General features: G+C 33.5%; 1 protein-coding gene across 2 annotated transcripts; it reads right to left on the bottom strand.

Annotated features, from left to right (window-relative positions):
• Positions 1 to 28,505: 28,505 nt before the first annotated feature.
• LOC138698862 (trypsin 5G1-like) lies at positions 28,506 to 66,746 on the bottom strand. Of its 2 annotated transcripts, XM_069825072.1 has the most exons (5): positions 66,671 to 66,746; positions 54,629 to 54,717; positions 49,827 to 49,921; positions 29,892 to 30,021; positions 28,506 to 29,673 (listed from the first exon to the last, which is right to left on the bottom strand). In XM_069825072.1, exons 1-5 carry the CDS (start codon positions 66,714 to 66,716, stop codon positions 29,665 to 29,667), a joined length of 369 nt encoding a protein of 122 aa, XP_069681173.1. In that variant the 5' UTR covers positions 66,717 to 66,746; the 3' UTR covers positions 28,506 to 29,664. The 2 variants fall into 2 exon arrangements, with proteins under 2 accessions (XP_069681173.1, XP_069681172.1); XM_069825071.1 differs by lacking the exon at positions 28,506 to 29,673 and having other exon boundaries at positions 29,736 to 30,021.
• Between the last annotated feature and the right edge of the window lie 5,343 nt (positions 66,747 to 72,089).

Here is a 72,089-nt window from a genome sequence, read left to right as displayed (position 1 = left end):
AAAAAATTTCGTTTTTGCGAGATATTTAGCTATATAAATATAAATAAAAACTACAAATCCCATCGGATTTGTCTAATATCTTAAAAAAATGTTAAATTCATGTGCACGCACCGATTTATAACAATAATTTCACGTTCGCATGCGGAAGAATATTGGTTTGTTTGAGTACATGGTCCAATTGTAAAAATCGTTCTTTCTTGCGGTGAAAAGAACGATTTTTGTATAAACGATAATAAAATCTCTCTATATTCCAACCGATTGTGCTAATTCTTTCACAGAGCGTTTAATACACAAGATTCAACAGTATTATATCACTGGTTTCGTTTTTCCCCACAAACCAAAATCTTTCAAAAAATTTCGTTGAGGCGAGATTTTTAGCTATATAAATATGAATAAAAACCTACAAATCCCGTCGGATTTGTCTAATAACATAAAAAATGTTAAATTTGAGTGCATGCCCCGATTTATAACAACAATTTCACGTTCGCATGTGGAGGAATATGGGTTTGTTTGTGTAAATCGTCCAATTCTAAAAATCATCGTTTCTTGCGGTAAAAAAAACGATTTTTGTATAAACGATAATAAAAACTCTATGTTCCAACCGATTGTGCTAGTTCTTGTAGAGAGTGTTTAATATACATTATTGAACAGTATTATTTCACTTTTTTCGATTTTCCCCACAAACCAAAATCTTTCAAAAAATTTCGTTTTTGCGAGATTTTTACCTATATAAATATCAATAAAATCTACAAATCCCGTCGGATTTGTCTATTATCTTAAAAATATGTTACATTCGTGTGCACGCACCGATTTATAACTACAATATCACGTTCGTATGCGGAGGAGTTTGGGTTTGTTTGTGTAAACCGTCGAATTCTAAAAATCGTCGTTTCTTGCGGTAAAAAAACGATTTTTGTATAAACGTTTATAAATGCTCTATATTCCAACCGATTGTGCTAATTCTTTCAGATAGCCCTTAACATACATGATAGAACAGTATTATATCACTGGTCTCGGTTATCCCCAAGAACCAAAATCTTTAAAAAAATTTCGTTTTTGCGAGATTTTTAGCTATATAAATCTGAATAAAATCTATCAATCTCGTCGGATTTGTCTAATATCTTTAAAAAATGTTACATTTGTGTGCACGGACCGATTTATAACAACAATTTCACGTTCGCATGCGAAGGAATATGGGTTTGTTTGGGTAAATCGTCCAAGAATAAAAATCGTGATTTCTTGCGATACAAACAACGATTTTGTATAAACGTTAATAAAATCTATATATTCCAAACGATTGTGCTAATTCTTTCAGAGAGTGTTTAATATACATGATTGAACAGTATGGTATCACTGGTTTCGATTTTCCCCACAAACCAAAATCTTTAAAAAAATTTCGTTTTTGCGAGATTTTTAGCTATATAAATCTGAATAAAATCTATCAAACTCGTCGGATTTGTCTAATATCTTTAAAAAATGTTACATTTGTGTGCACGGACCGATTTATAACAACAATTTCACGTTCGCATGCGAAGGAATATGGGTTTGTTTCTGTAAGTCGTCGAATGGTAAAAATCATCGTTTCTTGCGGTAAAAACAACTTTTTTTTGTATTAAGGTTAATAAATTCTCTACATTCCAACCGACTCTGCTAATTCTTTCAGAGAATGTTTAACATACAGGATTGAACAGTATTATATCACTGGTTTCGATTTTCCCCACAAACCAAAATCTTTCAAAAATTTTCGGTTTTGCGAGATTTTTAGCTATATAAATCTGAATAAAATCTACAAATCCCGTCGGATTTGTCTAATATCGTAAAAATATTATATTCGTGGGCATGCCCCGATTTATAACAACATTTTCACGTTCACATGCTAAGGAATATGGGTTTGTTTGTGTAAATCGTCCATTTGTAAACATCGTTGTTTCCTGCGGTAAAAGCACGATTTTTTGTATAAACGTTAATAAAATGTCTAAATTCCAAGTGATTTTGCTAATTCTTACAGGGAGTGTTTAATATACCTGATTGAACAGTATTATATCACTAGTTTCGATTTTCCCCACAAACCAAAATCTTTAAAAAAATTATGTTTTTGCGAGATTTTTAGTTATATAAATAAGAATAAAATCTACAAATCAAGTCGGATTTGTCTAATGTTTTAAAAATATTTTAAATTCTTGCGCACGCACCCATTTATAACAACAATTTCACGTTCGCATGGGGAGGAGTATGTTTTTGTTTGTGTAAATCGTCCAAGAGTATAAATCGTGATTTCTTGCGATAAAATAAAACGATTTTTGCATAAACGTTAATAATATCTATATATTCCAACCGATTGTGCTAATTCTTTCACAGAATGTTTACTATACATGATTGAACAGTATTACAACACTGGTTTTGATTTTCCCCACAAACCAAAGTCTTAAAATTATATCGTATTTGCGAGATTTTTAGCTATATAGATATGAATAAAAACTACAAATACCTTCGGATTTGTCTAATATATTAACAATAAGTTAAATTCGTGTGCACGCACGGACTTATAACAACAATTTCACGTTCGCATGCGGAGGAATATGGGTTTCTTTGTGTAAATCGTCCAATTGTAAAAATCGTCGTTTCTTGCGGTAAAAACAACGATTTTTGTATAAACGTTAATAAAATCTATATATTCCAACCGAGTGTGCTAAATCTTTCAGAGAGCGTTTAATATACATGATTGAACAGTATTACATCACTTTTTTCGATTTCCCCCAAATTCAAAATCTTTCTAAAAATTTCGTTTTTGCGAGATTTTATCTATATATATATATATATATATATATATATATATATATATCAAAAAAGTCTGCAAATCCCGTCGGATTTGCCTTTCATCTTAAAAATATGTTAAATTCGGGTGCACGCACCGATTTCCAACGACAATATCACGTTCGCATGCGAAGGAATATGGGTTTGTTAATGTAAATCGTCCAATTGTAATAATCGTCGTTTCTTGCGGTAAAAACAACGATTTTTGTATAAACGTTAATAAAATCTCTATATTCCAAGCGATTATGCTAATTCTTTCAGAGAATGTATCACATACATGATTGAACAGTATTATATCACTGGTTTTTATTTTCTCCACAAACCAAAATCTTTCAAAAAATTTGGTTATTGCGAGGTTTTTAGCTAAATAAATATGAATAAAATCTACAAATCCGGTCGGATTTGTCTAATGTCTTAAAAATTTGTTAAATTCGTGTGCACGCACCGATTTATAACAACAATTTCACGTTTGCATGCGGAGGAATATGGGTTAGTTTGTGTAAATCGTCCAAATATAAAAAACGTCTTTTCTTGCGGTAAAAACAACGATTTTTGTATAAACGTTAATAAAACCTCTATATTCCACCCGATTGTGCTAACCCTTTCAGAGAGTGTTTTACATACATGATTGAACAGTATTATAACACTGGTTTCGATTTTCCCCACAAACCAAAATATTTCAAAAAATAACGTTTTTGCGAGATTTTTAACTATATGTATGAATAAAATCTACAAATCCCGTCGGATTTGTCTAATATATTTAAAAAATGTTAAATTCGTGTGCACGCACATATTTACAACAATTTCACGTTCGCATGCGGAAGAATATGGGTTTGTTTGTGTTAATCGTCCAATTCTAAAAATCATCGTTTCTTGCGGTAAAAACAACGATTTTTGTATAAACGTTAATAAAAATTGTATGTTAGAACCGATTGTGCTAATTCTTTCAGAGAGTGTTCAACAGACATGATTGAACAGTATTATTTCACAAGTTTCGATTTTCCCCAAAAACCAAAATGTTTAAAAAATTTTCTTTTTTGCTAGTTTTTAGCTATATAAATATGAATAAAATCTACAAATCCCGTCGGATTTGTCTAATATCTTAAAAATATGCTAAATTCATGTGCACGCACCGGTTTATAACAACAATTTCACGTTCGAATGTGGAGGATTATGAGTTTGTTTGTGTAAATTGTCCAATTCTAACAATCACCGTTTCTTGCGGTAAAAAAAAAACGATTTTTGTATGAACGTTAATAAAAGCTCTAATTCCAACCGATTGTGCAAATTCTTTCAGAGAGTGTTTAATATACATGATGGAACAGTGTTATAACACTAGTTTCGATTTTCCCCACAAACCAAAATCTTTCAACAAAGTCGTTTTTGCGAGATTTTTAGCTATATAAATATGAATAAAATCTACAAATCCCGTCGGATTTCTCTAATATTTTAACAATATGTTAAAATCGTGTGCACGCACCGTTTTATAACAACAATTTCACGTTCCCATGCGGAGGAATATGGGCTTGTTTGTGTAAATCGTCCAGTTGTAAAAATCGTCATTTTTTGCGATAAAAAAAACGATTTTTGTATAAACGTTATCAAAATCTCTATAATCCAACCGATTGTGCTAATTCTTTCAGAGAGTGTTCGACATACATGATTGAACAGTATTATATCACTTTTTTCGATTTTCCCCACAAACCAAAATCTTTCTAAAACTTTCGTTTTTGCGAGATTTTTAGCTATATAAATACGAATAAAATCTACAAATCCAGGCGGATTTGCCTTTTATCTTAAAAATACATTAAATTCGTGTGCACGTACCGATTCAAAACAACAATACAATTTCGCATGCGGAGGAATATGGGTTTGTTTTAGTAAATCGTCCAGTTGTAAAAATCATCGTTTCTTGCAGTAACAGCAACGATTTTTTGTATAAACGTTAATAAAATCTGTATATTCCAACCGATAGTACTAATTCTTTCAGAGAGTGTTTAATATACATAATTGAACAGTATTATATCACTCGTTTCGATTTTCCCCACAAACCAAAATGTTTCAAAAAATTTCGTTTTTGGGACATTTTTAGCCATATAAATATGAATAAAATCTACAAATCCCGTCGGATTTGTCTAATATCTTAAAAAAAAGATAAATTCGTGTGCATGCACCTATTTATAACAATAATTTTACGTTCTCATGCGAAGGAATATGGGCTTGTTTGTGTAAATCGTCCAATTGTAAAAATCGTCATTTTTTGCGGTAAAAGCACGATTTTTTGTATAAACGTTAATGAAATCTCTAAATTCCAAGCGATTTTGCTAATACTTACAGAAAGCGTTTAATATACAAGATTGAATAGTATTATATCACTGGTTTCGATTTTCCCCAGAAACCATAATCTTTCGAAAAATTTCGTTTTTGCGAGATTTTTAGCTATATAAATATGAATAAAATCTACCAATCAAGTCGAATTTGTCTGGTATTTTACAAAATATGTTAAATTCGTGTGCACGTAGCGATTTATAACAACAATTTCACTTTCGCATGCGCAGGAATATGGGTTTGTTTGTGTAAATCGTCCAATTGTAAAAATCGTCGTTTCTTGAATTAAAAACATCGAATTTTGTATCAACGTTAATAAAATCTCTATATACCAACCGATTGTGCTAATTCTTTCAGAGAGTGTTTAATATACATGATTGAACAGTATTATGTCACTGGTTAAGATTTTCCCCACAAAAAAATCTTTAAAAAAAATTTCGTTTTTGCGAGATTTTTAGCTATGTAAATATGAATAAATTCTACCAATCAAGTCGAATTTGTCTAATATCTTAAAAAAATTGTTAAATTCGTGTGCACGCAGAGATTTATAACACCAATTTCACGTTCGCATGCGGAGGAATATGGGTTTGTTTGTGTAAATCGTCCAATTGTAAAAATTGTTGTTTCTTGCGATAAAAAGAACGATTTTTGTATAAACGTCAATAAAATCTATATATTTTAACCGATTGTACTAATTCTTTCAGAGATTGTTTAATATACGTGATTGAACAGTATTGTATCACTTGATTCGATTTTCCCCACAAACCAAAATCTTTAAAAAAATTTCGTTTTTGCGAGATTTTTAGTTATATAAATAACAATAAAATCTACAATTCCCGTCGGATTTATTTAATATTTAAAACAAATGTTAAATTCGTGTGTACGCACCGATTTATAACAACAATTTCATGTTCGGATGCGGAGGAATATTGGTTTGTTTGTGTAAATCGTCCAATTGTAAAAATCGTCGTTTCTTGCGATAAAAACAACGATTTTTGTATAAACGTCAACAAAATCTCTGTATTCCTACTGATTTTGCTAATTCTTTCATAGAGTGTTTAATATACGTGATTGAACAGTATTATATCACTGGTTTCGATTTTCCCCACAAACCAAAATCTTTCAAAAAATTTCGTTTTGCGAGATTTTTACCTATATAAATATCAATAAAATCTACAAATCCCGTCGGATTTGTCTAATATCTTAAAAAAGTTAAATTAGTGTGCACGCACCGATTTATAATAATAATTTTACGTTCTCATGCGAAGGAATATGGGTTTGTTTGTGTAAGTCGTCCAATTGTATAAGTCGTCGTTTCTTGCGGTAAAAGCACGATTTATTGTATAAACGTTAATAAAATCTCTATATTCCAACCGATTGTGCTAATTCTGTCAGAGATCGTTTAATATACACGATTGAACAGTATTATAGCACTTGTTTCGATTCTCCCCATAAACCAAAATCTTTAAAAAAATTTCGTTTTTGCGAGATTTTTAGTTATATAAATAACAATAAAATCTACAATTCCCGTCGGATTTGTCTAATATATTAAAAAACGTTAAATTCGTGTGGACGCATAGATTTATAACAAAAATTTCAGGATCGCATGCGAAGAAATATGGGTTTGTTTGTGTAAGTCGTCCAATTGTAAAAATCGCCGTTTCTTGCTGTAAAAACACCGAATTTTGTATAAACGTTAATAAAATCTCTACTTTCCAAGCGATTGTGCTAATTCTTTCAGAGAGCGTTTAATATACAAGATTGAACAGTATTATATCACTGGTTTTGATTTTCCCCACAAACCAAAATCTCTCAAAAAATTTCGTTTTGCGAGATTTTTAGCTATATAAATATCAATAAAATATACAAATCCCCTCGGATTTGTCTAATATCTTAAAAAAATGTTACATTCGTGTGCACGCACCGTTTTATAACAACAATTTCACGTTCGCATGTGGAGGACAATGGGTTTGTTTGTGTAAATCGTCCAATTGTAAAAATCGTCGTTTCTTGCGGTTAAAGCACGATTTTTTGTATAAACGTTAATAAAATCTCTATATTCCAAGCGGTTTTGCTAATTCTTTCAGAGAGTGTTTAATATACATAATTGAACAGTATTATATCACTGGTTTCGATTTTCCCCACAAACCAAAATATTTAAAAAAATTTTGTTTTCTCGAGATTTTTACCTATATAAATTTTAATAAAATCTACAAATCCCGTCGGATTTGTCTAATATATTTAAAAAATGTTAAATTCGTGTCCACGCAGCGATTTATATCAACAATTATACGTTCGCATGCTTAGTAATGTGGGTTTGCTTGTGTAAATCGTCCAATTGTAAAAATCGTCTTTTCTTGCGGTTAAAAGCACGATTTTTTTGTATAAACGTTAATAAAATCAATAAATTCTAAGCGATTTTGCTAATTCCTTCAGAGAATGTATAATATACATGATTGAACAGTATTATATCACTTCTTTCGATTTTCCCCACAAAACAAAATTTTTCAAATAATTTCGTTTTTCCGAGATTTTTAGCTATTTAAATAAGAATAAAATCTACAAATCCCGTCGGATTTGTCTAATATCTTAAAAAAATGTTAAATTCGTGTGCACTCTCCGATTTATAACAACAATTTCACGTTCGCATGCGGAGGAATATGGGTTTGTTTGTGTAAATCGTCCAATTGTAAAAATTGTCGTTTCTTGCGGTTAAAGCACGATTTTTAGTATAAACGTTAATAAAATCTCTAAATTCCAAGCGGTTTTGCTAATTCTTTCAGAGAGTGTTTAATATACATGATTGAACAGTATTATATCACTGTTTTCGGTTTTCCACACAAACCAAAATTTTAAAAAATTTCTATTTTGCGAGATTTTTAGCTACATAAATATCAATAAAATCTACAAATAACTTCGGATTTGCCTAATATCTTTAAAAAATGTTACATTCGTGTGCACTCATGCGGAGGAATATGGGTTTGTTTGTGTAAAGTGTCCAATTGTAAAAATAGTCGTTTCTTGCTGTAAAAGCACGATTTTTTGTATAAACGTTAATAAAATCTCTATTTTCCAACCGATTGTGCTAATTCTTTTAGAGAGCGTTTAATAAACATGATTGAACAGTATTATATCACTGGTTTCGATTATCCCCAAAAACCAAAATCTTTCAAAAAATTTGGTTTTTGCGAGATTTTTAGCTATATAAATAAGAATAAAATATACATATCCCGTCGGATATGTCTATTGTATTAAAAATATGCAAAATTCGCGTGCACGCACCGATTTATAATAACAATTTTACGTTCGCATGCGGAACAATATGGGTTTGTTTGTGTAAAGCGTCCAATTGTATAAATCGTCGTTTCTTGCGGCAAAGCACGATATTTTGTATCAACGTTAATAAAATCTCTAAATTCCAAGCGATTTTGCTAATTCTTTCAGAGAGTGTTTAATATACATGATTGAACAGTATTACATCACTTCTTTCGATTTTCCCCTCAAACCAAAATCTTCCAAAACATTTGGTTTTTGCGAGATATTTAGCTATATAAATATGAATAAAATCTACAAATCCCGTCGTATTTGTCAATTATTTTTAAAATATGTTAAATTCGTGATCACGCACCGATTTATAACAACAATTTCACGTTCGCATGCGGAGGAGAATGGGTTTGGTTGCGTAAATCGTCCAGTTGTAAAAATCGTCGTTTCTTGCGATAAAAACAATGATTTTTGTATAAACGTTAATAAAATCTCTATATTCCAACCGATTGTGCTAATTCTTTCAGAGAGTGTTTAATATACATGATTGAACAGTATTATATCACTGGTCTCGATTTTCAACGCAAATCAAAATATTTCAAATAACTTTGTTTTTGCGAGATTTTTACCTATATAAATATCAATAAAACCTACAAATCCCGTCGGATTTGTCTAATTTCTTAAAAAAAAATGTTAAATTCGTGTGAACGCACCGATTTATAACAACAGTTTTACGTTCGCATGCTTAGTAATGTGGGTTTGTTTGGGCAAATCGTCCAATTGTAAAAATCGTCGTTACTTGATGTAAAAGCACGATTTTTTGTATAAACGTTAATATAATCTCTAAATTCCAAGCGATTTTTCTAATTATTTCAGAGAGTGTTTAATATACATGACTAAACAGATTAATACACTTTTTTCAATTTTCCCCACAAACCAAAATCTTTCAAAAAATTTCGTTTTTGCGAGATTTGTAGCTATATAGATATGCATAAAATCTACAAATCCCGTCGGATTTGTCTGATATCTTAATAAAATTTAAATCCGTGTGCACGCACCGATTTATAACAACAATTCCACGTTCGCATGCGGAAGAATATGGGTTTGTTTGTGTAAAGCGTCCAATTGTGAAAATATTCGTTTCTTGCGGTAAAAGCACGATTTTTTGTATTAATATTAATAAAATCTCTAAATTCCAAGCGAATTTGCTAATTCTTTCAGAGAGTGTTTATTACACATGATTGAACAGTATTGTATCACTGGTTTCGAATTTCCCCACAAACCTAAATCTTTCAAAACATTTCGTTTTTCCGAGATTTATAGCTACATAAATAGGAATAAAATCAACAAATCCCGTCGGATCTGTCTAATACCTTAAAAAAATGTTAAATTCTTGTCCACGCACCGATATATAACAAAAAGTTCACATTCGCTTGCTGAGGAATATGGGTTTGTTTGTTAAATCGTCCAATTGTAATAATCGTCGTTTCTTGCGGTAAAAGCACGATTTTTTTTTTTGTATAAACGTTAATAAAATCTCTAAAATCGAAGCGATTGTGCTAATTCTTTCAGAGAGTGTTTAATATACATGATTGAACAGTATTAAATCACTGAATTCGATTTTCCCCACAAACTAAAATCTTTCAAAAAATTTCGTTTTTTCTAGATTTATAGCTATATAAATAAGAATAAAATCTACAAATCCCTTCGGATCTGTCTAATATCTTTAAAAGTATTAAATTGGTGTGCACGCACCGATTTATCACAACAATTTCACGTTCGCATGCTGAGGAATATGGGTTTGTTAGCGTAAATCATCAAATAGTAAAAATCGTCGTTTCTTGCGGTAAAAGCACGCTTTTTTGTATAAACTTTAGAAAATCTCTAAAATCCAAGCGATTGTTCTACTTCTTTTTGAGATTGTTTAATATAGGCTAAATGATTGAACAGATTATATCACTTTTTTCAATTTTTTCCACAAACCAAAATCTTTGAAAAAATTTCGTTTTTGCGAGATTTTAAGCTATATATATATATGAATAAAATCTACAAATCCCGTTGTATTTATCTAATTTCCTAAAAAAATTTAAATTCGTGTGCACGCACCGATTTATCACAACAATTTCACGTTCGCATGCGGAGGAATAATGGGTTTGTTTGAGTAAATTGTCAAATAGTAAAAATCGTCGTTTCTTGCGGTAAAAGCACGATTTTTTTTTTTGTATAAACGTTAATAAAATCTCTAATAACGAAGTGATTGTGCTAATTCTTTCAGAGAGTGTGTAATATACTTGACTAAACAGATTATATTCCTATTTTCAATTTTCCACAAAAACCAAAATCTTTCAAAACATTTCGTTTTTGGGAGATTTTTACCTATATAAATATGAATAAAATCTGCAAATACCGTCGGATTTGTCTAATATCCTAAAAAAACTTTAAATTCGTGTGCATGTACCGATTTATAACAACAATTTCACGTTCGCAAGCGGAGGAATATGGGTTTGTTTGTTAAATCATCCAATTGTAAAAATCGTCGTTTCTTGCGGTAAAAACTATTTTTGTATAAACGTTAATAAAATCTCTATATTCCAACCGATTATGCTAATTCTTTCAGAGAGTGTTTAATATACATGATTGAACAGTATTAAATCGCTGGATTCGATTTTCCCCACAAACCAAAAACTTTGCAAAAATTTTGTTTTTGAAAGATTTTTAGCTATATAAATATGAATAAAATCTACAAATCCCGTCGGATCTGTCTAATATAAAAAAAAATGTTAAATTCGTGTGCATTCACCGATTTATCACAACAATTTCACGTTCGCTTGCGGAGGAATAGGGGTTTGTTTGTTAAATCGTCCAATTGTAAAAATCGTCGTTTCTTGCTGTAAAAACGTTTTATGTATAAACGTTAATAACATCTCTATATTTCAAACGATTGTGCTAATTCTTTCAGAGAGTGTTTAGTATACATATTTGAACTGTATAATATCACTAGATTCGATTTTCCCCACAAACCTAATTCTTTCAAAACAATTGGTTTTTCCGAGATTAATAGCTATAGAAATAGGAATAAAATCAACAAATCCAATCGGATCTGTCTAATATCTTAAAAAATGTTAAATTCGTGTTCACGCACTGATTTATAACATCAATTTCACGTTCTCATGCGGAGGAATATGGGTTTTTTTGAGTAAATCGTCCAAAAGAAAAAATCGTCGTTTGTTGCGGTAAAAGCACGATCTTTTTGTATAAACTTTAATAAAATATCTAAAATCCAAGCGATTGTGCTAATTCTTTCAGAGAGTGTTTAGTATACATGATTGAACTGTATTAAATCACTAGATTCGATTTTCCCCACAAACCTTAATCTTTCAAAACATTTCGTTTTTCCGAGATTAATAGTTATACAAATATGAATAAAATCTAAAAATCCCGTCGGATATGTCTAATATATTAAAAAAATGTTAAATTCGTGTGCACGCCCCGATTTATAACAACAATTTCAAGTTCGCATGCGGAGGAATATGGGTTTGTTTGTTAAATCGCCCAATTGCAAAAATGGTCTTTTATTGCGGTAAAAAGGTTTTTTTTTGTATAAACGTTAATAAAATCTCCATATTCCACCCGATTGTGCTATTTCTTTCAGAGAGTGTTTAATATACATGGTTGAACAGTATTAAATCACTGGATTCGATTTTCCCCACAAACCAAGTTCCTTCAAAAATTTTCGTTTTTGCGAGATTTTTAGCTATATAAATTTGAACAAAATCAACAAATCCCGTCGGATGTGTCTAATATCTTAAAAAAATGTTACATTCGTGTGCACGCTCCGATTTATAATAACAATTTCACGTTCGCATTCGTAGGAATATGGGTTAGTTTGTGTACATCGTCCAAATGTAAAAATCGTCGTTTCTAGAGGTGAAAACAACGATTTTTGTATAAACATTAATAAAAACTCTAAATTCTAACTGATTGTGCTAATTCTTGAAAAGAGCTTTTTATATACAAGATTCAACAGTATTTTATCACTGGTTTCGATTTCACCCCTCAAACCAAAATCTTTCAAACAATTTATTTTTTGCGAATTTTTGAGCTATATAAATATGAATTAAATTAAGAAATCCCTACGGATTTGTCTAATATTTAAAAAAAATATTAAATTCGTGTGCACGCACCGATTTATAACAACAATTTCACGTTCGCATGCGGAGTTATATGGGTTTATTTGTTAAATCGTCCAATTGTATAAATCGTCTTTTCTCGCTGTAAAAACGATTTTTGTATCAACGTTAATAAAATTTCTCTATTACAACCGATTCTGCTAATTCTTTGAGAGAGTGTTTAATATACGTGATTGAACAGTATTAAATCACTGGATTCGATTTTCCCCACAAACCAAAATATTTGAAACAATTTCGTTCTTGCTAGATTTATAGATATATAAATAAGAATAAAATCTACAAATACCTTCGGATCTGTTTAATATTTTTAAGAAATATTAAATTCGTGTGCACGCACCGATTTATCACAACAATTCCACGTTCGCATGCGGAGGAATATGGGTTTGTTTGCGTAAATCGTGAAATAGTAAAAATCGTCGTTTCTTGCGGTAAAAGCACGATTTTTTTTGTATAAACGTTAATAAAACCTCTAAAATCCAAGCGATTGTGCTAATTTTTTCAGAGAGTGTTTAATATACATGACTAAACAGATTATATCACTTTTCTTTCAATTTTCCACACAAAGCAAAATCTTTCAAAAAATATTGTTTTTGCGACACTTTTAGCTATATAAATATCAATAAAATCTACAAATCCCGTCGGATTTGTCTAATATCTTAAAAAAATGATAAATTCGTGTGCACGCACCGATTTATAACATCAATTTCACGTTCGCAAGCGGAGGAATATGGGTTTGTTTGTTAAATGATCCAATTGTAAAAATCGTCGTTTCTTGCATTAAAATCGATTTTTGTATAAACGTTAATAAAATCTCTATATTCAAACCGATTGTGCTAATTCTTTCAGAGAGAGTTTAATATACATTATTCTACAGTATTAAATCGCTGGATTCGATTTTCCCCACAAACCAAAAACTTTCCAAAAATTTCGTTTTTGCGAGATTTTTAGCTATATAAATATGAATTAAATAAAAAAATCCTGTCGGATCTGTCTAATATCTTAATGAAATGTTAAATTCGTGTGTACTCAGCGATTTATAACAACAATTTCACGTTCCCATGTGGAGGAATATGGGTTTGTTTGTTAAATCATCCAATTGTAAAAATCGTCGTTTCTTGCGGTGAAAGCAACGATTTTTGTATAAAAGTTAATAAAATATCTATATTCCAACCGATTGTGCTAATTCTTTCAGAGAATGTTTAATATACAAGATTGAACAGTATTAAATCATTGGATTCTATTTTGCCCCACAAACCAAAATCTTTCAAAAAATTTCGTTTTTGCGAGATTTTTAGCTATATAAATATGAATAAAATCAACAAATCCTGTCGGATCTGTCTGATATCTTAAAATAATGTTAAATTCGTGTGCACTCTTCGATTTATAACAACAAATTCACGTTCGCATTCGGAGGAATACGGGTTTGTTTGATAGATGGTCCAATTGTAAAATTGTCGTTTCTTGCGGTAAAAACGATTTTTGTATAAACGATAATAAAATCTCTATATTCCAAACGATTGTGCTAATTCTTTCAGAGAGTGTTTAATATACATGATTGAACTGCATTAAATCACTGGTTTCGATTTTCCCCACAAACCTACATCTTTCAAAACATTTCGTTTTTCCGAGATTTATAGCTATATAAATAGGAATAAAATCAACAAATCCCGTCGGATCTGTCTAATATCTTAAAACAATGTTAAATTCGTGTCCACGCACCGATTTATAACAAAAATTTCACGTTCGCGTGCTGAGGAATATGGGTTTTTTTGTGTAAATCGTCCAATAGTAAAAATCGTCGTTTCTTGCGGTAAAAGCACGATTTTTATGTATAAACTTTAATAAAATATCTAAAATCCAAGCGATTGTGCTAATTGCTTCAGAGAGTGTTTAATATACATGATTAAACAGAATATATCACATTTTTCAATTTTCCACACAAACCAAAATCTTTAAAAAAAAATTCGTTTTTGCGAGATTTGTAGCTATATAAATATGAATAAAATCAATAGCTCCCGTCGGAGCTGTCTAATATCTTCAAAAAATGTTACATTCGTGTGCACGCACAGATTTATAACAACAATTTTACGTTCGCATGCGGAGGGATATTGGTTTGTTTGTTAAATTGTCCAATTGTAATAATCGTCGTTTCTTGCGGTAAAAACGAATTTTGTATAAACGTTAATAAAATCTCTATATTCCAGCCGATTATGCTAATTTTTTCACAGAGTGTTTAATATACAAGATTGAACAGTATTAAATCACTGGATTCGATTTCCCCACAAACTAAAATCTTTCAAAAAATTTTGTTTTTTCTAGATTTATAGCTATATAAATAAGAATAAAATCTACAAATCCCTTCGGATCTGTCTAATATCTTTAAAAAATATTAAATTCGTGCGCACGCTCCGTTTTATCACAACAATTTCACGTTCGCATGCGGAGGAATATGGGTTTGTTAGCGTAAATCGTCAAATAGTAAAAATCGTCGTTTCTTGCGGTAAAAGCAATATTTTTTTGTATAAACGTTAATAAAATCTCTAAAATCCAAGCGATTGTTCTAATTCTTTCAGAGAGTGTTTAATATACATGATTGAACCGATTATATAACTTTTTTCAATTTTCCCCACAAACCAAAATCTTTGAAAAAATTTCGTTTTCGCGAGATTTTTACCTATATAAATATGAATAAAATCTACAAATCCCGTCGGATTTATGAAATGTCTTAAAAAAATGTTAAATTCGTTTGCATGCACCGATTTATAACAACAATTTCACTTTCGGATGAGGAGGAATATGGGTTTGTTTGTTAAATCATCCAATAGGTAAAATCGTCGTTTCTTGCGGTAAAAACGATTTTTGTATAAACGTTAATAAAATCTCTATATTCCAACCGATTGTGCTAATTCTTTCAGAGAGTGTTTAATATACATGATTGAACAGAATTAAATCGCTGGATTCGATTTTCCCCACAATCCATAAACTATCCAAAAATTTCGTTTTTGAAAGATTTTTAGCTATATAAATATGAATAAAATCAAGAAAACACGTCGGATCTGTCTAACATCTTTATGAAATGTTAAATTCGTGTGCACTCACCGATTTATCACAACAATTTCACGTTCGCATGCGGAGGAATAGGGGTTTGTTTGCTAAATCGTCCAATTGTAAAAATCGTCATTTGTTGCTGTAAAAAAGTTTTTATTGTATAAACGTTAATAAAATCTCAATATTTCAAACGATTGTGCTAATTCATTCAGAGAGTGTTTAGTATACATGAATGAACTGTTTTAAATCACTAGATTCCATTTTCCCTACAAACCTAAATCTTTCAATACATTTCGTTTTTCCGAGATTAATAGCTATAAAAATAGGAATAAAATCAACAAATCCCGTCGGATATGTCTAATATCTTAAAAAAATGTTACATTCGTGTGCACGCTCCGATTTATAACAACAATTTCACGTTCGCAATCGGAGGAATACGGGTTTGTTTGTTAAACGGTCCAAATGTAAAAATCGTCGTTTCTTCCGGTAAAAACGATTTTTGTATAAACGTTAATAAAACCTCTATATTCCAGCCGATTATGCTAATTTTTTCACAGAGTGTTTAATATACAAGATTGAACAGTATTAAATCACTGGATTCGATTTCCCCACAAACTAAAATCTTTCAAAAAATTTCGTTTTTTCTATATTTATAGCTATATAAATAAGAATAAAATCTACAAATCCCTTCGGATCTGTCTAACAACTTTAAAAAATATTAAATTCCTGTGTTCGCACCGATTTATCACAACAATTTCACGTTCGCATGCGGAGGAATATGGGTTTGTTAGCGTAAATCGTCAAATAGTAAAAATCGTAGTTTCTTTCGGTAAAAACACAATTTTTTTGTATAAACGTTAGTAATATCTCTAAAATCCAAGCGATTGTTCTACTTCTTCCAGAGAGTGTTTAATATATATGATTGAACAGATTATATCACTTTTTTCAATATTCCCCACAAACCAAAATCTTTGAAAAAATTTCGTTTTTGCGAGATATTTAGCTATATAAATATGAATAAAATCTACAAATAACGTCGGATTTGTCTAATATCTTAAAAAAATGTTAAATTCGTGTGCATGCACCGATTTATAACTACAATTTCACGTTCGCAATCGGAGGAATATGGGTTTGTTTGTTAAATCATCCAATTGTAAAAATCGTCGTTTCTTGCGGTAAAAACGATTTTTGTATAAACGTTAATAAAATCTCTATATTCCAACCGATTATGCTAATTCTTTCAGAGATTGTTTAATATACACGATTGAACAGTATTAAATCGCTGGATTCTATTTTCCCCACTAACCAAAAACTATCCAAAAATTTCGTTTTTGAAAGATTTTTAGCTATATAAATATCAATAAAATCTACAAATCCCGTCGGATCTGTCTAATATCTTAAAAAAATGTTAAATTCGTGTGCACTCACCGATTTATCACAACAATTTCACGTTCGCATGCGAAGGAATAGGGGTTTGTTTGTGTAAATCGTCCAATTGTAAAAATCCTAGTTTCTTGAGGTAAAAAGAACGATTTTTCTATCAACGTTAATAAAATCTCTATATTCCAACCGATTCTGCTAATTCTTTCAGACAGTGTTTAATATACATGAATGAACGATGTTATATCACTGGTTTCGATTTTCCCCACAAACCAAAATCTTTCAAAAAATTTCGTTTTTGCGAGATTTTTAGCTATATAACTATGAATAAAATCTACAAATCTCTTCGGATTTGTCTAATATCTTAAAAAAAATGTTACCTTCGTGTGCACGCACCGATTTATAACAATAATTTTACGTTCTCATGCGAATGAATATGGGTTTGTTTGTGTAAGTCGTCCAATTGTATAAATCGTCGTCTCTTGCGGTAAAAGCACGATTTGTTGTATAAACGTTAATAAAATCTCTATATTCCAACCGATTGTGCTATTTCTTTCAGAGATCGTTTAATATACATGATTGAACAGTGTTATATCACTTGTTTCGATTTTCCCCACAAACCAAAATCTTTCAAAAAATTTGGTTTTGGGAGAATTTTAGCTATATAAATAACAATAAAATCTACAAATCCTGTCGGATTTGTCTAACATATTAAAAAAAAGTTAAATTCGTTTGCACGCACAGATTTATAACAACAATTTCACGTTCGCATGCGGAGGAATATGGATTTGATTGTATGAATCGTCCAATTGTAAAAATTGTTGTTTCTAGCGATAAAAACAACGATTTTTGTATAAACGTTAATAAAATCTGTATATTGCAACAGATAGTACTAATTCTTTCAGAGAGTGTTTAATATACATGATTGAACAGTATTATATCACTGGATTCGATTTTCCCCACAAAACAAAATCTTTCAAAAAATTTCGTTTTTGCGAGATTTTTAGCTATATAAATAAGAATAATATCTACAAATCCCGTCGGATTTGTCTAATATCTTTAAAAAATGTTAAATTCCTGTGCACGCACCGATTTATAACAACAATTTCACGTTCGCATGAGGAGGAATATGGGGTTGTTTGTGTAAAGCGTCCAATTATATAAATCGTCGTTTCTTGCGATAAAAGCACGATTTATTGTATAAACGTTAATGAAATCTCTAAATTCCAAGCGAATTTGCTAATTCGTTCAGTGAGTGTTTAATATACTTGTTTGAACAGTATTACATCACTTGTTTCGATTTTCCCCACAAACCAAAATCTTTAAAATAATTTGGTTTTTGCGAGATTTTTAGCTATGTAAATATGAATAAAATCTACAAATCTACTTCGGATTTGTCTCAGTTCTTACAATACGTTACATTCGTGTGCACGCACCGAATTATAACAACAATATCACGTTCGCATGCGGAGGAGTATGGGTTTGTTTGTGTCAATCGTCCAATTGTAAAAATCGTCGTTTCTTGCGATAAAAACAACGATTTTCGCATAAACGTTAATAAAAACTCTATATTCCAACCGATTTTGCTAATTCTTTCAGAGAGCGTTTAATGTACAAGATTGAACACTATTATATCTCTGATTTCGATTTTCCCCACAAACCAATATCTTTCAAAAAATTTTGTTTTTGCGACATTTTTAGCTAAATAAATAGGAATGAAATCTACAAATCTCGTCGGATTTGTCTAATATCTAAAAAAATGTTAAATTCGATTGCACGCACCGATTGATAACAATAATTTCACCTTGGCATGTGGAGGAATATGTGTTTGTTTGTGTAAATCGTCCAATTGTAAAAATCGTCGTTCCTTGCGGTAAACGCACGATTTTTTGTATAACCGTTAATAAAATCCCTAAATTATAAGCTATTGCGTTAATTCTTTGAGAGAGTGTTCAATATACATGATTGAAAAGTATTATTTCACTTGTTTCGATTTTCCCCACAAACCAAAATATTTAAAAAAATTTCGTTTTTACGAGAACTTTAGCTATTTAAATATGAATAAAATCTACAAATCCTGTCGGATTTGCCTAATAACTTAAAAGAAAGTTAAATACGTTTGCACGCTCCGATTTATAACACCAACTTTACGTTCGCATGCGGAGGAATATGGGTTTGTTTGTGTCAATCGTCCAATTGTTAAAATCGTCGTTTCTTGCGGTAAAAGCAGGATTTTTTGTATAAACGTTAATAAAACCTCTAAATTCCAAGCGAATTTGCTAATTCTTTCAGAGAGTGTTTAATATACGTGATTGAACAGTATTATATCACTGGTTTCGATTTTCCCCACAAACCAAAATCTTTCAAAAAATTTCGTTTTTGGGAGAATTTAGTTACATAAATATGAATAAAATCTACAAATTCCGTCGGATTTGACTATTATTTAAAAAAAAAGTTAAATTAGCGTGTACGCACCGATTTTTATAACAACACATTCACGTTCGCATGCGGAGGAATATGGATTTTGTTTGTGTAAATCGTCCAATTGTAAAAATCCTAGTTTCTTGAGGTAAAAAGAACGATTTTTCTATCAACGTTAATAAAATCTCTATATTCCAACCGATTCTGCTAATTCTTTCAGACTGTGTTTAATATACATGAATGAACGATATTATATAACTGGTTTCGATTTTCCCCACAAACCAAAATCTTTCAAAAAATTTCGTTTTTGCGAGATTTTTAGCTATATAACTATGAATAAAATCTACAAATCCCTTCGGATTTGTCTAATATCTTAAAAAAATGTTACCTTCGTGTGCACGCACCGATTTATAACAATAATTTTACGTTCTCATGCGAATGAATATGGGTTTGTTTGTGTAAGTCGTCCAATTGTATAAATCGTCGTCTCTTGCGGTAAAAGCACGATTTGTTGTATAAACGTTAATAAAATCTCTATATTCCAACCGATTGTGCTATTTCTTTCAGAGATCGTTTAATATACATGATTGAACAGTGTTATATCACTTGTTTCGATTTTCCCCACAAACCAAAATCTTTCAAAAAATTTGGTTTTGGGAGAATTTTAGCTATATAAATAACAATAAAATCTACAAATCCTGTCGGATTTGTCTAACATATTAAAAAAAAGTTAAATTCGTTTGCACGCACAGATTTATAACAACAATTTCACGTTCGCATGCGGAGGAATATGGATTTGATAGTATGAATCGTCCAATTGTAAAAATTGTTGTTTCTAGCGATAAAAACAACGATTTTTGTATAAACGTTAATAAAATCTGTATATTACAACAGATAGTACTAATTCTTTCAGAGAGTGTTTAATATACATGATTGAACAGTATTATATCACTGGTTTCGATTTTCCCCACAAAACAAAATCTTTCAAAAAATTTCGTTTTTGCGAGATTTTTAGCTATATAAATAAGAATAATATCTACAAATCCCGTCGGATTTGTCTAATATCTTTAAAAAATGTTAAATTCCTGTGCACGCACCGATTTATAACAACAATTTCACGTTCGCATGAGGAGGAATATGGGGTTGTTTGTGTAAAGCGTCCAATTATATAAATCGTCGTTTCTTGCGATAAAAGCACGATTTATTGTATAAACGTTAATGAAATCTCTAAATTCCAAGCGAATTTGCTAATTCGTTCAGTGAGTGTTTAATATACTTGTTTGAACAGTATTACATCACTTGTTTCGATTTTCCCCACAAACCAAAATCTTTAAAATAATTTGGTTTTTGCGAGATTTTTAGCTATGTAAATATGAATATAATCTACAAATCTACTTCGGATTTGTCTCAGTTCTTACAATACGTTACATTCGTGTGCACGCACCGAATTATAACAACAATATCACGTTCGCATGCGGAGGAGTATGGGTTTGTTTGTGTCAATCGTCCAATTGTAAAAATCGTCGTTTCTTGCGATAAAAACAACGATTTTTGCATAAACGTTAATAAAAATTCTATATTCCAACCGATTTTGCTAATTCTTTCAGAGAGCGTTTAATGTACAAGATTGAACACTATTATATCTCTGATTTCGATTTTCCCCACAAAACAATATCTTTCAAAAAAATTTTGTTTTTGCGACATTTTTAGCTAAATAAATAGGAATGAAATCTACAAATCTCGTCGGATTTGTCTAATATCTAAAAAAATGTTAAATTCGATTGCACGCACCGATTGATAACAATAATTTCACCTTGGCATGTGGAGGAATATGTGTTTGTTTGTGTAAATCGTCCAATTGTAAAAATCGTCGTTCCTTGCGTTAAAAGCACGATTTTTTGTATAAACGTTAATAAAATCCCTAAATTGGAAGCTATTTCGCTAATTCTTTGAGAGAGTGTTCAATATACATGATTGAACAGTATTATTTCACTTGTTTCGATTTTCCCCACAAACCAAAATATTTCAAAAAATTTCGTATTTACGAGAACTTTAGCTATTTAAATATGAATAAAATCTACAAATCCTGTCGGATTTGCCTAATAACTTAAAAGAAAGTTAAATACGTTTGCACGCTCCGATTTATAACAACAACTTTACGTTCGCATGCGGAGGAATATGGGTTTGTTTGTGTCAATCGTCCAATTGTTAAAATCGTCGTTTCTTGCGGTAAAAGCAGGATTTTTTGTATAAACGTTAATAAAAACTCTAAATTCCCAGCGAATTTGCTAATTCTTTCAGAGAGTGTTTAATATACATGATTGAACAGTATTATATCACTGGTTTCGATTTTCCCCACAAACCAAAATCTTTCAAAAAATTTCGTTTTTGGGAGAATTTAGTTACATAAATATGAATAAAATCTACAAATTCCGTCGGATTTGTCTATTATTTAAAAAAAAAGTTAAATTAGCGTGTACGCACCGATTTATAACAACACATTCACGTTCGCATGCGGAGGAATATGGATTTCGTTTGTGTAAATCGTCCAATTGTAAAAATCCTAGTTTCTTGAGGTAAAAAGAACGATTTTTCTATCAACGTTAATAAAATCTCTATATTCCAACCGATTCTGCTAATTCTTTCAGACAGTGTTTAATATACATGAATGAACGATATTATATCACTGGTTTCGATTTTCCCCACAAACCAAAATCTTTCAAAAAATTTCGTTTTTGCGAGATTTTTAGCTATATAACTATGAATAAAATCTACAAATCCCTTCGGATTTGTCTAATATCTTAAAAAAATATTACCTTCGTGTGCACGCACCGATTTATAACAATAATTTTACGTTCTCATTCGAATGAATATGGGTTTGTTTGTGTAAGTCGTCCAATTGTATAAATCGTCGTCTCTTGCGGTAAAAGCACGATTTGTTGTATAAACGTTAATAAAATCTCTATATTCCAACCGATTGTGCTATTTCTTTCAGAGATCGTTTAATATACATGATTGAACAGTGTTATATCACTTGTTTCGATTTTCCCCACAAACCAAAATCTCTCAAAAAATTTGGTTTTGGGAGAATTTTAGCTATATAAATAACAATAAAATCTACAAATCCTGTCGGATTTGTCTAACATATTAAAAAAAAGTTAAATTCGTTTGCACGCACAGATTTATAACAACAATTTCACGTTCGCATGCGGAGGAATATGGATTTGATTGTATGAATCGTCCAATTGTAAAAATTGTTGTTTCTAGCGATAAAAACAACGATTTTTGTATAAACGTTAATAAAACCTGTATATTACAACAGATAGTACTAATTCTTGCAGAGAGTGTTTAATATACATGATTGAACAGTATTATATCACTGGTTTCGATTTTCCCCTCAAAACAAAATCTTTCAAAAAATTTCGTTTTTGCGAGATTTTTAGCTATATAAATAAGAATGATATCTACAAATCCCGTCGGATTTGTCTAATATCTTTAAAAAATGTTAAATTCCTGTGCACGCACCGATTTATAACAACAATTTCACGTTCGCATGAGGAGGAATATGGGGTTGTTTGTGTAAAGCGTCCAATTATATAAATCGTCGTTTCTTGCGATAAAAGCACGATTTATTGTATAAACGTTAATGAAATCTCTAAATTCCAAGCGAATTTGCTAATTCGTTCAGTGAGTGTTTAATATACTTGTTTGAACAGTATTACATCACTTGTTTCGATTTTCCCCACAAACCAAAATCTTTAAAATAATTTGGTTTTTGCGAGATTTTTAGCTATGTAAATATGAATAAAATCTACAAATCTACTTCGGATTTGTCTCAGTTCTTACAATACGTTACATTCGTGTGCACGCACCGAATTATAACAACAATATCACGTTCGCATGCGGAGGAGTATGGGTTTGTTTGTGTCAATCGTCCAATTGTAAAAATCGTCGTTTCTTGCGATAAAAACAACGATTTTTGCATAAACGTTAATAAAAACTCTATATTCCAACCGATTTTGCTAATTCTTTCAGAGAGCGTTTAATGTACAAGATTGAACACTATTATATCTCTGATTTCGATTTTCCCCACAAACCAATATCTTTCAAAAAATTTTGTTTTTGCGACATTTTTAGCTAAATAAATAGGAATGAAATCTACAAATCTCGTCGGATTTGTCTAATATCTAAAAAAATGTTAAATTCGATTGCACGCACCGATTGATAACAATAATTTCACCTTGGCATGTGGAGGAATATGTGTTTGTTTGTGTAAATCGTCCAATTGTAAAAATCGTCGTTCCTTGCGGTAAAAGCACGATTTTTTGTATAAACGTTAATAAAATCCCTAAATTATAAGCTATTGCGCTAATTCTTTGAGAGAGTGTTCAATATACATGATTGAACAGTATTATTTCACTTGTTTCGATTTTCCCCACAAACCAAAATATTTCAAAAAATTTCGTATTTACGAGAACTTTAGCTATTTAAATATGAATAAAATCTACAAATCCTGTCGGATTTGCCTAATAACTTAAAAGAAAGTTAAATACGTTTGCACGCTCCGATTTATAACAACAACTTTACGTTCGCATGCGGAGGAATATGGGTTTGTTTGTGTCAATCGTCCAATTGTTAAAATCGTCGTTTCTTGCGGTAAAAGCAGGATTTTTTGTATAAACGTTAATAAAACCTCTAAATTCCAAGCGAATTTGCTAATTCTTTCAGAGAGTGTTTAATATACATGATTGAACAGTATTATATCACTGGTTTCGATTTTCCCCACAAACCAAAATCTTTCAAAAAATTTCGTTTTTGGGAGAATTTAGTTACATAAATATGAATAAAATCTACAAATTCCGTAGGATTTGTCTATTATTTAAAAAAAAAGTTAAATTAGCGTGTACGCACCGATTTATAACAACACATTCACGTTCGCATGCGGAGGAATATGGATTTCGTTTGTGTAAATCGTCCAATTGTAAAAATCCTAGTTTCTTGAGGTAAAAAGAACGATTTTTCTATCAACGTTAATAAAATCTCTATATTCCAACCGATTCTGCTAATTCTTTCAGACAGTGTTTAATATACATGAATGAACGATATTATATCACTGGTTTCGATTTTCCCCACAAACCAAAATCTTTCAAAAAATTTCGTTTTTGCGAGATTTTTAGCTATATAACTATGAATAAAATCTACAAATCCCTTCGGATTTGTCTAATATCTTAAAAAAATATTACCTTCGTGTGCACGCACCGATTTATAACAATAATTTTACGTTCTCATTCGAATGAATATGGGTTTGTTTGTGTAAGTCGTCCAATTGTATAAATCGTCGTCTCTTGCGGTAAAAGCACGATTTGTTGTATAAACGTTAATAAAATCTCTATATTCCAACCGATTGTGCTATTTCTTTCAGAGATCGTTTAATATACATGATTGAACAGTGTTATATCACTTGTTTCGATTTTCCCCACAAACCAAAATCTCTCAAAAAATTTGGTTTTGGGAGAATTTTAGCTATATAAATAACAATAAAATCTACAAATCCTGTCGGATTTGTCTAACATATTAAAAAAAAGTTAAATTCGTTTGCACGCACAGATTTATAACAACAATTTCACGTTCGCATGCGGAGGAATATGGATTTGATTGTATGAATCGTCCAATTGTAAAAATTGTTGTTTCTAGCGATAAAAACAACGATTTTTGTATAAACGTTAATAAAACCTGTATATTACAACAGATAGTACTAATTCTTGCAGAGAGTGTTTAATATACATGATTGAACAGTATTATATCACTGGTTTCGATTTTCCCCACAAAACAAAATCTTTCAAAAAATTTCGTTTTTGCGAGATTTTTAGCTATATAAATAAGAATGATATCTACAAATCCCGTCGGATTTGTCTAATATCTTTAAAAAATGTTAAATTCCTGTGCACGCACCGATTTATAACAACAATTTCACGTTCGCATGAGGAGGAATATGGGGTTGTTTGTGTAAAGCGTCCAATTATATAAATCGTCGTTTCTTGCGATAAAAGCACGATTTATTGTATAAACGTTAATGAAATCTCTAAATTCCAAGCGAATTTGCTAATTCGTTCAGTGAGTGTTTAATATACTTGTTTGAACAGTATTACATCACTTGTTTCGATTTTCCCCACAAACCAAAATCTTTAAAATAATTTGGTTTTTGCGAGATTTTTAGCTATGTAAATATGAATAAAATCTACAAATCTACTTCGGATTTGTCTCAGTTCTTACAATACGTTACATTCGTGTGCACGCACCGAATTATAACAACAATATCACGTTCGCATGCGGAGGAGTATGGGTTTGTTTGTGTCAATCGTCCAATTGTAAAAATCGTCGTTTCTTGCGATAAAAACAACGATTTTTGCATAAACGTTAATAAAAACTCTATATTCCAACCGATTTTGCTAATTCTTTCAGAGAGCGTTTAATGTACAAGATTGAACACTATTATATCTCTGATTTCGATTTTCCCCACAAACCAATATCTTTCAAAAAATTTTGTTTTTGCGACATTTTTAGCTAAATAAATAGGAATGAAATCTACAAATCTCGTCGGATTTGTCTAATATCTAAAAAAATGTTAAATTCGATTGCACGCACCGATTGATAACAATAATTTCACCTTGGCATGTGGAGGAATATGTGTTTGTTTGTGTAAATCGTCCAATTGTAAAAATCGTCGTTCCTTGCGGTAAAAGCACGATTTTTTGTATAAACGTTAATAAAATCCCTAAATTATAAGCTATTGCGCTAATTCTTTGAGAGAGTGTTCAATATACATGATTGAACAGTATTATTTCACTTGTTTCGATTTTCCCCACAAACCAAAATATTTCAAAAAATTTCGTATTTACGAGAACTTTAGCTATTTAAATATGAATAAAATCTACAAATCCTGTCGGATTTGCCTAATAACTTAAAAGAAAGTTAAATACGTTTGCACGCTCCGATTTATAACAACAACTTTACGTTCGCATGCGGAGGAATATGGGTTTGTTTGTGTCAATCGTCCAATTGTTAAAATCGTCGTTTCTTGCGGTAAAAGCAGGATTTTTTGTATAAACGTTAATAAAACCTCTAAATTCCAAGCGAATTTGCTAATTCTTTCAGAGAGTGTTTAATATACATGATTGAACAGTATTATATCACTGGTTTCGATTTTCCCCACAAACCAAAATCTTTCAAAAAATTTCGTTTTTGGGAGAATTTAGTTACATAAATATGAATAAAATCTACAAATTCCGTAGGATTTGTCTATTATTTAAAAAAAAAAAGTTAAATTAGCGTGTACGCACCGATTTATAACAACACATTCACGTTCGCATGCGTAGGAATATGGATTTTGTTTGTGTAAATCGTCCAATTGTAAAAATCCTAGTTTCTTGAGGTAAAAAGAACGATTTTTCTATCAACGTTAATAAAATCTCTATATTCCAACCGATTCTGCTAATTCTTTCAGACAGTGTTTAATATACATGAATGAACGATATTATATCACTGGTTTCGATTTTCCCCAAAAACCAAAATCTTTCAAAAAATTTCGTTTTTGCGAGATTTTTAGCTATATAACTATGAATAAAATCTACAAATCCCTTCGGATTTGTCTAATATCTTAAAAAAATGTTACCTTCGTGTGCACGCACCGATTTATAACAATAATTTTACGTTCTCATGCGAATGAATATGGGTTTGTTTGTGTAAGTCGTCCAATTGTATAAATCGTCGTCTCTTGCGGTAAAAGCACGATTTGTTGTATAAACGTTATTAAAATCTCTATATTCCAACCGATTGTGCTATTTCTTTCAGAGATCGTTTAATATACATGATTGAACAGTGTTATATCACTTGTTTCGATTTTCCCCACAAACCAAAATCTTTCAAAAAATTTGGTTTTGGGAGAATTTTAGCTATATAAATAACAATAAAATCTACAAATCCTGTCGGATTTGTCTAACATATTAAAAAAAAGTTAAATTCGTTTGCACGCACAGATTTATAACAACAATTTCACGTTCGCATGCGGAGGAATATGGATTTGATTGTATGAATCGTCCAATTGTAAAAATTGTTGTTTCTAGCGATAAAAACAACGATTTTTGTATAAACGTTAATAAAATCTGTATATTACAACAGATAGTACTAATTCTTTCAGAGAGTGTTTAATATACATGATTGAACAGTATTATATCACTGGTTTCGATTTTCCCCACAAAACAAAATCTTTCAAAAAACTTCGTTTTTGCGAGATTTTTAGCTATATAAATAAGAATAATATCTACAAATCCCGTCGGATTTGTCTAATATCTTTAAAAAATGTTAAATTCCTGTGCACGCACCGATTTATAACAACAATTTCACGTTCGCATGAGGAGGAATATGGGGTTGTTTGTGTAAAGCGTCCAATTATATAAATCGTCGTTTCTTGCGATAAAAGCACGATTTATTGTATAAACATTAATGAAATCTCTAAATTCCAAGCGAATTTGCTAATTCGTTCAGTGAGTGTTTAATATACTTGTTTGAACAGTATTACATCACTTGTTTCGATTTTCCCCACAAACCAAAATCTTTAAAATAATTTGGGTTTTGCGAGATTTTTAGCTATGTAAATATGAATAAAATCTACAAATCTACTTCGGATTTGTCTCAGTTCTTACAATACGTTACATTCGTGTGCACGCACCGAATTATAACAACAATATCACGTTCGCATGCGGAGGAGTATGGGTTTGTTTGTGTCAATCGTCCAATTGTAAAAATCGTCGTTTCTTGCGATAAAAACAACGATTTTTGCATAAACGTTAATAAAAACTCTATATTCCAACCGATTTTGCTAATTCTTTCAGAGAGCGTTTAATGTACAAGATTGAACACTATTATATCTCTGATTTCGATTTTCCCCACAAACCAATATCTTTCAAAAAATTTTGTTTTTGCGACATTTTTAGCTAAATAAATAGGAATGAAATCTACAAATCTCGTCGGATTTGTCTAATATCTAAAAAAATGTTCTTCAGCGATTTGTGCTTCTCTAGTCATTAGATTCGTTATTCTTCAATCATTGATTGTACACGACTGCGGAGTTTTACAGATAAATAACCTTGATGGGTGGTAGAACAAGCACAGCTCTGTATTTTAAACGCATTTACACTCGGTTTTAGCAGTTCGAGCTGGGGTACTTCCCTTGTTAGTAAATAAGCTATGAAGAGAAACCGTCTTCTTCAACATCTAAGCCTACTGTATATACCTATTTTTTCGATAAATATATAATGTTTGTGTGCTGCAATATCCATTGAAACAATTGAATTGCCTGTAGCAATCATTTTGCTTCAGTCCAGAATAGTGGAAATGACGGAAACAGTGAGATATGTGGAAGAATAATGTTGTTCAAGTAGTCTATATATACCAATCCGCATAAGGCCCAGTAGTCATTAAAGTAAATATGAAAAGTGGTCTTAAAATAATGTGCTACATACAAGATGTACTATTAGATTCACAAAGCTATTGTTCGCTTGATGATACAGTAAGAAATGCTGTATCTTATTCCAGACTTGCTCCAGTCACATCTTGTGACGTACAGTAGTAGGAATATTTTCCGATTATAAATAGTTTTTATAAATATAGGAGTATTTCTTTCGTTAAGTGAAAGTGTACTTTATTAAGTATTGTAAAAAGTTTACAGATATATCACTATGTGTTTGAATTATTACTTTTATACATACGGTATGCGAAAACTATTTGAGATTGAAAGTTACGAAGATTCTAATTGACAATTGTATCATTATTTACTTGTTTTGTTTCGTGTTCTATGGCCATGAACCATTGACACAAAGAAAAGTATGGTTACCACCGGACTGTACACGTTTGTTATGCTGGTATGTTGATGTTTAGAGCTGCGTTACTACTCTTCATTCGATGGAGATTCCAAGCTCACTAACTCAATAGTTTCGGTACCAACTTCCTAGCTCTAGTAACAGTCATCCTGTGTCCGAAATCATCGAACCAAGGAATTTACTCCATTTCTTCTTACTGTTGCAGCCAGAACTGTTTTACTTGTTCAGAACTTACTTAAACTCTGTGCTTTGCTTACCGTGCATATCTGAGTACATCGTTGGTGATCGAATCCGTGTACTTACACTGCTCCATTTGACTGCAGCGTGCCGGTAAACAAATGTTATGCTGTCTTCGGATCCCAAGCAATAGAGAAAAGATTCTGCCGTTATATACTTGGGTACAAAATTATTAAATTTATTTTTTATTAGTTTTGAAAAGAAAAATTTTAAAAATCTGCATAAAAACAGATACAAGAAAATGTTTAATTAGGTTTTTGAGATAGAGCCTACTCTGTATTCAATGAACAGGCTGCACTAATTATCATATTTATAATAGTGTTATATTTACCGACATGAGGCCGACGTCGTAATTATATCCATCAAAATTAGGATGTCTGTACCGGTATACTTGATAATGCAGTGAGACTCCAGGTCCCAGAATGTCGCCTCCTGCTCGTATTAAAACACCCACCGGTCCTCTGTAATTTAAAGAATTTCGTAATATAGAATGAAGTATATTAAACAGTCTTGAATCCTTAAGTCTCAGAAATTAAATCAGATTTCTTTCAATGGAAATCTATATTCAGAATTTGGTGATTTTTCATTAGAAACTTTCCTCGTTAGAGGATTGCCACGAGTACAAAGTATACTCCCACAATTTGTGTGATTGTATAAAAGGAAATTAATATTACACATAAGGTAAGCTTTATCCAAAACTAATAAGAAGAGTGTGACAAAGATTTATATAAATATACAAATACAGACTCGGTTAAGTGAGAGGTTTTATATAATATTCTTATTGAATTTGGTATTTCCAAGAAATTATTTCGATTAATTAAAATATGTCTCAGTGAAACGTACAGCAGAGTCCGTATAGGCCAATTTCTGTCAGATGTTTTTCCAATTCACTGCGGGCTAAAGCAAGAAGATGCACTATCAGCTTTACTTTTTAACTTATGTGAGGGCGGCAATGAACCGCCGGGTTCCTTAAAAGCCATAAGTAAGTATACAAATACAGAAATATATAAATTTACAACTATAAATTATAATAATGGTTTCTTAGAAGAAATATGGACTCTTTAAGAGTTAACAACACAAATTGTATTTTACGGATTTTTGGGTTATGTATTTGACAAAATAATTAATAAATATGAGGAATAGTTCCTCTGACTCCTATCACAACGCCTATTACTTTCTTTTCTCTAACTTTATATTTTTATAAATAATAGAAAATGGTGGACTCGTAAATACTTTTCTTTGTCAACATCATCAGGTTGGCATCTGTAACTTTCAAAGCGACACAAATGGGTCGATCACTAAGCCAATATCAGAATTACTGATATATGCCAATATATCAATTCATATATTGTTTCCAATTTCTGTTAAACCAAATAGTTCCTCATGTACTGTGAATCCTACGTCTAACGCACTGGCAATTTCAGATATAATTTTGTGATGTCTATTGTTATGTAGAACGTCTCCATATGGACAGTTATTACTGTCTGGTGTGTGGATTATCATATTCATAAATTACAAATACAGGGTGCATGAAACCTTTAAGTTAAAATAAAGGCCTTCAGATGACGGAGGAGTCTATATTGAATACGTATTCTGAAATAGGGACACAATGCAATGGTCGGAAATGTCTATTTCAGGCGCCACGAAATCTTGAATGCGAAATACGTTTGAGGAATGCTTTTGTACCTACTTTGTTTTTCATAACCAACAACTGCCTAATGCGTCGACGTTTGCTGGCGCTAGTTTGCAAAACAATAACACAATCCCCGCAGTAGCGTGGACTTTTCAAATCGGGTGTCAGGAGATAAGATCATATTAGATGATCCTTTTGTAATTCCAGCGCACACATTGATGGAGAATCGTTCGTAGTAATCTTACATTAGAGTGGTAAATGGATTTTCTTACTCCAGACTGCACTATTACACTATCAGTGGCGAAACAGGCCTCATCTGCGAATAGTACAAACTGTAGGATGTTTGGTATAGTATTACTGCGATGAATAAATATTCACAGAACCAACTCTGTGTTCAAAATCATTTGGCCATATTGCTTGCACCCGTGGTAGGCGATAGGGTGTAATTCCTGCTATCTCAATACTTGCCGCATAGAATCCCTCGAAGCATGCATTTCATGGGCAAGTTAAAGGATGATTATTGATGGTGCAGCAGTGTCTCCTCAAAATCAGGCTGCGCAAACTGTTCTTCGTCTAGAACCTTGATCAATTCTCTATGGCTTGAAGGGAAAAATCTCCCGTAAGTTCATATCTGAGGCGTCTAGAATCAAAACTCGCCAAGTCCATCGAAGAAAAAAAATGAGATAAAGATCTTTTTCTGTGTATCTTTGCTTGGACAATCCGATGCTGGCATTATTTTTCTGCAATATCCGCTGGATTCCTCTGAAAATGCTGGACAAAAGTTAGGGTTAGTTTCAATATCCGCTAGATCCAACTGAATTTCGGCCATTGTTAGTTTCAAAAACCTCCAAGTCCCTTTCTGCCAATCAGGTTGTGGGACTGCTTTACCCAGCACTTATCAGCTGTGCGATGTTGATTTATTATTTGTGTGGTTAAGCTCTTGTTAAACCTTATTAACTTTAATTTCTACTCTAATAATATTCAGTGAAATGGTGCATAGAGTGAGCAGTGAGTTACAAAAATGTTCACAAAGAAGAGCTCGTGTAAAAACACTAAATAGGGAGAAATGGAAAAAAGAAATGAAAAGGAAAGAAAGGTATGTGTGGTTGAAATTATATTTTCATTACATAGAAAACATAATATGATGAATACAGGTTGTTTAAAAAATACGGGGCATAATTTCAGGTATGTATTTCCCACATGTAGACAATCAAAATAGTTCATTACAACATGTGTTCGGAAATGCTTTATTTCCGAGTTATGGCCTTCACAACATTAAAATTCACCGGAAAGTTTTTCTTTCCGCAGGTCGTTGCCGTCAAAGGAGACATTAAGAGGGCACTCTGACAATTCATTCCGAGGCGAAGGTTACATTCAGTGTTGTGTAGGCGTTAGACTGTGCGACGTGTATTCAAATCAAGAGCTGGCAGAGATACACTTCATGTACGGTAAGGCGGACGGCAATGCTGCGCTGGCTCGTCGTTTGTTTCAGGAGAGGTACCCACAGCGACAATGTTCAGATCGGAAGACATTTGAATGGTACACGGGAAACACCATCAAGGTCCATCAAAAATCGAAATTGAGTCAATAATGCCATCTTATAGTGGAAAGGAAGTACTATCATGTGGTCTAGCTGGTAATAAGAAATCATCGTTCTTGACATTCCACTACGTCAGTTTCTATTAAATACACACATAAGAAAGTATTAAGTGCTTAAACTTTAAAAGTCGTTTTTCTCAAAACTTTCTAAAATGGACCTTGATCGTTATTCCCGTGTACCCTTCATATGTACGTCTCCATTACCGTCTGTGCGAGTATGAAAAATTTAACTCTCCTGGTTTGGGAAGGGGACGACCAAGATCTACAACTCCAGAAGTACAGGAGGAGATTCTGGAGGCTGTGAACATGACTCCTTCTATCAGCACACGAAGGGTAGCGTTGCAAGTCAATGCTCCTCATACGGCTGTCTGGAGACTGTTGAAAGAGTATCAAATGTATCCTTATCATTTGCAACGTGTACAGGCCCTGTCACCAGCAGATTACCCTGCACCAGTTAGGTTCTATTAGTGGTTCTTGCAGCACTGTGGTATCAATCCGAACTTTCCTGCCTTAGTATTATTTACAGATGAAGCACAGTTCACACGAGATGGCATAACAAATTTCCACAATCAGCATGTATGGGCGTATGAAAACCCACGTGCAACTCTTCCATCTCATCAATAGGTGCGGTTCTCTCTCAACATGTGGGCCGGTATCATTGGTGATCGATTAGTTGGACCCCATGTACTTGTAAACAGACTTACGGGGCAGGCGTACACAAACTACCTGGAAAACATCACACCTCATATTTTAGAAGACACTCCACTGATCAATCGTCAACACATTCACTTCTTGCATGATGGCGCTCCTGCACACTTCAGTCGTACGGCTCGCCGGTACTTAGATCGAAGGTTTCCTGATCGATGGATAGGTAGAGGTGGCCCAATTGCTTGGCCTCCACGCTCACCTGATCTGAACCCTCTCGATTTCTATTTGTGGGACCATTTAAAATCATTGGTTTATTCGTCTCCGGTGCCTAATTTGGAATCCCTTCGGAATCGAATTGTGGCATGTTCTGAGGACATACGCAATACTCCTGGAGTTTGGGATCGTGTTCGCAGGGCAATGAGACATGGATGTGAGGCCTGTATTCAGGCAGGAGGTGGACAATTTGAACATCTTCTGTAATGACAACGACCTGCGGAAAGAAAAACGTTCCAGTGAATTTCAATGTTGTGAAGGCCATAACTCGGAAATGAAGCATTTCCGGACACATCTTGTAATGAACTATTTTGATTGTATACATGTGGGAAATACATACCTGAAATTATGCCCCCTATTTTTTAAACACCCTGTATAAATATTATGTGCAGTATTAAATTATTATAACACACTGTACGCCTATTCTTACCAATTAATAATTAATTACATAATTTTGTCGGTACTCCTCTTGCAGCCCTCCTGCTATACCAGCTTGTAATCATGCTGTTGGCAGTAAATGGAAATCCAACAGTTTAAGTTTTTTGGACATAAAGAAGCTCCATTCCGTTTTCTACTCTTCATCAGATAAACAGCAATAAGAAAATTTTATTACTGCACAAAGTAAAAATACAATGATTGGAATGTGCTCTAAATGGCTACTCACTGAAGCACCTCTAGCTATTAAAAGAGTGTAAATTACATTTCCTGTGGTTGGGCATTCATTTCTCCCTCCCGATCGCATATTTGGAGTAATCGAAAAAGGAATAAGAAAGTGATTTTAGATCCTCAAGAATATCAAAATATTATTGGCAAACATGGAACAATCTTTATTCTTGGAAGTGAAGATATACCTCTTCAAGACTGGAAGAAAGAGGCAGACATAATTTTAAGATCTCCTGCCATTTTAAAATCAGTCCCTGTAAAAGATTTATTTTAAGACCCTCTACATTGAATGAACAGGTAAGAGTGCAAGATAAGTTTAACTATAGAACTGACACCGTTGTTGCAAAGGTAGTGACAAGAAAAAAACAATATAATTTCGAAATGACTGATCCTGATATTCTAAGCCTTGGAGTGTCTTTGACTCACTTAAGATAAAAGACGTGACCAAACTTTTGGAGAAGCGCTGTGGGCCTCATTGGTAAGAGCATTGAAATTGTATGTGGAGATTATAAATTCAAGAAATGCTATTGAACGTGAAGAAGAAGAAGAAGAAGAAGAAGAAGAAGAAGAAACTATTAATCTGGAGGAAGAGGAATGTGACAATACTGTGTAAAATTTGTATGAACTTAAAAAGTGTAATGCATATTCACATTTATACTGCTGTTATGTTTAAAGCTTGTGCATAATCCTACTTCATGTCTAGTTTTCATTGCCTACATAATTTGTAAGGTTTAAGTTAAAATGTTTTCCTCTTTGACTCATTTTTATGCTTAGAACTAATTCTCTTACTTTCAAAAGCCACCAAATACACTTTTCAGTTTCAAAATCAGTTAGGTGCTAATTTAACCTCACGAATTTGTTAGTTTCAATGAAGGGGCAATCCTGTAATTTGTTTGAATGTATCTAATGACAGTAAAATACTTGATGGAAGCAATGTTTATATCCCAAGATTGTTTATTTATATGGAAACAGTTTTTTCCATTTTCCCACAATTTTGTTTTATGGACTTGGAGGATTTTGATTCTAGATGCCTCATCTATGACTTAAAGTGTCTTCCAATTCGAAGGACGCATGTTGCGAAACATTCCTCTGCACTTCTGTTCGGCTTTGAGGGCAGTGCATCCTGCTGCACCGTAAATACTAGCGTCGTGCATTACAGGCGCTCTGTTCAGTTCATGTTAGTCGAGTATGGCGAAGTTCGATATTTGTCGATGTTCGCTCTGCAGAAGGCGACCTATCGTGTTTGTTCCGCCTTGTTATAAAAATTTCGCTCTCTTCCACTCATGTTACAATCACTTCGAGATTTTAGCACAGGTCTAGTGATTAGTTTTTCATATGAAATAAGACGAACTTTTAATGTTTTGGTTGCCTCTCTCATGTTCGAACATTGTAGGACACTGGTAGGTACCTCATTCCAAGAAATGGCCGGAAAATGTAAACAGATCGCCTGTGCTCCAAGCCTATTTAAGACAGAAGCTCATAAGCAAGGCTGGCGTTTTCGGAACCCAAAAAGGAAAAAAACAAATTATGTGCATATAGGGTTGTGACTTCTGATCTACATTATGCAGTCCCTGTTTATACTGAGTATAAGACAACCATCGATTACAGTGATCTTAACCCTTAAATTGACAAAGTATCCTATAGGATACAACAGGTTAATAGGCTATAGGCCTATGCTATAATTTCAATAGAACAGTAGAAAAAAATTGATAGGAAAATTAAAATTTTACAATAATGTAATATTGTACAACATATAAAATATCGACATTGCGATAGTTGTTTTCTTTACGGTCCGACAAGGTTTAATAAACTAGTGTGAGAAATGAGCTTTGCCAATTTAAGGGTTAAGGAGACTGTGTTGTATGAAGGAGAGTTTTCACATTGGGTACTGTACGGACACTGTGTCGTGTCCTCGTGCATGGATAAGCAGTACTCTCCAGCTGATTTTGTATATTGCCAAGCTGTTTTCGGTTTTCACATAGGAGACTTTGCGCTGATTGTACTGTCTGGAATCACTTGGCGAAGCGATTTCGGCCCCGTGATTCCCGATGCTTACGACACAGTACGCGCACAGTTCTCTATGTGAAAACGTTGCGTAAGAGCGCCCACAGACCGTCTTCCGGTAACTTCGGATGTTTCTGCTCTCCATTCGGGTGTAGCACCAGGTATCTGGAACTTCCAAAGTTTCCATGTTGTATTTCTCTGTTGTTCTGTTATCTGTTAGTCGAATTCCTTGTTTCACCTTAGTTCCGAAATGGGAAGCTGGAACTCTAGACAGGAAGAATGGTAAATAATACTAGTGCAAGGACATGAGTGCCTATATAATTTTCAGGATCCAGATTATGACAATAACCTTATAAAAATAACGTATGGACAGAAAGAGGAAAGAAGCTGAAATTCAGTGGTACCGGTAACTAGTTTACTACGAAAGCGATCTGCATGCAGATAATTGTATATATTACGCTGTTGTAGAAGTTTGAGCATTCAATTTATAATTAATATTAACCTTTTCTAATTTTACATCTAAGTATGAAAGGGGTACTTGTTTCAGCTGAGGACTGAAAGACCAGATCGAAATTGTTAAGAGCTTACTTCCGAAGATCTTTGCAAAAGAGAAAAACTGTGTCCTGTCAAGCGGCAAAAATTTGTAAAAAGTGCAGATCTGAGACACAAATGCAATTTCTAGGAACACATTTACGGAGTGACTGGCAGTACCGGTAAGTTATAATTTTCTGTATTACATTTAATCCAAATATTATTTCTGCAACTGTTTTGTTCTCTCTCTACATAGGACAGGAACCAATTTTGGGCCACCGGCGTAGCTTGATCGGTTAAGACGCTTGTCTGCCGATCCGAAGTTGCCTCGGACGCGGGTTCGACTCCCGCTTAGGCTGATACCTGGTTGGGATTTTTCCGAAGTTTTTTCCAAACTTAAATAAACGTCAGGTAATGTATGGCGAATTCTCGGCCTCATCTCGCCAAATACCATCTAGCTATTACCAATCCTGTAGACGCTAAACAACCTAGTAGTTGATACAGCTTCGTTAAATATCCAACTAAAAAAAAACAATTTGGAAGAGGAAGGGATCTTCAGAGACCTGAGGAAAACCTCACTGAAACTGAGGAGAATCAAAATGAACGGAGATCTATACCCTCGCCAGCGGTGTCAGTCATTTTTGCATCAGTTGGAGTGAAACTAAAGATCTTCAGATCTAGAAACTGCCCTGTCCGCTCTCATCGCTTCAAGAACTCAATAAAAACAGAAATATTTAATTAGGTCAGCAAAAAGAAGATAGAGTTGTACATGATTTATTAAAATTTTTCTTATGTTAGTCTTTTAAATATGTAGATATGTAAGTAAAATATGTAGATATTTAATGCTATTTCAAGTTATGTACCTAGCCTTACAGGGATGTGCAACATAGCCTTGACTACCTATTTTAGGAACAGCTTGTAGTCTGCGGAATAATAGGTATGTAATGTACTTGTAGCCTCCTAGAACTGTTCGTGTACACAGCCGATAGTCCACCGGTGCATACACACGTCTGTCACGCGAACAAAATCTAGATAGGCTAGTAAAAGTACCATTAACCTTACGTTCACAGGACCGAAACCGCCAGGCCTGCATATAAGTGGAGCCCTAGTGTACATACGTAAAATAGGACTACCCCCCATTGGAGATACAATAATAAGTAGAGACCACAGATTTTCGCATTAGCGATAAAAGCACAAATCGTTGATTAAAAAGAGAGTTGGTTTTCTTTGTGAATGCGTCTTTAGCAATAGAAAAATGACAATATTTGTATCGCGAATTTTCGCGATATTTGTGTTTTAGAACGAAATAAATTATCTTGGCGAAAAGAAGCGAATTTTATTAAAAAATTTCGTTTCATTACTTTTTAAACATTTTATGCACCGTTTAAACACCTTTAACTTCTGAATATAATATCCACTCTTCTTACAAGCTGAAAGCTAGAATTGGAAAAACACACATTTCAAAGAAGTTTAAGAGATCGCCCCTACTTCCAAACTCGGTCATTGACACTTGGCAGAGGGGAAAAGGTACTGTCCACCTGAAAAATTGCTGGTATTATAGTAAGGTCAAGGGTGTTGCTATTTTAGAAACTTTTTCCAATATTCAACGTCGACAGTTACACTTCATTCCAAAGCTAAAGAATTTATCCGCGACTAACATTTCAAATGTAAATTTTGTAATGTATGAATAGAGTGTCTAAACTCTGTTTCAAAAATAAAGAGCATGTGCGTCTTAAAGAAAAAATGTATCTCCTAAAAGACAAGCCTGAATGGAACTCTTTTTATTATTATTTTGACGGCTGAAACGTATTAAGTATAACGTTATTTTTTTCACGTAAATATTCCTTTCCAATTTATATGAAATAATTGCGATAATCTTACAACTACATGACGATGAAACGCGAAATATAATTTTTTTTCACTTTTTTTGTCGAAATTAATGCGAAATTCTGTGGTTCTCTACTCATAACTAAACACGAAAAACCTAGCGACGAGCTATAGGAATGAAAATGAAATTATGACCATAAAATTTAAACCATACAAATAAATTAATCGAATTTCAGTTTCTTATATAAACATATACTTTATTTGTACAACTACTATTAAAGATATAAGCATGTTGTAATGTGAGTTAAGTAAACAAAGAAAACTGAACTAAAGTCACGGATCAAAAATTAATGAACATAGCAGGGAGATTTTACTCCTAACACTTCAATTTAATATGATAGTGAACATAAATTTAACTTCAAATTCCCCCCCCCATACATACTGTATATATTATTTAATTATTAATCCTGTCACCATGGCATTCTGTCATAGCTCTCAAGCTCTCAAGCACTGAATTAATTAGTCTAATGTTCGAAGAAGTCAGGATGACGCTGAAAGTCTTCCAAACGTGGCGTCTGTTGGCCAGTCGTTATTTTTGTTCTGCTGTTTTGTTTCCTGCGGTCTTTCAGCCTATCTTTTCCTTGTTCTTGCCATGCCTTAATCGCAATATGGCTTCAACCTTGCAGGATATGCGGAAAGCTATCTCTTCAGGGGACATATAAGCCACGCACATACTTATAATGCGTCTTATGTTAATCAATGAGAGCTTCGGAGCCATTTTCACTATTAATATACCTCATCTTGCTGAAGAGTTCACTCTAAGATTACGCTAAATAACCTAGATGTTGATACAGCGCCGTAATAATAATAATAATAATAATAATAATAATAATAATAATAATAATGGTTTTATTTAACCTGGCAGAGTTAAAGCCGTAAGGCCTTCTCTTACACTCAACCAGGATTGCTTAGATAGTTGAATATACAACTGGATCGGAATTAAGTAATTACATACTGATACAATTTAGGTACCTAATGAGATCAAAAGAGGTAGTTACATAAAAATTTACCTCATGAAATAAAAATAAACATTGTGCAATTCATATTAATGTTGTTAGAATCAAATACGAATCACATAAAAACAGAAGCCGATAATTCAATAAAAATGTACACAGTAAAAATAAAAATAAACACATTAGTATACATATTAGTATTAGATTACAATTAAGTTGGATTCACATAATTAAACCAGAAACCGACAATTGAATAAAATGTACACAAAAATAGATTAATAATAAAAAAAACAACACAGTGGAATACATATTGGCGTTAAGTGATAAATAAACACGATTTAGATGATTACACTATGAAAATAAGAAACAAAAAAATATAAATAAATGCAGTGGAACACATTCCATTAAATATTTGCAACGCGTTAGGTCTGGCAACTCTTCATAAGATATTTTTATAATTTACATATAAGAAAATTAAAGTTCGGCAGCCCTTGAGTTCAGAAAATAATCCACTACAAAAAATACATCACTAGTTAAGCGAAAAGCCAGAGCCTTCTTTAGTTACAAGCCGGAGCATGGATAGGTTTGGCAACGCAGAATGGAGGCGGGCGGAGGCGAAATAAATGCATGACGTTTGACGTTTCAGTGCTTTGGTTTCGTTGTCACATGTACATTTTCGACATTAATTGATACAAAACTAAGTGCATATGATCAAGATTCGGCGTATTGATGTACGTAATTTATTACAGAATCCGAAATGATATTTTATTTCAATTTCAGAATACCGCCTAAGTACTTGCTTATAGCCACTTATAACTTCAAAAAAATTAAAATCATACGTGTTTTCAATTGATGGTACTAGGGAAAATAAATAAATACATAAAGAAATGTTACTTCTACCAAAAATAAATAAAATAACGACGTACTTTCGCAATACCCTATTCAAATCAATTAACCATTATGTGGCTATTAAGTTGACAATGTTTTGTCGCTTCATGTTGATTCACCTCTGACGTGAAAGGTCTAGAATATCATATAGACCTACAGTTTAATTCCATGTGATCTCTCGTGCTTTTCAATAAATATTTCCGATACCCAGGAAGCCAGTTTTAGTTTGAACCTCGCCAGTCATCATAACAATACTGTTATCCAAAATTATTTGTTATAAATTTTTAAAAATATAATTTATATAGGCCAAGGCCAAGTATAGAGATCTATGAAAAAATTAAGAAAAATACCTTCAACATACGTAACAAAACACATCATTATCTATTAAGTATGTGTAAACTTAGTGAACTTTAAATGCTGTAAATACGAAGTGAAAAGAAACATGTTCATAACTAATTTATTACAAAAGGAATAATATTAATAAATAAACCTTATAAACCAAAAAAGTGAGTGTATGCATCTACAATTATATATAGTTCTGATGTATAGTAGGCATTCCGAATCTTCAAAACTGCAACATATTTTATGGATCACAAAACAGCTGTTTACAACGGACTTGAAAAATCAACGGCGTAACTTTATTGATATAGCAGGCGAGACCCAACAATTTGGCTAGAATTCTGATATATCACAAACCACAAGTAAGACTATAAAAATGTAGTTAATACAATATTTTATATTTACTTTGTCATCACTAACCGTAAAAATTTCCAAAGACTGCAACCATTTTTTTTTTTCATTTATTGTCTTGATTTTATTGCCAACACGCACATAGTTTATAATACATCAATAATGAACGTTTGGTACGACCGCGAACATAATTTCATCGACACACATTAATTGAAAATTTACATTGAAAACCGGCATTAGCACAAACACGTGTACTGTATGGTCGGCCTCCGGCTGATAGTTAATTACAGTGTTGCCGACGTATGGCTCCGGCTTGTAACTGAAGAAGGCTCTGGAAAAGCACATTCGACCATATTGAAACAAAAGAAAATGCGAGCGGGGTTTTAGTTCGTACGTAGTATGTATCTTCTCACATTATTTATCCCCTCATCTAATCCACTCCAACCTTGTCTCATTCCTCGGCCTTATGTCGCTTAGCTATCCCCTCATTTAACCCATGAAACCTTTTAACTCGCAATATGTACGCAAATAAGTTGTGTTGCAAAATTATTCAACCCCTATACTTATGGCAAGTACGGGTTTCCGACGTTAATCTAGGTTATAAGGGCTTGAGGCTGCAAGTTCTATTCGGGCTGTTCAGTAGATGATGGAACCTTACCTGCAGGGTCGAGGAAGGATAGCCCACTTGTTAGCGTAGGATTAATGTCAATCAATTAGTAAATAAATCAACCATCAATCAACCAATCAATCAACACCCATTCGTCTGTCTGTGTGGGCAGTCAACATGGAATGGACCGAGCAAAACACGTTGCACTTATGAAATTATACAAAGGTAAAGAAATTTTGTGAAATGCCAAACACCACAAGGAATTTTAACAGAAGTTTAAGGAACGATATTTGGGAGCAGCTGGCGACCTTGATGTTACGACCGAGCGTTGCGGGCCGAGACGCGCAGCGATCCATCAATAGTCTGTTTTCCTGCGTAATAATCAAAGAATCCAGAGCTCTCAAGTTGCAGTATGTGTGGACGCTGACACAAATACGTTGGACTCCGCATGCGGACGTCATACTGGGATGTTAATGATTGCAATGTGAATTTTATTGTTTCCGAATTGTTATTAAATTCAGCAAACCATGCTGCACCAGTACCATGTTCATGCTTTATACTTATTTATGATCATTTTATGTTCAATTTTATTATTATTATTATTATTATTATTATTATTATTATTATTATTATTATTATTATTATTGTTATTATTAGCATCATCATTATCATCATCATTTATATTAATACGACTATTTTATTGACTCTTATTATTTCCTGATTTATTGTACTATTATTTCTTGATTCGAAGTTTTTCATAATTTATATTGGTTATGAAATAACCCGTAGAAAATGACTGTTCTAATGCAGTCAATAAGGGTGTAATAATTTATATTGTAATCCGTCTCACTGGATAATTACTTTTTCAATTTTAGTGTGGTTTAATTTATTTAGAGACGTCCTATTCAATCAATACGATCCAAAATTGTAACATCTATGTTAATTCACAATCGGAAACCAAAATCACTGTCGATATACAAAATATTACTGTCAACAATACGAATAATCAGCAAGTATAAAGTTATTGGCATGTAAAAATATCTCAATAATATATTATATCTGTATACATACTGCTGATGTCTACACTTCACTCAAATTAAATACACGCAAACACTGGAAACTAATTAACACTTCTTAGGAACACAAAATTGAAGTCACTGTCAATTTCTCAATTGTTAATTGAACATAATTCAATACACCAATACGAAATGAGTTTAAATAACCGCCAATTACCGTGGCGAACTCCCTAGATTTTAACTTATTAAACAATAAATTACTACAATAATGAGGCATATCATATTTCTTCTGTCAATTACTTTCTGTTCTTACAGTTCTACATTACGTGTATTATAATCATGACAATTTACCCGTAATATTTTATTATATTTAGTTTCGTCATGCGTAAACAGCATTAAACATTTATAAATAGAAGTATAGGCTATACAAAGAAATACCAATATTCTGTATTCCTAAAAAAGAAAAAAAAGTACAAGGTTTTGTTTACTTTAACTAACAAAATCGTTGTAATAACCCGTTTCTGAGCACTAAAGACCCTGCTAATGTTTACAGCATTTCTCCTTAAAAGGTACCATAGTTAAAATGAGAATAATATATAGATAAGAGAGAATGTATATTCAACGTAGGCCTAAACTGTAAAATTAGCAAAGTTCACGGTATTTAGCTCTTTTTTTAAATAAAATCAATATAGGCCTACCATTGTAAAATGTTGTCGACAAAAAATTCAAGAAACCTACTATTATCCACAGATGTAATATAACAATTATTAAAATTGATAGGTGGATGGACGGACAGACAGACAGACAGATTTATTCGTTCCATAATATAGTTACAGTTGCTTTAGAGTACAGAATAAAGAACATGTCAAATTCTTTTGTTTAAAATATAAAAATGCAATATGAAATATATACAGAATTAATACCTTAATGACAATAACATATTATACAATAGAATATGTTTACCATTTCATAGTATTAAAATATTTACACCACCAATATGTGAAATGTCAAGAATTCATCTACGGAATAGAAAGTGTGAGATATTAAGTACGGTAATTTTTAGTTCTACTTTAAATAATGCAGAATTTTGATTATGACTCAATGTCTTGAAGACTACTGAAAATGTTTATTGTCATGCAAGGTACTCCCTTTGATAGCATGATAAGTTTAATGATGGCGTTTGAAAATCATTCTTTCTGCAGGTATGTATACATGTATGGCTAAATTAGTTGGAAAATTTTCTTTATTACATTAGAGGAAATTTATTGAAGACTAATGTACTGATTTGTTAAAGTCAGAATCTGTAATAAAAAAATGGTCTACAAAATTCTATAGCCTTTGCTCCAACTATTATTCTAATGCCTCTTTTTGTAATAATATATTTTTACTATCAGCAGAATTTCCCCAAAATATTATGTCGTAAAACATAATGAAATGAATATGGGCAAATATATTGTCTTTAAGATACTCCTATTTACAAATTGTTGTAACGACCTAATTGCGAAGCATGCTGAGCTAAATTTGGGGGTTATTTCATTAATATGATGTTTGCAATTTAATGTAGACCTATTATTAATATGCAAACCAATAAATTTGGTTGTTTATGTTTCTAGTAGAGGTATATTGATAGTTGTGTCTCATGTTTCATAGATTAAATTTGAAGAGGTTTTAAATTGAATTATGTTAGTTTTATTAATGCTTAAATCAAGTTTATCGGTTGTAAACCAGTCATAAATTTTGAGGAAAAGTGTTTTTGTTTTATATTTGAATGTGGCAAAGTTGCTTTATGCAATTATGGTACTTGTGTCACCTGTAAATTGTATAGGATAATCTGTTCCTTTTATTAAGGGGCCAAGATCATTTATAAAAATTATAAAAAGAAGAGGCCGTAATAGAGATCTTTGCGGGACCCCTGTATGAACATTTCCCCATGTTGAAGTAGGTTTAAAGGTGTCACTGAATGCGTTGATTTCAATTTCTGTTTTCTGATATGGAGATATGATTCAAACCACTGTTTTGCTATGCCTTTAATAACATAGTATTCTAATTTTTGAAGTAGAATTTTATGATTAATACAATCGAAAGCTTTGGAGATATCACAAAATATCCCTCCTTCTTGTAATTTCCTATTAATTGGTTCCAGAATTTTATCAGTTAAATTAAACGTAGCTTGCTAACTTGATGTATTCTTTCTGAATTCAAATTATTGTTCTGAAATGAGAATGTTGTAGCAATCAAGATGTTGATATACTCTTTTATAAACAGAGTGAACAATAAGTATGAAATATTGCTAATAACTTCTTAAATTTCACAAAAAGAATTTTATACAAAAAGCTGTTGGAGATAAACCATACAATATGATACCAATGTTCGAAAAAAGTTAGTTATTCAGATATAAAGAGTGTGATAGTAAAATTAATTTCTTTTTAAATGGTACTCTATATTAAAATTTACATATTCCGATTCTCCATTAAATGTTATGCTTGAATGCATACAAATTTTACCCGCCGAGTTACAGTAGTTCTGTGGTAGCAAGTCTACCTCCAGACTAGCCGGTCCGGGTTCCACCTCGGGATTAGGAGTCATGGTGCACAACTTCTAATCACTAAATTGTGCACCAATATGCCTGGGTTAAATCCCAAATCTCTACGCAGTGCATATGAAGAGAAGGCATTTATGTCACTATTGATAGTGATTCGTCCGTCGGGTGGGGACGTTAAGCCTGGCGGCCCCTTGGTGCTACTCGACAGAGTAGGCTACGTGTCGCCACCGGGTTTCTCCTTCCTTCCTACCTTCATCATCATCCTCACCCATTCCCTACACTACACTTACACATACACTCACCCTAATACACGACATAATTCTTCATAGATACACATCATGCATAACGTGGCCCGCCGAAGTGGTGTGCAATTTGAAAATGGGCCACAGTCCTGCCATCTATGTGCAGTATGTGGAACCCGAATCACGCAAGTGAAGTGAGTAAGCATTAGATACACAGATAATATTAAAATGGATTTGAGGGAGGTGGGATATGATGATAGAGACTGGATTAATCTTGCTTAGGATAGGGACCAATGGCGGGCTTATGTGAGAGCAGCAATGAACCTCCGGGTTCCTTAAAAGCAAGTAAGTAAATAATGTTCCTAGTTGTTTTGATTGTATTAGTAAAGTTTGGAATAAATTGTTAAAGTAAAATTTTTTGGCTTTTAAGATTACTTAGTGTTTAATTTAACTGATAAAATTCTGGAAGCAATTAATAACAAATTACAAATAGAAGGGGTACTCTGTGATCTCTCCAAAGCCTTCGTTTGTATTAATCATAAAATTGTACTACAGGAATTAGACCTATTAATTTGCAGTCATTAATATTTCTACTTTAAATATATTGAGTTCTCTTTGTTTTCAATGAGATTCTTATGTCTTGTGTAATCCATTTACTTTTAGATGTTTGAGAATTTTTATGCTTCACAAGAAAACTTAATTCAAAGATATTTAAGAATGTATTATGAAACGCATTGAATTTACTATTCATATCTTCATTGACATGTACTGATTTCCAGGTTTCATTTTTTTAATTTAGCTTCAAAGTCCTTTAAAGATTCTTCATTTATGACTCAACCTAATTTTAGTCTGGTGTGTTGATTCAGCAATATTATTGCATATTATTGTACGGTTGCCAGAAATCGCACCGTCACTGCCACTCTTTCTTGAACTGAATATGGTATCCTTCTTTGCAAGATTAGGCGCTAGCAAATATTTAAATTCTGTAGGTGACATTCTGGTAAAATTTTTATAATGTCCACCAACTGTTTTGAACTTGAAGTCAGCCAGCAAATTTGAATCACCACATTTATTTCTACTTGTATATGATATGTAACTATGTTTGCCACCATTGCCTCTGTTTCCGTTTCTTTTTGCACGCAAAATGCAAATAAATATAGCCTGCTGCAGCTATGTCCATGATTGAAAGTAGGAGTACCCGAACTGGCGGACGCTAGTAGATTAGGGCCCAGTTTCACCAAACTTCGTTACAATAACGTAACAGCATGTTAACTAACGTGTTATTAAAAATTAAACATCCTGTTAATGTAATAGTGTTTCATTTGAGGTATTTTGGTTAGGTAACATGATGTTAAGAATAATGTAACAGGAATCAAAGAAACAGTGATTGTATGAAAGTTTACTGAATGTGCTTTTAGTTGGTGTAGTCATTTGTTTTAGCGGAGAATTGTATTTCTTACATTATGGAAGTATTGGAGACTAACATAATTACAACGGAAATCGAGAAAAAGAAAGTGCAAGGAGCAGTAATTTTACTTCATATGAGAAATATAATTATTTTAGTAGATCTAGCAAATATATGAATGTAATTGAACTCAAACGTAGTGATGGAACTTTCATTAGGAAAAAGGAACATACATGGGTCTCTTTAACCCAATAGTTTCAATCGCCATTTGGATGTGAAAACGAAAACTATGAAACAAATCAATGTTATGAAAATATTAAAAGAAATGCTAAGATGGGTCATGCACAAGATACAGTGGAACATTTGAAAACTGAAGGTGGCACTTTCACTCTCAAAGTTGATATTTGTACGAAGATTCTTTCAATTATCCAGGATCAAATAGAACCAATAGAAAATGAAATTAATTGTGATGCTGAATAAGCGTTAACATTATTTTCATATCTTATATATCTAACATATCTTCACACGTCATTAGTCATAATTACATGTGAACTCTAAAATCTGTGAAATAGAGATATATCGTTTTGAAAATCTGCAATTATATCTGAGTATTAATAAGAAATAATAATAATAATAATAATAATAATAATAATAATAATAATAATAACAGAAATGCTTACGTTAATAAACACATGTCCTCTCTTTACTGTGGATGAAGTGCTAATATTATTAATATGAATAATTTTAGTATTTATCAACATATCTAAAAATACTAGAAATGCTGAAGTAGTGATTGTAGCTAATTGTTTTCACTTCAAATAAATCTCGATATAATAATGCGGCGTGTAACATATGTTCTCTGGCAGCCATGATTCACGCTGAAACAGGACGTTAAGGATTTAACTGAGGGAGTATCCTATGTTAATTTAACAGTGGGTTTGACATGATAACAGTAACAACAGTTGATGAAACATCACTTCCGTTAAGTTTGCTGTTAAACTGCCTTAACGAAATGTTAAATATTTAACAAGGATTGGTGCAACTGGGCAGTAGTGTTGCGGACTCTGGCGCAGTTTGGAAAAGTTCATCGCGCAACGTAATAGCGCAACAACCGTGCGTAACATTGCCCTGGCTCGGGACTTGGTTGCGCTACGGGTTTCGGCGCGCATATCTGTACGAGGCTTAATGTTTTATCTTCGTCAACTAATAAGCACAAACTGCAAACAAATATAATTACCTTGAAAACGTGACAGGCAATTGCGTTATTGTTTTGCAATCTAGCACCACCAAACGTTGACGCGGTAGGCAGTTGTTTGTTATAAAAACTAAAACAACATAAAAAACCTCCCTGAAATATTTTCCATTCTTTCAATATCGCAAAATGATCAGTTTAAATTGAACTTCATTTTAAGTGTTATTTTGACCCAAGAGGTTTCAGGCATCCTATATAGACTAAGTATTGCAGACTCTTCTAACCCTCAAAGTAACAAAAGGAGGATCAAAATAAGACAGTATAAAGAAGTTATAATAATAATAATAATAATAATAATAATAATAATAATAATAATAATAATAGTAATAATAATAATAATAATAATAACGAGAAGAGAATTTTAGAAGTAGGACCTATCGGATAAAGTGGTGGGAGAGAGGAAGGAGAGTAGGCGAAAATATAAATGAATAAAAATACTTGGAAGAACGGGGAAAGAGAAGAGAAAGCGAGGTATTAGGAAGAGAAAGAGAAGGAGGGAGAGTAGAAGAGGATGAGAAATATAATAATAGAGGATAATAAGAAGAAAGACAGAAGAAAAAAGAGGTGAAGAAGGAAGAAAAGGGAAAAAGGTAATGAGAAATAGGAGAAAGGAGTATAATATAAAGAGAGTGAGAGATAGAGAAAGGGAAGGAGATAGAGGGGACGAGGATGAGAAATGGGAGGAAAAAGTATAATAAAAAGAAAAGCAGAAGAAAGAAGAGATGTAGGAGGAAGAAAATTGAAGAAGAGAAAGGGAAGGAATATGATACGTGAAATGGAGAAAGAATAAGAAACGAGAAAGATGTGGAAAAAAGGAAGAAAATATGAGGAGAAAATAGTGGAAGATATCAAATAAGAAAAGGTAACGAAGAAGTCTTTCTTTATACATACTGCACTACATTTATTACTGTGACACTGATAGGCCTAAAGCAAATAAAGTTAGCATAATGGATCCGGTAATGTTTTCATCTGATTCAGAGTTCAATTTTCATAGTTATTAGTCCCGTCGCTCTTATTTCCGGTATCCCATCACATTGCAGGTCGGCTACATTTAAATGTGTGAATCTTTTCATTCGTTGCTGATGACGTTACGCACGTACTAAATCTCGATAAATACTTAATATAATTGCCCGCCATTTTCGTTCTTTCGTTGGCGTTCGCAGAAAGAACACGCGGACGTTATTTGCCGCTCAATTACAGTGCGTTTGATTTATTATCATAGTAGCTGCGACATGATAATGTTTAACGGTGCGACAAATAGATTTGTCGTGTCGTAGCTCGGCAACGAAAGAACAAAAATGGTGAAAGATACTACTTACCTAGACTTTACAGTACCTTCATCTCCTAAGGCGTAAGCAAAGAGGAGGAGTCACGCCGGAAATAACAGCGACGTAACTATAATTAGGATATTTATGTTATAGAATATAACTTACACGGGGATGCATTTGGTTGATGTGACTATCCACTCATCACTGATGATGGAGCCGCTGCAGTAAAAGGACTCAGATGTTTGAATTTCCAATTGAACCTGTAGGACGACAAGTGTCATTATCATTACGATAAGATGTTTGCATTGCTGAACTCATCTAGATCAGTTTCCATACTCAGATTTTGAAAAAGAAATGGGATATGTTATTTGCTCAAACATATCCTACTAGCATAGGTCTGCCTACATAAGATATTACATAACGTAAGTGTATAATAATAAGTAGTATAAACAGAAAATAATAACCTTCCACACTATAGACGAACTTAGAAACAATAAGAAGAGCATTTCGGAGCATTAGAAAAATATAACTTTGCTTGCGAATTACACTTTCTTCAAAAGATATCTCGATTGTGCGGATGCAGAAGGTCACCACTTATAACAACAATGGTTAGTGCTCATTGTGAGACAAAAATTGATTATGTGCAATGTCCATTTTATTATTCATCGAAGTCAAATGAGTGAAAATGCGGGGCAGGTTTCGGATCGATAATGACGCATTCTACTCTGGCCATAGAAACATGTCTGATGCTCTGGTTTCCCGGCCGGTAGCTGAGCTGAACGCACTGTGGATTTAGCACAGTAGGCTTTGAAATCAATAATTATTGTAACTATTATACTGCTTGTTTCATAATTAACCGCGTTTATTCTCGCTTTGTTGTATAACGCGATGACTCACGTTGTTAGGTGGTACCTAACACCTGATATTTTTTTTTATAAATCATAAAATTCGTAATGTATTATTTTTTATTGTATTAATTATGTGATATTATTAATATTATTTATTTCATTGAATATACAAGTATACAGGTATCATAATCCTGCACTCAAAATTGTTGTTTATTAAACATCATCATTATCTAATAAACAAAACATAGGCTTATTATAACCAGTGCCACTATAAATGGCATTTACTGTTCTTGGCCTCCCAGCTCAACATTCTCATTAGACATTTCAGTGTCACTTTCATCTGACTGTTCTGAAGCCGTATCGTGTTCGATATATTTAGTATCTCCATATGAGTCAGAAACTGGAGCTGGTATAGAGTGCTAATCATCGTCCGAGTTCCCTTCTAACCAAGTGATGATTTTCGTTTGACTCATATGTCTAGAATAACAATATCAAATTGAACCATAACGTTACATTTACACTCGTCCTGTCTAATAATATCACATATGTGATCACTCGCGCAGTTAGATTTCACCTCACAGTAGACACATCTGACCACACGCGCTGTGAGACAGGAACTAATCGACGCGTCGCCCAGACAGATTATTTAGTCCTGACAGCTCAGCAACGCGAAAGAGGGGCAGTAATAGGAGTAGTGGGGAGAGTTTCGGAGTAGAGATAACTTAAGGGCGAGCGGTCGGCAAAGGAATGTAGTACACCTTAACTGCACTAGAAACACAACGCTTTACAGCATGCGTGACATCCGATTGCTGTGACTGCAGGCAACAGACTAACCTGAACATCCCTTGACGTAACTTAATGGACTCGCCTGACCCAGGCACAGATTGCCGGCGACTGTCAGGACTAAATAATCGTACTGTACTTTCCACGTTCCTTTCTCCCCTCCCAAACATCGTAACTACTCGACAAAGACATCACAACAAGGCCAAATAATCTAACTAGGCATTTTTAAAAGGACAACAATTGAGTAGCCAATTTGCAAAACCAGCTATTTGCAAGTTAGACGAATTTTGGCAAATGAGGAAAATTATGTAAAAACTTAACCACAGATGCTAGAGACATGATTTCTAGTTTAAATAATGGGGAAAAAATATTTAGTTTGTCTTCCTACAGCTCAGAAATATATGATTAATAGGTATTTAGTTATACTGTATATTAATTTGCAAATAGCAGGTTTTGCAGCCGAACAGAGCAGTTAGCAGGATTTGCAACTCTATAGGTAGCCATATTAACGATACATTAGTTTGCAAAACCTGGTATTTGATCAATGTTAACAGTTTATCTGACAAGACTAACTTGGAAACAAACTGAAGGTAGAAGAGAACATTCTTATTTTCGTTACATACCTAAATATTATTAAACACACAAATATTGTACTATAAAAAAGTAAAAAAGGAGAACAGAATACTAATGTTTGAAGGTTTCCTTATGTACTACTGTTTGTGAAAGTGCAACACCCAGAAAAAATGGCCCGAACGACCCCAAACTCGGGAGATGTATAAAACAGAATACCAAATGTAGCGTGTTTGTACGAGTCCCGCTTCAACTTGTCCTACAGTGATGGTCACATATGTGTTAAGTGCTACCGTGGTGAACGCAGTCTGAGAGCCTGCATTGTTGAGCGGCATTGCGGACAAGTTCCTAGTGTGATACAATATGCGATCTCGCTTCCTACGTATTCAGGACAATCTGAACTTCAACCCTACATTAGAGAGGTCTTAGAGTCCGAGGTACTGCCCCTCCCTCAGGCAACTCTACATGCCATATTTCAGCAGGACAATGTCCGGTCACATGTGGCGAGGATTGTGCAAGTCTTCTTCGAAGAACGACGAGTATCACTGCTTTCCTGGCCTGCACGTTCGCCAGACATTTCGCCCATCGAACATGTCAGGGATATGGTTGGTCGGCAACTTGTTCGTCATGGTCCTCCAGCACACACTCTTGACGCTCTGTGGACTCGCATACAAACTGCGTGGAGGGAGATTCCCCTGGAACATATCCAGGAACTCTTTGATTCCATACCACGACGCTTAGAAGCTCTGATTGCAGCGCATGGAGGCTTCACTCCATACTGAAATCTCACGGTCACAGATCAGGTACAGTTCTGTAATTCTAATCCTTTGTGTATTGTCATGTATCTAAACTATGATATCAATTTCATTTCAGTCACATGTATCCTTCTTGGTGTTGCAATTTCTACAAACATCAATGTAATATAACACTTTACAAAATGTTCTGTTCTTCCTCATCCATGAGTTCGAAGTCCACTACATCCATATGTTCATCCTCATCTTCACTCAGGTCTGCAACAGCAAGGTCTTGCTGCTAGTTGAACATTTCGGTGTAGAAGGTCAGGTTTGCATTCCGAAACCAGTCCTACCCGAAGTGCAATTCCAGAAGTCTTTCAATGTCCCTGATGTTTGCTTCTTTAAGGTTGACACCCATTGGAATGTAGTCCTTTTGGAAATGTTTACCTTCATTGTTTAAACTTCTGGATTCGCCTTTTCACTGGTACCATTCTCTTCATCATCTATATCTTCTCCCTCAACACTAACAGAATTATTTAAACAGGATACACCATATCCATCCACACTCATTTCGGCAAAAGTCGAAAAAAAACTGCAAGATAATCACAGTAACCACTTCAAGACTTCAACACACTTAACATAAAAGGTTAGAAGTCCCCGATAAAGCGCGGGCAGAAACTCTCAGCTAATGTCTTAAATGCAGCAATATAGTCACTTTAACTATACGAGCAAAAAGTAGCTTTATTATCAACGTCTAATAATATCTTATTCGTTATTTTAGTATGCTCAATGTAATCCTTATGGAGATCGAAATAGCAGCTTTTACATCCGTAACTCTCAATATGGCCATGTTGTCTCAGTAACATTTAGCAGGTTTTGCAAAAGTAAACATGGCATTGTGCAGTTAGCAGGTATTGCATCCTTACGCTCTCCACACTTAGCAGGTTTTGCAACCGTGTGCAATTTTATTTACTAGATTTAAAGGGTTTAGAGTTGGATTTGTAACCGAATGCATGGCTTATTACGTAGCTAATGACGAACTGAAACCATGGTTACCATTATCTCATTTTTCATTTTTTTGGCAGTTAGCTGGTTTTGCATCTGGGCTACTCAATTAAAAATTAATAAAAAAGAAATTATAGCAAAAAGTACGTATAAAAATGTTGGATTGAACCACATAGCGCGAGTGATCGCGAGTAAATTATTTTTACTTTTGGTTATTGCACAGAATTTATTAAAAGTTGTTGCCATTTTATTTTTAAATTTCAGTTTGTATTGTGTATAAGCAGAAACTATACACGTGTTGCAAAAATAGATTAAGAGCTGTTAAAAAAGAAAACTCGTGTTTCTCGGTATCTCTGCTAATGGATATATACTACTACCCATCCGTTATAAATTGACCGGTCTTGATTCTACGAACTAGTAGAGTGCGTCATCCCCTTTCACGATGCTCTGATCCCCTCAACGCCCCTCGCTCCGTAATCGCCCACAATGTCTTGTATACAACGACAGTGACGACATCAGGACTCATGTAACATTGAACGCGTAGTAGTCGTTATGCGTTTGTCTCTTAATTCTTGTGAGCCAGTTCTGTTTAAATAAAGCAATCAAATTTTCTTATAGAGTACGGTAACAATGATATGAGATTCTTCTATACGCTTGTAACAAATTTGTATGGAAGGAGAATTTACTTAAAATAGACTGTAACAGCTTTTCCTTTAAATTTCTTGCAGTGCCAAGCAGTATAGAAATAAGCTGCCCGGTTAGTAGGCCTACGTAATGCTTTTCAATTCTCTGGATTGCTGTCCGCACTAGTAAGTCTAGACGGGGTTTAGAACTCTGTTATATATTCAAATCTGCGTCACATTACTCGATTTAAGTGAAATATATGATAGTTATTTTGAATAATACAACAGTTTTCTTAACTCATCGTTTACTTTAATTGCTGAACAATGCAGAACTCAATGTCATTTAATGTCATAATTATTTTAGCAAAATTACTGTACACAATAAACTGTGAGATGAACTTCACCTGGTAAGGAAACTCCTCTATACTAGCTCCATCTGCTCCTCCTATGATGCGTCCACTTCTTCTCGGATAAGCTTCATTTGGAGCACTTTCTATGTAGAAATAAAATATTCAATCATTTAAAATTCAAGTTGTAATTGCACTGTGAAATCAAACAATAGTGTTGCAAAGTCTTAACCATACTTCTTCTCGAAGTTGGAATAATTTTGTCATTCGGGAGATGATTTAACACGGAGCAGCACTCACTCTTTCAAAAACGCTTACAAGTTATTGTTGTTTAGTCAACCGTCCAAAGACAGATCTGAACCTCATTAGTGACACCATAAGACATCACTTATGAGGCAATTAAGCCAGGAGATAATAAGCTAGGTTGGCCAGTTCCTTTCCCTCCGCCATTGCATTTATCGCTGATTAATTACATATTAGGGGCTATACTAATCAGCAGGGAACGGATTTATATGGACTAAAAATATATGAAATATGTAAATATATATGTAGTTATTTTTACCAAAATATGGAATTAAATATGGATTTTTACCAAAATATGGAATTAAATATGGACTTAAAATTATAAAAAAATGACTATGTACGTTAAATATTGGTACATTTTAATCAAACTAAACAAAAAATATAATGGACGTACCTTATCTTCCAATGTAGTTTCAACAAAACACAATTTTTATTGTCTGTTACCATAACAATAGGTTACAAACATTTCTTTCAAGTGCTGAAAAGTGAATCTTCTTCTATTGTCTCTGAGGATAGATTTATACTAACTAAAAGAGCGTTCGACGTCACAAGAAGTAACTGGTACATAATTCAATTTCACAATGTCTGCTGGGGATAAGTCCAAGTTAATCTTCACTGTTGATTCACCACTCATCACAGCAACAACCTTTTGTAGTTCTTCATATCCAGGGTTTTTTGAAAGTACAGTGTCCACCTTAGTTCTTACTGCATCTGCAACTTTACCTCTACCACGATTCAGTTGTTCCACAGTACTATTTATAATTTCAAAACTTTCAGATAGTGAAAGGTGCCTATTTTGGAGACTTTTGAGCGTTTTTATGATGCATGAAAATGTATGCTGAATGTGAGCTAAGTCATTCTTCACACTTATGTCACAGGTAACTGTTTTCGCAGTATCAATTGAGACTGCATCTTCAGAGTCCAATGCAAGGAGAACATTGTTAATAGAGTCTATATGTTCGGCATAATATTCAACTGCTTCTAGCCATGTACCCCATCTAGTTAAAATTGGCTTTGGTGGCAATGGAATTTCAGGGTACATTTCTTTCAACACGTTAACTCTACTGGGAGCTTTGAGAAATACTTTTTTCACTGATGAAATCAACAAATCTACTTTAGGGAAATTGTCTCTGACCACTTCTGCCACACGATGAAATGCATGCGCCACACAAGTAAAATGAGTCAATTTAGGATATACAACAGATAATGCTTGTCCAGCTTTGACCATATAAGGGACAGCATCGCTAATAAAGAATAACACATTATCGTACATAATACCCTTTGGCCACAGGATACCCATAGCTTCGTTGAACAGTTTAACTATAGTTTTGTTATTGCACTTTTCTAGAACATCACAATGTAAAAGAATTCGTTCAGAATATTGTTCACTTAACAAACCGATAACTACATTACCAACAAGTCTACCTTCTTTGTCGGGAGTCTCATCAATGGAAACCCAAATTGAACTATCTTTAATTTCATCTCTTATCTTCTGTATTGTCTCATCGTAGATGGATGGAGCATACGTCTTCCTAAGTGTTGACTCATCCGGGATTGTATGTTGAGTATATTTTTCAAGGAATTCCCTGAAGACCTTATTCTTTAGTTTGTAGAGAGGAATATCAGCAGAGATGAGAGAACGGCACAGGTCGATGTTAAACTCAGATCTTACATTCGATGTTGTTGGTTGTGTTAAAAACAATTGTCTCTGCTTGGAATTTAGTTGTTTGTTGGCCTGATGTTTACTAGTTGTAATGTGTTGTTGCACCAGGAACTTTTGTGTAGATGATACTGCACACTGACACAAATTACAAAATAATATTTTATTGTCAGTTGATAAACCATCTTCTTTAAATTCTGAAATGTAACTTGTTAGTTTTGATTTTAAATTGACTGAATGACGTACTTTTGGCATATTTACCGTCTTTATAGTATGATTTACAAAACTGAACCTATGTGTACTCTGACTGGCATTTAACTGTTGAGCTGCACAACTGAAGTCTGTTAAAAATTTTAAATTAAATTAATACAGTTTTGTAACTTACTTTCCCATTGTTGATAGGACTGCTAATTTTCAAATAACTCTGATGTTAAAGGGATTACTGAACATGTGTTTAAATCTCTATTGTTGAAATGTATTTTTAAAAGTTAATGGAATTTTGTTTTGTTTTATTGTTAAACCTAATATAATATGGACTGTTTTATATGAAATATGGAAAATATATGGAAATTAACGAAAATATGTACTAAACTCTAAAATATGGAAAAATATGGAAAATAAAAGTAGGATTTTTCAACCCTACACATTGTGAAACATAAAGATAATGCAAAATATAAATTATATTAGCTTTATAAGTAAATATGTATTTACATATAAATCCTTTCCCTGCTAATCAGACTACAGATGTTTACAAACAATATTGTTCTTCTTCTGATACATATCGTAAAGTGAGATGTATTGCCTGATAATTGATGTACAGTAGTGGCAAAAAAAAAACGGACCTACCCTTGTAGCAGATTTCAGAGTCACAGATTAAAATTTTTCTAATCACAAAACACATCCATTTGTATAATTATTTGTAAGAATGAAATTTATTGCATTTGTTCGATTCTTACCGTCTTTTGTTTCCTTCAGTGCCTCAAACTTACGGACGAAAAAACTTTGAGAGTTTTATTTTCATCTGGCATCAATATTACATTTCTACCTCTATTCGGTAAAGATAACTGCGTATTTTTACATTAAATAGCAGTACATACCTCTGGCTTCACTATCCATATTGAAATTACCGCAGTTTGACACAATATACAGCACAGGATCCTTTTGTATCAGCTACAAGGGTCAGTCCGGTTTCTTTTTGCCACTACTGTACATAACAGCCAGAATCTCAATTAGAGCTATGCTTACAAGTATGGAATGATTATTTAAACTAATAAAATGTATTACAATCAAAGAAACGTATCTAAGAATAATACTTAGCTAAACAGGAATTAATGCATAAATAATGGAGGAGAGTGACAAATCTCATTAATATAATTTAAACAATTAAAATGAAATATTTGTGTCTGTACATTTTTGTACACATTTGAGACTACAGAATTACTTTTGAGACATATTTTATACATCTTGATTACACAACCTTTAACGCTGTACCACATAGGACAGACAGGCAGATCATTTAGAACACGTTACAAAGAACACATTATAGCCATAACAAAATTACAAAACACCTCCACATATGCAGAACACATCACAAATTCTAACCACACCCACAGAGACATCAACACAAACATGGAAATTCTACACATCCAACCAAAAAGCCAGAAACTAAACACACTAGAACAATATGAAATATACAGACACACGAAAGCACACCCGAACGAAATTCTCAACACACAACTCAATTTCAGATCACACACTGTTTGACTCTATATTATACCACACGAACACACCCTCACAGGAAACAAAATAAGCGGCACCAAGACCAACAACGACCAGTTCTGAGGATGACCCATAAATAGGTCGAAACATGTAAACCAGGTACGTTAGAATTTAACAGAAGAAAGTCTTATCATACATATCCCGACATATTTTATATTTTAAAACTAGGGTTCTATAAAAAAGAGAGTTGAGGACAATGTGGAAATAAAACAGAATGTCCTTCACGAGGGGCATCCGTTATTATCAGTTCATAATCCCCTTCAAAATTTGTATTTGAATATACACTGTGCTTAATGGGTAACTTAAATACAAATTTTAGAAATAATCGAAAGGGAAACCTTAGTTTCCTAATATCAATTCAATAATGCCTTATGCATATTTTCAAACGAAATTAAATTTATAACTTCAATCACACTTTGATTCGGACGAACTCCAGTTCCTTGCGGTTGAAAGATACAACCGAATTTGTTCCTGGGCCAACCAAGTACACAAGAGAATTTCTTACTATTCTTACTTGAAATGTTCACAGGCAAGTATATTAGCTGTGCTGCCTAGTAAAACTAAGGAAATACATAAGGCACATTTTCACTTTTTACATAGGCCTACGGAAATTGAAGCAATGCCGATTCCATTTAGGTCAAATATGGTGGCGGAAGGTCAGTTCCCTGGGTCTCAGTACTGTATTGTAAGGATCGAAACTCGGTAATCGAAGTATTTTTTAAATTGTTCTTCCGTTTTTCTTTCCTTCCAGCATATAAAGTTTAAGATTGTTTTACGGACGGTATCATAGCAATTCAGCCAAACCACATCAAAGTACAGGCATTCTTTGACCATATTTGAGAAAACTACAATATTATTAATATTACTACGGATGTTTTCATCATACTTATATATAATGTTCTATCATCCTAACCCCAATATTTTTCAATTTTGTAAGTGTCCTTAAAGATATGCAAGTAGACACATCAAAATGAATGGACAAACACAATCTATGGGGCACCGAGCAGCGGTGGAGAAAATTTCAGATTAGTCAGTTATTAGTGTGCAGGTCTACTGTAAGGATTATATGACGAAACTTGAGTACGCGAATGCAGTATGCTACAGACATCTCCACGAACAATAGGCCTATAGGTGTAGGAACTGTTTGAGAAAGCATGGCATGATATTAATACTTTAATATTAATTTAACTTCCTGTATGTAATATTTTATTGTATCTATATCAATGACTATACCTAAAAACAAGTAACAATTTAACCATACCAACTATTTTCATTTATCATACGTTTGATCTTGTTGCTGGCATTCCTAAGTTTGAAAAGTGAGAAGGAAAATGTTACTTCAAATCACGGCAAAGAATTCAGTTGTTATTCCGCAAGGATCTCGAGAGTTCCGTTAAATGACCTCGCACGGAATTCGAGTAGTTTTGTGTTCACCCTCAGGAATTCGAGCTATATTGTAGCGTCATGTGTTCTTCTGTGCATCGGATTTTGGCTTTGTAGTTTTACGATTACTGTTTTCCAAATGTTTATATTCTATCATATACTTAGCATTTTTGTTAAGCGTGGAATCAGTAGACTATATCTGATGTCACAATACGTTACAATCCATACACTATGTTCAGCGCTCTCTCTTTTATTTTAATAAAAAAAAAACTACTCTTGATGCGTAAAATATAATTGTAGATTCTAGAAACTCGTTAAAATTGATGTATTTTACTTCCAATGTGTTTAGACTTAATTTCTATAATTTAGAATTCGCAGCCCATCAAAACTGTAAGACAATAATAACTTGCTGTATGCTTTTGTTAAAGATGTTATAATATATAAATGTTTGATTTATAGTAACACAGATATATATAATTAAAGGCCTCTGTTTATTCTCCCATCAGCATATTGATTTCATTATTCTAACTTTCATGGTTTCTGAAATATTCCGAGTTGAAACGTTCTTTTGCGTTACATTTTAACAATTAATTTTCATAATTTGTGGACTAGACGATAGACATTGTTCAACGTCAAATTGTACCTTCCAAAAATAGCATGAAAGTATATTCCAGTAGTCTTTGTTAATAGTCTTGGAACAGACGTACCTGTCACGGATTCATTCACTTCTCTTCAGGTAAGTGTGTAGATCAAAATATAAATATTCTATATCATACATGATGACAGAAATGGCAAAGGAAACTTTTGATAGAAAAAGTATCATTTTCTGCGGAATTTTGGAAAAAGAAATAACCAAGAGACTAGTACAGTGCTTTGTGTGTAGTGTGGTACTGTATGGGAGAAGCACGGATAATACGACGAGTGAAGAGAAACGAATGGAAACATTTGAAATGTGGACATAGAAAAGAATGGAGCGTGTGAAATGAAGAGAGAGAATATGAAATAAAGTCTGCTACAAAGTGTAGGTAAAGAAAGAATAATGTTGAAACTGATCAGGAAGAGAAAAAGAAATTGTTTGGGTTACTGGCTGAAAAAAAAACTATCTAAAAGAATGCACTAGAAGAAATTTTGAACGGGAAAAAAGTTCGGGGCAGACACCAGTTGATAGACAACATTAATATACTATACCGGTATGGATCATAAACTGAGGCTAAGAGAATACCGGAAAGTAGGGAAGATTGGAGAATTCTGGTTTCCAGTGAAAGACCTGCCATTAAGCAGAAAAATTAGTATACTCAGATTCATATTAGAACTCGTTTAGTTAAATTCGTCTCTACTTGCCGCGTCGTGACTCAAGTGCCAGCGCACTGTTCTTCCATCCAGGCTACCCGGATTCGATCCTCAGCCAGGTCGAGATGCAACTTGTGGTGGACAAAGCAGACGTTGCAGAGAGATTTTTTCGGGGTATTCCCGTTTCCATCTATCATTCCACCAGTTCTTAGGGTTAGTACGGGCTTCCGACTCTCATATAATAAGGACTTTGCACTTCGGATCTCTGGGGCTTATCATTTAGGCACTAGATATGCATCCTGTGCAGTTCTTGCTTTGATCCCTGCTCACCAGTTCAATTCCCGAGGCACAATGTGTATAGTTACCTATCATGTTTACAGACGTAGGAAAAAACCATTGCTTTTAGTACACACAGTACACAGTACGTAAACACAGAAAAACACACGGGAGCTCTTGGAAGAGTGTAACAAAATGAAGAGTTAGGGACCAAACATCACACTATTCAGATATGTGTGAGGTATTTGCATCTGCCAACAATCTTCTAAACAAACTTCTGAACGGGAAATTGCGATATTTTTAGTAAATATACGCAAAGGTCAATCCCAGATCACTCAACTGTGTGAAAGTATAAGCCTACGTAAGGAATATTACGAGAAATACATTCATGATATCTGGGAAAACATTAACGTTAACAGTATTTGGATTTCAGTGTACAATGGATTCCAGAGGACGGCATTTGACAAATGTGATCGTTGGGACTATGGTTGCAGACAAACCTAAAAGACCCTACCTTCTTTATATGTCAACAACTTGATCAAGTGAATTCCCCTACTATTGTTTCGTTATTTGATAGTGCCTTGCTCGTTAGTGATGCGGCGTCTTACATTGTCAAGGCAGGACACGAGATTAAACCCAAATACAGAAAAACGATTCAAGTTACTTGCCTCTCCCACTGAACCAATGGACATTGAAATATAGTTCAGGTGTTCGTTCTCGGACATCACCTGCAGCAGCTGCAATTAATGCCAGAAGTCCTTCTCAAGGTTTACGTGATTCTTTAGCAGAAGAGACTTCATATATTGCGAGAGAAAAAAAAATTCGAATTTCGTCGTATCGGCTGACCTTGCTAATCAATGAACAGGCCCACGACTGCCAATCTAGTATGGAAGGAAACGTCCCTTTCAGGAATGCTCGCACTTTTCATGTTGAAATCATAGTGTGCTGATACGAAGACCTAGCAAATACCCCGCAGGACAAGCGGAACATTTTTCGCTGGCTATCGATACCGAAACAATTTTTCCCTTGAAATTATTCAAGTCTGCTTCAGAGGGAGCTTTACCTGAAAGCTAGATTTGCATCTTTCGCGTCGCATAAGGAGATAATGACGAGTCTGGAACCCCATGTTTCTGTCCTTAAAATGAATGTCTAGACATATCCTATAATCTATTACAACATATTGTTATTTGAAAAGCGTCCTGTATATTTTATATTAAACTATATGGTACACTACAACGAAATTTCGACAGATCACACCCTCCTTCCTTTTTTCTATTTTAAGAAAACTTTTTATATTATGTTATATGCAGCTTTTGTATAGAGGAATTACACCGGTCGACAATTTCTTTTTATATTGATATAACTACTCTGAATTCGAATACCATAGCAAAATTTGTATGACCCACATCATTTTTTTTTAGAGGGAAGTTTAAAATTTTTACTGATTTTTTTTTTCATTAGTAAGAAGATCAATTATATTTTATAAACGACTATGGTACTTGTAAATATATTTGTGTTAAGCAGAAATCGGCCGACAAAAATCGACCAAGAAATTCTAATTCCATTTATTTCTGCATCTTTTTTCCATTAGTGAAATATCTTGGAACCTTTCTCCGTGCATGTGAGAAATAATTCCAAAATTTTCAGGAAAGAAATCTGAATGGCTGTACAGAAAATACAACCTCACAGACATATTGCAGTCCATGGAATGGTATCAAAAAATGTAGCTCCTCAAATACCTCGCTGTAGTTATGATCAAAATAAATTGTTCCATATACTTTTATACACATTCCGAGCTATTTTTCCATCACATTCAATTTGGATCAAAACTCAGGATCTTCAAAAGGACCAACAAATATCTCTTCTTTTTCTTGGTTCCGCGGTGCCTGGAGACTTTTGCCTCAAATAGGCAAATCCTTCACTTTAATTTTTCATTGCCTCCATAATTAATATTATTAATTCTAATTTCATTGTAGTGAGAACAAGAAAATTTTAGTGCTGTCGATTAAAGATGAATGTTCCATATTCTTCTGTTCTGGAACTGTTTGTCCACGGAAAGGTCGTTTCTTCCTTACATGATAGTGTTTTCCCTCACACTGCGATCCCATTCACAGAGGAAACAATGATATAATTATTGTATAAACTTCCTGCAGTCCAATAACCATTGCCATAACTTTCAGGTCAGCACATATGTTCCATTGGTGATCTTGATATGTTATTTTATCCAACTACAATTTAATGTTGGCATATGTTTCTTTAATGTGTGCTGCATAACCAATGGGCACTGAAGCATGTTTGTTTTTATTATGCAGTAAAACTGCCTTGAGACTAATTTTAAGTGAGACGATAAAGGGTCTCCATTGTTTTGGAATACGGTCAATTCATATTTCTTCTAATGGATGATAGACAAAATTGCAGTAAATTAGAGCCTCTACCGTTGAAAAATGGCTATCTGCGACTCCCTCCTCCTTTATTTGGAGACTTCCACGTCCTTTTCCAGTACATTGTTGAAATCTTTATCCTAAGTAACAATGCTTTGGTTTCAGGAAGCTCTCTAATCAAATCATTCAACTTGAATTTAGTTATTAAATGTAGATGAGGTACACTGAAAAATCTTCGTCTTCATCTTGGAAGCCTACTTGGCCCAGTTTCAGGTGAACTCTCCCCTATTCTGGTTTATACTCCATATCATACTTTTGTGGCGATTCTGGCACAGGCATTGGCTCATAATAAGGGACAGGTTTCCTTGCAGAAAGAAGGTCAATATAGATTATTTTGTGTTTTAGTTTCCCAGAAAAACCACTCGCTTTAGTTAAAGAAATGTATTAGGCAGTCGGTCATATAATCGCGACATTCCTGCCATATCATGGAGATATACTAGTTACTTTTAGGAGAAAGAGCACAGTCTGGGAGTGCCCACACATGTAGGGTGCTTGAGTAGGCTCATTGTGCTACCCGGGATGGAATGATGTGCATGTCGTAAGGCCCTCCCTTTGTGCATATCCCTCTAGAGCCTCCCCTGAACTCAGCTAAAACCTGCAGAATTATTTTACCGATTCATGTAGGTATCACCGCGGTTTTTCAACCCGGTCCCACGAGTACCATGAGTTCATGGTAGAGTCGATGGTACATAGCACTACCATTAGCAACCAATGACCTCTTACCATGAGGGCCAAGTTCGGTGGCGACACGCGACCGTCTCTGCATAGGTCGCATGTCTGAAATGGGGAAAGAAACTGAGAGGATGATAAAAGAAGGGAAGTGTAAATGGAGTAGAGAGTGTTGGTGGAATGATATAGGGAAACGGGAGTACCAGAGAAAACCTTCTGGAACATTTGTTTTGTTTTGCAACCACAAATTTAATCACAACCTGACAGGAGTTCGGAAACTAGCGCACTAGCATTTGCGCCACAGACAAACCATGGGGTTAGCGAAAGTCATTTATTTGTACGTACCTTTTAACCAGCTAGTCAGTGTTCTCATACATTAGCTGCAACAATGTTCTAGTACTCATCAGATCGGGCAACCTTACATTGAAAAAAAAATATAGGCCTATATGTTTTCCTCATTATTGGCGTCAGAGTCTTTCCCCATAAATATAAGATAACATGGCTAGTTTGTTACGGCAAGATTGCAACATAAATTAATTCACAATATATAACTAAAATACCACAATTGGCTCACTATTGCATACTTAGCAGAGGAAACAGAAATGTTTTCTTGGAAACTTCTTAATCCCAATACAATGTTGCATTAAATCTATATAATAAGCACTGTTTAATATATTAACTTCAAATGCGAGTGAGAGTGAATAAATCACCATGAATAGCACTTTAACTATAACGGCGGATGCTGTAACATTTCGTTATCATTTTCGAAATAAGTGTTGCTGAATTAATAAGGATCACACAAAATTATATAAGGGAGAAATTTGATGCCGACAAGTGATGTGATCGAAATGTTGTATAGTTTTATTAATTTTAATAGAATATTTTGCTTAATACTTAACGAGACATAAATATGTATCATCTTTATCATAAAAATCACCATTATCATCACATCATCATCATCGTCATATCTTTCAGAAAATAATATAAACGCATTGATCTCTTTCGGTCTTCCAGGTAGCTTTCGTTTGTAAGTCGTTTAAGAGATCTGTATCTTCTTTTTCCTCGGGATTTATATTGGACAGGCATACGTGGGCATGCTTTTGATTTTGCTTAAGATAAGTTGGACTCAATTTCTTCTATATTTTAAAATGTTTATAAAACAGGTGTAAAATCTATTTCCCGTCTCACACCTTTGTCTCTTTTATGGTCTCTGAAGTTATATCTAGTTGTTTTATTGAGGAATTCAATAATTCATGCGGTTTTTCTGGTTTGAAACTATCGAAATCTCCCTCCCATGTATTAATTTTGAACTGACTTTCTGTTATAGTCACTTAATCTGGAAACTTACTATATTATAAACTTATATACTATTTACAAGTTCTCTAAAACTACGCTGTTTGTTTAACTTTGCTTCATGATATAATTTCTAGACAGTTGTGATTTGAATAATTTCAAGGAAAAAAATTGTTCCGGGGCCGGGTATCGATCCCGGGACCTCTGGTTGAACGTACCAGCGCTCTGCCAACTGAGCCACCCGGGAACTCCACCCGACACCGGCTCAACTTTTCCCTTTATATCCACACAACTCGCGTGGGCTGACGAAACACCAGAGACCCACATCGAGTGCACACAAACTCTGTATGACTTGGAATTGTGGTTTTCTGTTAACGTACACAGTGACGTATATATTATGCAAATCTAGTCTTTCAGTTAAAGCTTCCTGTAAAGCAGAGCGCTGGTACGTTCAACCAGAGGTCCCGGGATCGATACCCGGCCCCGGAACAATTTTTCCCTTGAAATTATTCAAATCTGCTTTACAGGAAGCTTTACCTGAAAGACTAGATTTGCATAATATATACGTCACTGTGTACGTTAACAGAAAACCACAATTCCAAGTCACACAGAGATTGTGTGCACTCGATGTGGGTCTCTGGCGTTTCGTCAGCCCACGCGAGTTGTGTGGATATAAAGGGAAAAGTTGAGACGGTGTCGGGTGGAGTTCCCGGGTGGCTCAGTTGGCAGAGCGCTGGTACGTTCAACCAGAGGTCCCGGGATCTATAACCGGCCCCGGAACAATTTTTCCCTTGAAATTATTCAAATCTGCTTTACAGGAAGCTTTACCTGAAAGACTAGATTTGCAGTTGTGATTTGCATAATTAATCACTCAGGAGTTGTTACAGTTCAAGAATATTCTTAATTACTTAATGTGATCACAAGAAATGTCGAAGTGGATATAGGTAGTTATTGACGAAAAAACTATTCGAAAGTATGTTTATTATAAACTGTCTTAAAACTTACCCGACGAAGAAATAAACAGCAAGACAATTACAAAGACTCCCAACATATTTCAGAGTTCCGGAAGACTGACTGCCAGCCAACCTTAATTTATCTTTTGTACTATATAATATTGACAATATCAGTATAAAAAATAAAGGCGTACTTTATCGTTTTCAGATTATATCAGCAAATACTTGATAATTTATCTTGTGTGTATAAGGAAACTAGTTCACCATTTATTGTTTACTCCTAAAATATGTGTAAAAATAACCATAATTTAAGATTAACGTACGACTATAGGTCAAGACACTTCATAGTCGACAGTAATGAAAATGATATAAATGTATATGCCTCTTACACATATGATGAAAGCGATTGTATTTGCTGATACTTAAATTATAAAGAACAGATTCTGTAGCAATAAAATAATATTTGAAAACTGAAGTAAATAAGGATCTAAGTGCTATTTTCAAACATTATAGAAAACTAGTCTTAACTGACACATAAACCTTCCGATATAATTATATCAACTCCTAATAAAATATAATAAAGGGAAGATTCTGGACTTTGATTCTCACTTACGTTATAGTGATGGGTGCACGCATTGTTACACATTAAAAACACAAGTTAATAACAAATGGCACTTTGATCCTTGTTTCCTTAGAATATTTATTTATTCCTCGACAGGTAATAGAAAAAAAACAATAGAATATACGAGTATACCTGGCACCCGTAGTCTTTGAAAAGGCCTTCGATAAAATTGATGGCGATCATATTTCGAAAATAAAGTCTAAAAATGTGTATCAAAATCGAATAATTATAATTTGTGGCAAAATCTGGGACGATGCCACAACGTTTATGCTTGACATCTATAATTATTGGATGGGAAAAATTCTATTAAACAGTGGATGAGATAAGAGTGTACTTTATTGTCAACACTACATATACAGGTGTTAGAAAAAAAAATCATTCAATATTTTGAGAGGTGATAATATTAATCAAAACAAGAAAACAATTCCAATAGATACGGATCCTAAAATGAATATCCTCCGATATATAAATATTTATTCATCAACATTATGGGAGATGGTCAATGTGATTTCCATTGACAAAAAACATCCAATATCATGAGCGATGGTAGTACTCATTAAAACAAGAAATAATCTGCAAATCAAGATTTTCAGGTATAACTCCCTGTAAAGTTGATTTGAATAATTTCGAGGGAAAAATTGTTCAAATCAACTTTACAGGGAGTTATACCTGAAAATCTTGATTTGCATAGTACACGTCACTGTTCGTTAACAGAAAACCACAATTTAAGTCACACGGAGTTAGTGTGCACTCGAAGTTGGTTGCTTGACGGTTGTCAGCCCACTTTGAGGTCTGTGGATATAGAGGGAAAAATTGGATCGGTGTCGGTTAGAGTTCCCGAGTAGCTCAGTGGTAGAGCGTTGGTACGTTAAACCAAAGGTCCCGGGTTCGATACCCGGCTCCGGAACAATTTTTCCCTCGAAATTATTCAAGAAATAATCTACTAAGTATGAGCTCTAAAATGATTTTTTTTTTACTATTTCTTATTGAGTATACAAATAATCATACCGGAAATTCAGTAAATAGAGTGTAGTGACCTGTGGTTCTCTAAGATATAGAGTAGAAGGACGCGTTACAATGAATTGAAAGCATATTGAGCATCTCCCAACATATAGAGGAACAAGTATGTCCTCATATCTCGGAAGATGTTAATTTTAGAACCCATGTTTATTAGAATTTTGTGTTGTTTTGAATAATACTACCACCCCTCAAAATGATTAGGATATTGTAAGAAAAGTCACCAATAGGAATAGAAATAAATAAACAAATAATAATAATAATAATAATAATAATAATAATAATAATAATTCTTGGAGCTGCAACCTCTTAAGAGCCCAGCCCGATCACCAGCCTGCTGGCCTCATAGTCACATGCCGAAGCAGAGGTGGACGATCATCCAACCAGAATGAAGCTATCTATTCTCAGCCATTACAGCTGGTTTTCGTAATTATTTCCCTACGATAGCTATCGTACCACCCAAAGTCCATCACGATGCTGCGTAGGCTCCGGTTCCATAAACTGGCCGTAATTCTGTGAGGAAATTTATTCCCTTCTGAGAATTGTAACTAGCGCGGATTCCGTAACACGAGTCCTAGACGTGATGCCTTAAGTTTTCGTTTTTAAGAACCGTGCAATGACGTATGCGCGAGCGTGGTGCGGCACGCAGAAGTCAAATCTGTGTTTACGTAAGAGGCTGGATTTTAATAGCCACGCGCGTGACTGCTGCGCAGCGACTCTACGCAAAATCCTCTGCCTATTGCGGCAGCGGGATATGGGCTTTGACTTCGACGTGTTACGCAGTAATGTGTTATGCTCTGTGTTATAATGATTAAAGATCAGAATTGTATTGCGTACTGTAAAGTAGTATTGCTACTTCGTATATATTATATTTAACCTAGTCCCCATACACATCTGAACTCATAAAATGACATTAACTGTATTTGGGTAATCATTGTGCACATTACTGTTGAGAAAGCGTGGTTTACAGCGTTACGACGTTTAAATATTAGAAAAATATCAAATAATAGCTGGAGAAGACAAATACTCACCTATTGAACTGCGTGCCTAGCATTTCACACATGCAATTTACCGTTTCAGCAGTTTTCAAGAGCCGCTCTGCTTAAATTTGTTTTGTCTTCTTCAAAGGCTTCTGTGATTGGACATAATATTATGCATTTCTTTCCACACCACAGCCAAGTATGCAGAGGCATCCGATATCAGACGCATATGTGTACGTGTTTAAATACGGTATTTACGAATTAGTAATATTACATTATAGTGCATATACTTCCGATTCAAAGTAATCACATAGCCATACTCTTTACAATAGGTTGGAGACTCTCTAAAATATTGTTCTTGTATTCTAGGCCTACAATATTCATCTTTGTATGATGAGTTCCAAAGAAGAGTTAGAAAAGAAATTATTAATAGATTGTATTTGTGTGTAGTTTTCCTGTCTTTTATGACGTTAGCAAAAGTCGTACAAGGGCAGGATTTCCAAGCAAAATGCATGGAAATATAGTCTATCCTTCTATTGAAATTATGACATTCTCAGTTGCACAGTAAACCAGTGGGCCTAATGTTCAATCATTAACATCATCATCCTCGTCCTCTTGAAGCAATAGATAACAAAGCAACAAGTGGGTCCAAGTCAACACGAAACGCGTGAATTTCATGATACTCCTAGCGAGATTTACAGAATAGCGGTATGTTAAAACCACGACAGTGCGCGCCAATCACACGTCAAATTTTTAGTTTCACGTTGTGCCGCACCATGCTCACGCACGCTTCATTGCGTGGTTGTTAAAAACCAAGGCCACGACACCACGGCGTAAGATAGAGCACAGACTACTGGGAACAAAATAATATTAATATACTTTCATAAACTAACGATGCTGTGCTGATAAATATTCTGAAGATAATCTATAGAAGTAAGATCATTTTTAAACCTGATTGGAAAGGAATGTTTACTTGCTGCAAGGTTACTCGTATAGCGACAATTTCAAATATTTCAAAACTTATTCTTTTCATCTTGAAGAAAACAGATAACTAACGTCTGTTTTATAGATTGCAATAGTTGTTACATGCCTAACAATTGACTCAATTCTTGGATTCTGATATCACTTGTGGGAAGGGGCCCAATGGGTTTCAAATCCACCACAGATGGGAGTAGATTTCATGAGCAGCAGAATTTACGGTCTTTACATTACCCTTTCATATTGGTCATAACATTTTCGAGTCTAAAGCTACAATATTTTATGCGAGTCTGGTGATTAAAGCATTGATTGCGGAACAGAAGTGATGTGGGTGAATTGTTGAAATGAAATTTTTGAGAAGGTATTTTGTTAAAGACTATTTCGACTTTTAAGCAAAAATGAATAAATAAAAATTAAATGAATGCATGAATGAATGAATAATAAAATAAGTAAATAAGTAAGTGAATAGATAATTAAATAAATAAGTAAATAGGTAAATAAGCAAGTTAGTAAACAATAAATATTTAAATACAGTAAATAAATAAATGTCTAAATAAACAAGCGACTGAATGAATGAATGAATGAATGAATGAATGAATGAATGAATGAATGAATGAATGAATGAATGAATGAATGAATGAATGAATATATAAATCATTAAATGAATGAATGAATGAAAAATGAATCAATGATTAAATAAATAAGTAAGTCAGTAAGTAAGTCATTAAATATGTAAACAAGTAAGCAGGTAAAAATAAATATTTAAATTCCGGGTAAATAAATAAATGAATAAATAATAAGTTAATAAATAAATAAATCAATAAATGAATAGGCCCCTAAATAAACGAGTGAATAAATGAAAAATGAATGAATAAATAAATAAGTAAATAATAAATAAATGATTGAATGAATGAATAAATAAATGAATAAATAAATATAAGCCACTGGCGTAGCTCAGTCGGTTAAGGCGCTTGCCTGCTGGTCTGAAGTTGCGCTCGGGCGCGGGTTCGATCCTCACTTGGGCTGATTACATAGTTGGGTTCTCTACGAGGTTTTCCCAAACCGTAAGGTGAATTCCAGGTAATCTATGGCGAATCCTCGGCCTCATTTCGCCAAATACCATCTCGCTAACACCAATCTCATCGATGCTAAATAACCTAGTAGGCTAGTTGATACAGCGTCGTTAAATAACCAACTGGAAATAAATAAATAGATAAGTAAGTGAATGATTGAATGAATGAATGAATGAATGAATGAATGAATGACTAAATAACTAATAAATAAGTCAGTAAGTCATTAAATAAGAAAATAAATAATTAAATAACAAAATCAGTAAACGTATTAATGAATAAATGAATAGATAAACAAGTGAATAAATAATAAATAATATAAGGAATATATAAACAAATACATAAACGAATAAACAAATAAATGAATAAGTAAAGAATACATAAATAAATTAATAAACGAGTAAGTAAATAAATAAATAAGTTATTTAGTAAGTGAGGAAATAAATAAATAACAATATACTTAAATAAGTAAGAAAATAAATAAGTAAATAAGCAAGAAAACAGCTAAGGAAATAAGGAAGTGAATAAATTTAATAAGTAAAGAAGTGAGTAAACAAATAAGTAAATGAGTAAATCATTGAGTGAGTGAGTGAGTGAGTGAGTGAGTGAGTGAGTGAGTGAGTGAGTGAGTGAGTGAGTGAGTGAGTGAGTGAGTGAAATCATCTCTCTTTTCTACTCCAAAATGTTTCAAATATTTGGGTGGCTGTAGATTTCCTGGAAAGCTGAATTACCAAAAAAGAATATTATTCCAACTTTGAAAGAAGGAGTGATGCTTAGGTAGCAAGGTAAGCTGAGGATAGGAAT

This window comes from Periplaneta americana, chromosome 4, assembly GCF_040183065.1.
Source record: "Periplaneta americana isolate PAMFEO1 chromosome 4, P.americana_PAMFEO1_priV1, whole genome shotgun sequence".
In the NCBI taxonomy this organism is placed as follows: domain Eukaryota; kingdom Metazoa; phylum Arthropoda; class Insecta; order Blattodea; family Blattidae; genus Periplaneta; species Periplaneta americana.
The sequence above is the reverse complement of the archived record's forward strand: the minus strand, read 5'-3'. Positions and strand labels throughout refer to the sequence as shown.

Bases quoted from the DNA above. Each gene is read 5' to 3' on its own strand.
- LOC138698862 (XM_069825071.1), bottom strand. From the start codon at position 66,716: ATGTTGGGAGTCTTTGTAATTGTCTTGCTGTTTATTTCTTCGTCGG. The intron at 54,718-66,670 runs GTAAGTTTTAAG...ATTTCTACATAG, and splicing joins GCTGTTTATTTCTTCGTCGG to AAAGTGCTCCAAATGAAGCT. The intron at 30,022-49,826 runs GTAAGTTATATT...TTTAAATTACAG, and splicing joins TCAACCAAATGCATCCCCGT to AGGACCGGTGGGTGTTTTAA.